Source organism: Dreissena polymorpha, chromosome 13, assembly GCF_020536995.1.
Source record: "Dreissena polymorpha isolate Duluth1 chromosome 13, UMN_Dpol_1.0, whole genome shotgun sequence".
In the NCBI taxonomy this organism is placed as follows: Eukaryota; Metazoa; Mollusca; class Bivalvia; order Myida; family Dreissenidae; genus Dreissena; species Dreissena polymorpha.
The window spans coordinates 24,917,835-24,989,923 of record NC_068367.1 but is presented as its reverse complement, the minus strand read 5'-3'; the positions used below and the strand labels follow the sequence as shown (position 1 = coordinate 24,989,923).

The window sequence follows — 72,089 nt, the reverse complement described above, 5'->3', positions numbered from 1 at the left end:
TGGAAAAATAAAATAAGAATTCAAAATGTGTGATCATGCGTAAAACTCAATATCAATGCATATAATGTAAACATTTTATCAATGAGTTCCCACTCGTCTAGGCCCTCATTACAATTATGAAATCAACAGCACTTTAACGTTATTATGAATAACAGACCATCTTTACAACAGTCGAAAAGCCGAACGTTTTCCATTATCTGGTCCTTTTATCGCAAAAAGTCTGCTGTAACCCGGCAATTGTCATTAGCTCTTCTTAGACTATAAACCTAAATGCGGATGTGCCAAAAATTATATTTACCTGAAAAAAAAAAGAATTAATAATAGACTTTAAGGCTGGATTATTATAGAGTGTAAACCAAGATTTTGCTGAAAAAGTTATCTGGAACTTTGCACGTATGTTGAGAGGAAATCGATTACATAATTTCAAATTTACTAGAGTACTTTTATATTGCACCACATAAAATGCTTTAAAACTATAATATTGAAGTGCACATATAAACTTTATTATAGATGGGTAGGTATTTCGTGTCATTCTCTTTCACATATGAAAGAGCTGTTGGTCATGCTGCTTTAAGTACATATAGATGCATGACACAATTTAGATTAAGCAAAATAAAACACTAGGTATTTGCCAAGAGTCAAATATATACGAGCAGTAAGAGCGTAATCGTGCACAGCGAGACTGACTCATGTAGAATTGAAACTCTTATTGCTTTCTTTCGAAATAATTTCATGTGTCCGATCTAATATGCAATATGCCCGGTGTTTTTTTTTGCGGATTAATGTTCCGTTTTAGATCCATAATTAACGAATGCCTCAATATTTTCAAAAATTAACACCGGAATAATGTTCACCGACATTTTTTCATACAGATTGGATATAAATATTATAGAGCTTAACAAAAAATACATTAAGCCCTGTTCTCCCGGCACACGTGCTGGACACACAGGTGGTTAGCGTGTGGCTATGATAATAATTAGTGAAAACATCTTTTTGAATGATAAATAATCATATTAAAACGAAAAATCAAATTTTCTATATAAAAAAAATCACTACCGTTTTATATATAACAAGGTATCCAACTCGAAATCATCCGAAAACGGGGTGCATCGTTTTGAGCAGCCATTACTAAATTAATTTTGCAGCGATTTTCATGACGCGGTCTTATTCAACGCAGAAATGAATTTCCTTTTAGGAAATGTATATATATTGTTATATTTCTACACATGCTGGGTCAAATTTTAAGAAATAAAGCTATACATAATTCGCTTGACCCAGTTGTTATCGATCAGACCGTATGTATGAATGAAATCTCCAGTTGTAAAGACACAACTCCGCATTGGAGCTATGAAATCACTCTTGTGTTTAAAATGTCAGTTGGTTGAAATGTATGTAAACAAAGGTTTGAAAATGCGCTGGACGGTTAGTTTTGATGCATAATTCTACGGCAAGCACGGTAAGAATGTTTTTTTCATACGTTTTATTGAATTATGGTATCGAGGTTCGTGAACTTTGCAGGGAAAATGCCCATTTCCCCGTGAAGATTTCAGTCATGAATACTGTCTGATCGATCACAGCTGGGTCACGCGAGTTTTGTATCGTGTTATTTTTTAAAAGTTGACCCAGTATTTGTAAAAATATTGCAAGACATATACATTTCCAGAAAGGAAATTTATTTCTGCGTTGAATAAGACCAAGATCGTGAAAATCGCTGCAAAATTGATGAAGTAATGGCTGTTTAAAACGATGCATCCCGTTTTCGGATGATTTCGAGTTGGATACCTTGTTGAATATATATTTAACTTATTTTTTTAAGAAAAGTTGATTTTTCGTTATAATATGATTACTTATCATTCCAAAATATGTTTTCACTAACTAGTATTATAGCCACACGCTAACCACCTGTAGCTGGACACTTTTAAAAACACTATACAAATTCAAGTACTTATGCACTTAATTGATTGTAAACAATGACGGTTGAAATCCGTGCGTGGGAATTTTTCTGGTAACCAAGAGCGACGTCAACGTTCGTGACAAACCTGTTTATATGACATTTATTTATTGATTTTTTGCAACTTGATTGAAAATTATGTTTTATGATATTTTAATACATGTAGATGAAGTAGTTGTTTTCTCAACGAGGAGTACAATAGTTGTACAGTACTAGGCACGAGTACTTGTAACTTTCAGGTTTCTCTGTATACCACAGACATTATATAGTCATAAAATGATAAAAATGTGTTTATAGAAATTGTAATTATAGCATGGTAAACAGACTAGAGAAATCTGAAAGTTTCACGCACAGGTCTGTGGCAATGGGGGTTTGGGCTACTTTATAAATATGAGGTCGATATGCAATGCACATCGGTAGATTACGTTTACTGTAATTATTTGGACTAGGGAAGGGCCACAATTCCAACACATCAGCCCCGTTATGTTCTGAATAAAATACATGTATAATTTCTTGAGTGCCAATTGCATCTTACAAATATCAAAAACATTCACGGCAGTCAATTCATTGTGTAAACTTACTGGTCTTCATGGCAATAATGAACGTATTTAGTTTAATGGAGATTATATAACGAAGGGAACTAATTCAGCTTATTCAGTTTACTAGTCAAAATGATTCGGATGTTTTCGCTTTTTTTTCCGAAAAGTAATTTATTCAACATACGGAAAATAAACGCGCGCCACCTGATGTCATAATTTAGTAACTTGCATTCTGCTTACTGCCTGTTGCTAACTGCCGTTGTTAATGACGCTTAGTGGCAAAACCGATTATCACTGGTTTCAGGAATAATGAACACACAAACATTGGATAGTCACCAAGCATGTTGAAACAATCATCAAGTATAACCGATAGAGAACAAGCATGTTGGAACTGTCATGAAGCATGTTAGAATAAACATCACGCATAATGTAAATATTATTCATGAATGATGTAATGTTGCAGCAATCATCAAGTATAAACGAATAGACAACAAGCATGTTGGAATTGTCATAAAGCAAATTAGAATAAGCATCAGTCATAATGTAAATATTCACCACGAATGATGTAACTTTTACCTAAATATCCTTCCATAGACATGTGTTGTTACTAAAATAGACATAGAGATTTGAGCATTGGGAGTGACCTAATCATACTGTGCTTTAGCAGTATTACGGAATACCGTTAGTGCCATCGTGGTTACACATTAAAATCCAGAGGGCGAGAACGCGAGAACGCGATAGTACGATGGCGACAATGTGACAATACGATGATGACAGGGTGACAATACGATGGCGACAATGCGATAGTACGATGGCGACAATACGAGAACGCGATAATACGATGACGACAATCAGACAGTGCGATGACGACAGTGCGACAATACGATGGCGACAGTGAGATAGTACGATGGCGACAATACTACAGTTCGATAGTGCGATAATACGATGACGACAGTGCGAAAATACGATGACGACAGTGCGACAATACGATGGCGATAGCCGACAGTGCGATAGTACGATGGTGCCAATGCGATAACGCGATAGTATGATGGCGGCAATTTGAAAATGCGATGGCGACAGTGCGACAATACGATGGCGACAATGCGATAGAACGATGGCGACATTGCGATGATACCACGGCGACAGTACGATATGACTATCGCATTGTCGCCCCCGTACTAGCGCACTGCCGCCATTGTATTGTCGCACTGTCGCATTGTCGTCATCGTACTAGCGCGTTTTCGCAATCGTACGAACGCATTGTCGCCATCGTATTGTCGCACTGTCGTCATCGTACTTTTGCGTTCTCGCATTCTCGCCCTCTGGATTTTAATGAGTAACCACGGTGGCCCTAACGGTATTTTGTACAGTAAAGTGCGTAAAATCTGGTTTGGAATAACAATTTTTATGCCGAAAACAGATGTTTAAAACCCGACTTTGTTTTATAAGTAGTAGTCTAAATATACAATGAGTTTTCCGAGCATTAAATAAACATATTAAAATAAAATTCATGTTCGTATCAGTTGAAGTTCTTGTTAATAGTAGAAGCAAAGAACACAATAAAACGCTGATTGGGCTTACTAATTTGAGGCAAGAAAAAACACATCGCGCTATTATATATAACATTTAACGCGCATCCGCAAAGTTCGAGCGCCCGTCTCGGTGCCGTCGTTTCCGGTGAAAGTTTCGCACAGGAGCTACCGAGTTTGGATATGAGACCACGAATCATGGCTTGACTTTATATATCAGTCAGCGTAGTACCTGACCAGACTGCGCGGTTGGACAAGCTAGGATGGACCAACTTCGGCCGCATATGACATAAGACCCATTTTCGCATGAGGCGGGTCATCTGACCTTTATAATGTGTATGTAGCTTTGAATGGAATTTGCACATAGTTTTTGGCATGGACTTATTGTTATGTTAATGTGTTGCACGCTTTCAAAAGCAGAGGGCATATATAAGATCAATTATACTACGGAGTTCATTTTCTGTTGCAGAATTAAATGCAATAAAGATTGTTACTCAGCGGTGTGTACAGTATGACAGTGTTGTCTGTCTGCGATGCATTTATACTGGTTCTAAGCTGGCATACTCACCAATTGGACTCAACCATCTGCTCGAACAAGAAATGATAAGTTCTACTAGCATAAACCTTTAATTGTAACTCATTTTAAAAATGTTCATGTTATTTATATTATTCAATTTATTATTCAAAATTATAATTATTATTTCCTTTATTGTTGTTTTTCGCATTAAGAAACTTATTCGGCTTACGAAACTGAAAAATCCCATTGGAAAAAAATCCCATGGGAGAAAAAATCCCATGGGTGAAAAAAAATCCCCATGGGATTTAAAAATCCCATGGGATTTAAAATCCCATGGGATTTTTTTTTTAAACACGACTTAACGCATTAAAATATCGTAGTTGTTCATCATTTCATAAAATATGATGTTTCTGAAAGTTTCATGAATAAATCTCTCAAAATAAGAAAAAAATCCCATGGGATTTTTTTCTCCCATTTTAAAATGGGATTTTTTTATTACTAAATATTTTTATATATAATTGGCATAAAACCAATATACAGTCCTTAAATAACGTTAAAATACTTGCAAACGCAAATAAAACACGTTTTTTAAAATGTTCAAAATCCCATGGGATTTTTCTCCCATTTGCAAATTATGGGAGAAAAAAAATCCCATGGGAGAAAAAACCCATGGGAAAATCGAAAATCCCATGGGAAAATGCAAAAATCCCATGGGAACCCCAACTTTGCTTATAAATTTCATTGTGAAGAAAACGCGTTTTTTGAGTGAAAATAACCAATTATTAATCAACGATAAGACTTTTATCGCATACTATGTCTCAAAGTAGCAAATCTTTAAGAAAAAGGGTACTTAAGTTTGCGAAATTTCGGTTTCGCAAAGTTTTTCCGGTGGCCGTTGTATGCTTCTATTAACACAAGTTTCTGGAATTAAATTATCATTCCGAAGTTTGCACATAATGCCACAACATGTTTGACGGACACTATTGACAGGCTAATTTTTAATAGTTTGTGGTTCATTAAAACATTTTTTTACATGTCTTAAATCATTTTCTTACACATTTTTTCATATAATAATTCAATATTAAATCAATACAGTATTGTAAAAACATTTACTTTCTGCCTGCTTTACGGAATTAACCAGCAATGACCAGTATTAACCAGATAATTTTGGAATTTACCAACATTGACTGATCAGTCATATGACTGATCAATAAGTCAACCCTTCATGTAAAATTCTGCAAACAAACAATAAAAAACTTACCGGTCATCTGAATCAGCATCTTCGTCTATATACTTATCACAATTAGCGTAACTAAGCATCCAAGTGTCCATAAGATCTTGTATAGATTGAAAGTTTCTTTCCATAACACTGAAATGTTAACAGAATTGAATGAAAGGCCATGAATGAAAACACAAGTAATTATAAAGTAAAACAAAAATTTCATAACAGAAAGTTAAGATTTTCAATATTTGCAGACGAGTGTTTTCCAATTTATGCCCAACTATTAAAGCCAATGCCAATTAAAATGATTTATTTCATATCATATGTTATACTCTGCCATGAAAATCAAATAAAAATGCTCAATGGTCAAGTCATACTACCAACTTCACAGAAAAACTTCTAATAAACCTTCAAAGCCTAAAACAGCACTTTTATTGTCTTGTTATCCTGTCACTCAAAAATTACCTCAAATTTTACACTGTCATATGCGTGTGCTGTTGCGATATCGCTTTGTCCCTTGGCTCATAATGAAGGTAAGCACCCTAACCCTAACCCTAACCCTCACAACAACCATTAGAAGCATGTCAAAAGGCAATTTGATGCATTTTCTTAGGGTCAAGACAACACGACATAAAACTGCAAAGCACCATTTAGCCCTTAGGCTTTTTGTCCGTAGCAACAGACCAATATTCACAAGATAGACAATCACCATAAAAATTAAAAACAATGCATACTAAAATATTTGTCAAATTCTCATTCTGTTGTACAATTTTTATGCTCAATAATTCAATATCGATACAGAATTGCCAAACTTTTGATGGCTGTGTATCAGGAAAACAATAAAATTTACCAGTAATAACCAGTATTTAAGTAATAGGAGGACAGTATCGGCTTGGTTTGCCCTCAGACCTTGTAAATATTCAATTAATTTGCTATTGGTCCAATCTTGACTAATGAACCAATTAACCAATCTCAAAGACTTCAATCGATATTTAAAAGGTAAACATGATGCATGAATAAATCGAATAATTATTTTATAACTCAATAATAAGTTGCACTTACACATGGCCAAAATCAGAATCTCTTTTATGTAACTGGCGCTGATGAGTACAAGTAGCATTGCTGCATGTGGAAACAACATCACAGACCCATGGCTTTTCGAGATGACTAATAAAAAAATCAAATTCATCACCAAACAAATTGGCAACTGTTTTCTTTTTAGGATCATCGTCGCTAGTATTACTTTTGATGAAGTTTATCCAAGTTTTCTTAGCATCAGAATAATGGGTATCATCCATTAGTTTAAAGATGGTAAGAAGTTCTCTACTTAGGATGCTATCTTTCTCATTTTGAATGGCTTCATTGAAGTTGCCATTTTCTTTAAAAGCAATGTGAAGTATTGTAAGACCATTATCTATGGTACAGGTATTACTTAGAAATACCCCAACAGACTTTCCACCCCATTTCATGACTGAAGGCAACACTTTTCCTTTCTGTTTTGTTGATTTAGTGGGTGGCTGGTACTTCCTTGATTTTGTTTTTTTTCTCTGCCATTTCTCTTCTTCTAAAATTAGCTTTTGTTGGTCATTGTTCTTTTTTCTCTTAGACTTAGGCTGTCTGCACTTAGGGTATAAATGTTCCTTAAATCTAGCATCTATTAATTGTTTGATGCCAATAACAAACTTTCAAGGTCTTGAGCGCTGTGGGACAGAAATATCATTCTTTAAAACTTTGAACCATACTTCTGCTGGAGAATTGCTATCTCTTGTTTGAGGAAAACCACATTTCTTTAACATAACACCACTCCACAGTGGGAAAATATACATGAATTTTTCAAAACATTTAAAAACAACGTCTCTTTTCATGACACATTCGGGGGATTTAATTGTCTTGGCATCAACAACTTCTACCACCTTTGAGAAGACAATTGTAAAAGGAGAACTTTCCTTGATTGTTTTTTCATCAAAACTTTCATAATCTGCTTTTAAAATGCTTTCAGTAACATCATCTTCATAATCATCATCCTCGGAAACATCTTCATTTGACAAACCTTCAGCTAATTTCGTTAAACTGTTCACCGATTGGGAATATGTTTCTGTTGAAGGACTCGAAAAGAATACCACACAAATATCGTGATAAATCTTCTTAGCTTCTGTTATTTCTGTACAGTTCTGCAATAAAGCAAAACATTGTAAAGCTAATTGTCTATCGCTTTTCTTCAATTCAGGAACAAAGCGTTTAACACATCTACTGAAGTCCTTTATCATGTGGGCACAGCACAGATGATGAACTGTACTATCTACCAGTTCAGTCTTGTTCATAACTTCAGCGCAATAGTTTAAGTACTTCTTTATATTCATATCAGAGAATGCTCTCAATGAAGATTGTAAAAGGGCTAAGCTGAAGTCAGTTTCGACTTTTCTGATTCTTAATAAGCCCCCTTTCATGGTTACTTCTCTTTTGACTAAGTTAAAAAAATATTCCAATTTTGGTATGTGGTGTTGAGTTGTAATCATATCAGCAACAGAAACTTCTGGAAGACTGGCATTAGGCTTTGTTACTATAGAGTACAGAAATGGTCTCTTTTGGTTAGCAATTTTTGGAATTATTCCTCCAGTGGAATCTATGTAAATGTCCAACATGTTATCACTAATGTATTTGATTTGTTTTTGAGATATCAGAATAGTAGTAAATGGGACAATGGTTATTTCTCTTATATAAGGATCCTCTTGTTTCTCATATGATTCCTTTAGCAGTTGGAGTTCTCTAACATAGTCAGTGTGAATTGTTTCTTTTTTTATTTGGTCTGAAATTATTTTTCTTAACACGTGGTGTGTTGGTATGGTTGTAAAATTTCCCACTTGCATTTCCTCCTCTCTACCCATTATCAAGTCTTCAATGTGTTGAGCAGTAGCAGATTTTATAACTTTACCAAGCTGCTTTCTTGTCTCCCCGGAAATATTTCTTCTATTTACTTCATCATTAGTGTGGAAAGGAGCACCTGATAACTCACAAAATACCTGGCAGGCCTCATTTTCTGATGGTTCTTTATCTATAGAAAATGAGAATGTAACACCACATTCAATTCCTTTGCATGTTGCCTTGGCTGTACAAAAAGGTGCAGCAGTTCTTTTTCTACTTCCAGGTAGTTTTATACGTTGGCATTTGAAAGCCAACACACACCCTGGATGAAAGAAAGACACTTTGTTAGCTAAAACATCAGTCCAGTTGTTTTTTAGCTTTCTGTTTCTCCTACCATTTGCATAAATCACTTCTTCTGGAGAAATGTGACGCCATGTATTAGTTTCAATTTCAAAAGCAAGTTTCCTATTTTCATTATTCACATCTTGGTTTGGATTATGTTTGAATTCATCTGAATTGTCTTCTCTTTCAAAATCTGTGTTACTAGATTTATTGTCTGATTCTGCTGTTACATATACATTTTCCTCAAGTAAGTTTGGGGTTTGAGAATTCAAGTTAGGAATCTCTGATATTTTTTTTTACCAATGGTTCTAAAGTAACGTCAATGCTTTCTATATTAGAATGAGAAGGGTTTGATGAAGCCATTTCCACAGGTTTATCTAGATGCAGATTTTTCTTTCTTTTTTTGCTTTCACTTTATTATGTTTCACTTTTGTAACATTTATTTTAGACTTTTTCTTTGATTTCTTTAACATTTTTTTGTTCATTTCTTCATTTTTCTCATTAAAGTTATTTCCATTATCATCAACTCTAAAATCATCTAATATTTCATAGTCATCAACATTTAAACAAACATCTACCTCCGACTTTTTCTTTGATTTGTTTGACCTTTTTTTATTCTGTTTTTCATTTTTCTCAATCAAGTTATTTCCATTCTCATCAACTTCAATGTAATCCTGTTTTTCATGATCAACCACATTACTCGAACCTATCTCAGACTTTTTCTTTGATTTCTTTGACAGTTTTTTATTCTGTTTTTCATTTTTCTCACTCAAGTAATTTCTATTCTTATCTACTTTTATGTTATCCTGTATTTCATGATCAACCACATTACTCGAACCTATCTCAGACTTTTTCTTTGATTTCTTTGACAGTTTTTTATTATGTTTTTCATTTTTCCCACTCAAGTAATTTCATTCTCATCAACTTTAATGTCATCCTGTATTTCATGATCAACCACATTACTGGAACCTATCTTTTTCTTTGATTTCTTTGACCGTTTTTTGTTTTGTTTTTCATTCTCACTCAAGTATTTTCCATCATCATCAATTATAATATAATCCTGTATTTCATGATCAACAACAATACTCGAACCTATCTCATACTTTTTGTTTGATTTCTTAGACCGTTTTTTGTTATGTTTTTCCTTTTTCTCAGTTGAGATTTTTCTTTCAGCATCAATCTTAACATCGTCATGTAAAGATATATTCTCGTGTACGGTATGAACTTCTTCATTGGATTTGTTTTCAGTAGCTACCAATTCCTCTGAGTTATTATCTTTTTTTCCAGTCATAATTTTGTTTTCTTTATGTTGAATATTAGAATGCTCTGACTCATCAATGTCTATTTTTGCATCTTTATAATCAATATCTTTTTGTTTGGACATGTCTTCTTTTCTCTTCCCTTTTTTGGTTTATGCTCAAAATCAAACTCTACTGTACACTCCATTTTTTCCGAATTTTGTTCACTTTTTGTTGTTTTTGATGTTTTCTTATTTACAGCTTCTGTTTTGTCACTAGTTTCACTGATGTTACTAGTTCTTCCCATGGTTTCGGGATTTACCTCTATGTCAAATGATGACGACCTTTCTTTGGTGTTGTCAAACAATTTATCTTCATTATTACTTTCTTCTGTGATGCTTATTTGATTTGATTGATTCACACTTTCCTCCTGAATAAAATCCAGCTTTTCTGACTTGTTAGAGTCATTTCCTTCATTAGTATTTGATTGTCTCTCTTTCTCTTTAACACTTGTTCCATATTGCTTAGCAGTTAATCTGCCTTTACTTCTTTTCTGTTCAATTTGAGACTTGAGTTGTAGCAAATCTTTACTCCATTCTCTGAAAAAATGTTTCAATGTATCATAAAGTGTATCATAAACTTTAGACCATATGGATTTTGACAATAAGAATTTGTTGATGACGGATCGGCGCATGTATCCCCCATGCATGAACTAACGCGCAGACACAAGTCTTGACAAACCCAAAAAACACCACTAACTCTCTACATTGTGCTCAGGTAAGCCAAAATAATTAAATAGATTTGACCCCATGGGTGAAAGGTGAACATTTTGAAAATACTGAGCACCTTTTTTCTATATACTGAAACAGACAGATTTCATACGAATTATAGAGAAATGTATTCGAAAAAATACTAAATCAGTATATCAATCAGTATACAGAAAACTTTTACCCATGCAGACCCATTCATGTAATTTGAAAATTTATATACATAAACTTTTATATAGTTCTTGTATAGAAGGGAAATAATTATGTCAAATTATATCCATGAGTTCTGCGATTTCTCAGGTGACCTTGTCCAGTCAATTAACAGACAATAAAAAAATCCATACAGTAGTTGAAAAGCTTGAAAGTGCAAGCAAATCTTCAAGCCAAGATATGATGCGGACTCTAAGAATAGTCAACACACATATTTATTTTTTATTAAGGTTAGGATAAAGGTTGGGATAAAACGGGGATTTTGCAGTCTCAGAAAAGAAAAATATTGAAATTGTACTTATTCAATCAACAAATTTGGGTTACCCTGGTACCTACTTATGCAAATATAAACATTGGAATTTTTTATATGAACAAACGTTTGTGTCAAGCCCAAGAAATCCAGTGAATTTTGTTATATGAGAAGAGTTTTAAAATGATTTCCTCTGTCTGAGTATTTATTATCTAATCAAAGATTGTGTCACTTATCTTTTGAGTAAAATGTGACTTAATTACCGGTAGTGTTAACACAGATTTTCGAATTAGATTTGACATTCACCTAAGTGTCACTTGATATCACCCATAGCTGAACTTATCACAGATACATTAAAACCTACCATTGTGACAACATTTCAATTTGACCCAGGGACCAAGTTCTGAAAAGATGAGACTCAGTATACTGACAGACAGCATCAAAAGAGACACTATGACCAAATGTCACAAAATGTAGTTTCATATGACAAAAAGGCCATATTATAATTAAATTACCATAAAAGCTCATCTTGAGCAAAAAACTCAATTGATCTTAAATTGAATAAAGCATTATAAAATAAAGTTATAAAGCATACCCATCATGAGTCTTGTGTTTATATTTATCACGAGTCTTGTGTTTATGTTTCTCCATTACAAATATATTCATCTGTTATGACAATTTTCCATCCTGCTGAAAGTAAAGAAACACAGTAAAATTGTCATCCATCACAACTACAAATCCATTTTGTAAACATGCTACAGTTTAGTAAAATGCCTGACTGGCCTGACAGAGTGAAATTGGAACTATATCCATGTAATACCGAATACTTAATTCAATGTAGCCATTACAAATTTATTCTCATCCCTGACCCACTGTTAAGTATTGAATTTGAAATTGTTTCAAGCATGCGGGCTGACATACTAAACTCAATTTTAGTGATGGAGAATAGGACCAAAAACAAAATCAAATTGATCAAACCTAATGTATGTATTAAAATCAAAAGATAATATACAATATTTGCTTGTTCTATCTACGTTACAAATATCAAGATTTTTCACTTACAAAGTAATTTAATTTGTTTCACAACAACAATGTTTTATTAACTAAATCAAACCATATATTACATTTGCAAATCGGAGCTTCTTTAATATGTTTTATAAATGATTGGAAATTTGAAAGGGCGATTCTAAAAGTGGAAAACCGCAATACCATGAATACCAATGTGTGTTAATTCAGCTGAATAATAAATTTTGATATATAACAAGAGCTGTCAGAAGACAGCGCACTCGACTTTTCGAGTGCTTGACAGTATAATGGGGAAATTGTTCATATTCAATAAGGTCAAGGTAATACAGTCATATTCTAACTGGAAGAGGACCATAATTGAAACATATCGATCGATTATGTTGTAAAGAAATGATACATTATAGACAAAAATAAAATAATAAAAATAAATATTTGTATGTTTTTTTCCATGTTAAAAAAATCTTTTTGTGTGTGGGGGTGGACAGGGGGGAATAATGTGTGTGTGGTCATTTATTAGATGATATTTCAAAAATAAGAAGAAAAACAAAGCAAAAAATAATGTATGTTGTGTTCGTGAAACAAAATGCCCCCTACTGCGCCGCTTTGAAGCCATATATTTGACCTTTGACCTTGAAGGAGGACCTTGACCTTTAACCACTCAACATATGCAGCTTCATGAGATTCGCATGCATGCCAAATATCGAGTTGTTATCTTTAATATTGCAAAATTTTACCTTTGACCTTGACCTTTGACCTTGAAGGATGATCTTGACCTTTCACCACTCAAAATGTACAGCTCCACGACATACACATGCATGCCAAATATCAAGTTGCTATGTTCAATATTTCAAAAGTTATGACCAATGTAAAAGTTATCGGACGGACTGACGCCATATATGTGACCTTTGACCTTGAAGGACGATTTTGACCTTCCACCACTCAAAATGTGCAGCTCCATGAGATACACATCCATGCCAAATATCAAGTTGCTATCTTCAATATTGCCAAAGTTATGACCAATGTTAAAGTTTTCGGACGGACGCACAGACTGACGGATAGTTCAACTGCTACATGGGGCATAAACAAAGGAAAACACATTTAAAAAAATCGGGGGGGGGGTGGGATTCTGGGGTGGGGTCTGGGGGATGGTTTGGGTGGAGTCCATTGTGTGTGTCAGGTAAGCGTTGTTTTGTCAAAGTATGAATCGAATCTGATTCTTCATAAAGAAGTTATGGCAATTTGAGCAAAATTTATTTATTTTACCTTGAATTTCAAGGTCATTCAAAGGTCAAGGTCAAATTCAACTTGCCATGTACAGTACCCTTATGATAGTAAACAAGTAATTGAAGTTTGAAAGCAATAACCGTGAAGTAAAAAGCGTATAAAAACAAAATTAAAAAAAAATATTCAAAGTCTAAAAAGGACCATAATTCCGGAAAAAAAAGCCAACCAGAGTTATGCAACTTGTCCTTATGATAGTTAGCGAGTGTTCCAAGTCTGTAGGCAATAGCTATGATACTTTAGGAGTAAAATCGATCAAAACACAAAACCTAGCCAAATTTTCCATTTTATGAGTAAAAAAGGGGCCATAATTCTGTCAAAATGCCAGTCAGAGTTACATTACTTTGCCTGCACAGTCCCCGTATGATAGTTAGTGTTGCAAGTATGAAAGCAATAGCTTTGATACTTTAGGAATAAAGTGGACCTTAACACAAAACTTATCCAAATTTAAATGTTCTAAGTATAAAAAGGGGCATAGCTCTAAAAATAATGCTGATAGAGTTATGCAACATGACATACACAATTGTCTTATTGCCATAAAGAAGTATTCCAAGTGTGAGCTAATTATCTTTTGATAGTGTTAAAGTTGATTGACTTTATCAAAAACTTTCACCAACGCCGACGGCGACGCCGACGCCGGGGCGAGTAGTATAGCTCTCATTTTTCTTCAAAAAGTCGAGCTAAAAAATTAGTTTCCATATCTTATCGTTCCATTCTGACCCCTGAGTCATGACCATTTTAACTTGTAAGTCATTAGGTTATGATACGTGAATTGCAGTTCATAATATTGATATACATGTAATGCTATTTCCTTTTGATAAGTAATGTTATAATCCCCACGATAGAGTCATCGCTCACTAGGTAGAATTTATTCTGTATACACCTTTTTAATTTATTGGTCAAAGTCTGTTTGATGAAATAAAATATAAGAAATGAAATAAAAGTACACAACCGAAAATAGGTAGTCAATTATCAAAAAAACATCTGATAATTTAAGATCTGTATGATTTTTCGATGTGAATCTAGTGGTGGTAATTAAACAATTTATAATGACCTCTTTATTAATACTATATTAAATGATTGACCAAACTATAACCATCTTTGCTATCATTTCTGATTGCTCTTTTTAACAACCCTTTACTGGGCAATACGTGTTTTCAACCCCCCCCCCCCCATAAACTGGACTCCCTAGACCTAGAAATCGATGGTCCCAATTTAAAATGCCAAACTTACAAAAACAAATTTGCAGACGTATTTGTGTTAAACATTCCTTGCACAAAGTCAAATTAATGTGATTTTTAACATTTTTAAAAAGTGTCTCATGATGGAGCATGTTCGTATGGAATTAATTTGAGGTTAAGTTAATAAATCTGCTGAAAAAATAATCTTCGTCATTTAGACTTGCATTTATGTGATGTTTCGGAAAATTGGACAGCTAATTGTAATTGATTTTGTTTCAATATAATAAATCATTCCACTGTTTTCCATTAGATATAGCAAAGCAATGCGTGTTTTTTTTCTGTTTTACACGGTGGCACAAAGGTGACAACCGCAATTCTTTATATATATTGTGGCTGCAACTAAGTTACTTGTGGGAACAACTAATAAATTTGAGTGAACAACTTCATATGTTGTGGCTTCAACTTAATAACTTGTGGAAACAACTTTTAAAACAAGGGCTGTTTGTAAAACATGCATGCCCCCATATGGGCTCTCCGTTGTAGTGACAGCCATTGTGTGAATATGTTTTTGTCACTACGACCTTGACCTTTGACCTAGTGACTTGAAAATCAATAGATGTCATCTGCGAGTCATGATCCATCTACCTATCAAGTTTCATGATCCTAGGCCTAAGCGTTCTTGAGTTCTCATCCGGAAACCATTTGACTATTTCGGGTCACTGACCTTGACCTTTAACCAAGCGACCTGAAAATCAATAGGGGTCATCTGCGAGTCATGATCAATCTACCTATCAAGTTTCATGATCCTAGGCCCAAGCGTTCTTGAGTTATCATCCGGAAACGACCTGGTGGACGGACCGACAGACCGACCGACATGTGCAAAGCAATATACCCCCTCTTCTTCGAAGGGGGGCGTAATATTATGATTCTCTCTAAACGTCTTGTTAAAATATACTGTAATAACTATTTTTGTTCAAAAACATTTTTCCTATGTATGATAAACATGTATGACAAACATCAGTTTAAAATGAATTAAGACAAGGGCTGTTTGTAAAACATGCATGCCCCCCCAAATGGGCTGTCAGTTGTAGTGGCAGCAATTGTGTGAATACGTTTTTTGTCACTGTGACCTTGACCTTTGACCTAATGTAAGTTATTATCCGGAAACCATTGTACTATTTCGAGTCATCTGCCAGTCATGATCAAGGGGGGAGTGAGAGGGGGGTATAATGTGGGGTGTTGTAATTTATAAGATGTTTAAAAAAAAATGGGGGGCCGGGGGGGGTAGGGGGGAGTGAGAGGGGGGTATAATGTGGGGTGTGGTAATTTATTAGATGTTTAAAAAAAATTGGGGGGTGGGGTAGGGGGATAGGGGGGTGAGAGGGGGTATAATGTGGGGTGGGGTAATTTATAAGATGTTTAAAAAAAAAAATTTTGGAGGGGGGTAGGGGGGTGAGGGGTGAAAGGGGGGGTATAATGTTGAGTGTGGTAATTTATTAGATTTAAAAAATTGGGGGTTGGGGTTGGGGGGTAGGGGGGTAGGGGGAGTGAGAGGGGGGTATAATGTGGTGTGTGATAATTTATTAGATGTTTAAAAAAAATATTTTTGTTGGGGGGGGGGTGGAGGGGTAGGGGGTAGGAGGGGAGTGAGAGGGGGATATAATGTGGGTGTGGTAATTGATTATATGTTTTAAATTTTTGTGTTTTTTTTGGAAGGTGGGGGTGGGGGGTAGGGAGGTGGGGGGTTGAGAGGGGAGGTATAATGTGGGGTGTGGTAATTTATAAGATGCTTAAAAAAATTGGGGGCCGGGGGTGGGTAGGGGGGAGTGAGATGGGGATATAATGTGGGGTGTGGTAATTTATTAGATGTTTAAAAAAACTGGGAGTGGTGGGTAGGGGGATGGGGGGTGAGAGGGGGTATAATGTGGGGGTGTGTTAATTTATAAGATGTTTAAAAAAAAATATTTTTTTTTTGGGGGGGGGTAGGGGGGAGTGGGGGGTGAGAGGGGGGGGGGTATAATGTGGAGTGTGGGTAATTTATTAGATTAAAAAAATGGGGGATTGGGGTTGGGGTAGGGGGGTAGGGGGAGTGAGAGGGGGTGGTATAATGTGGTGTGTGGTAATTTATTAGATGTTTAAAAATATTTTTGTTTGGGGGGTTGGGGGTAGGGGGGAGTGAGAGGGGGATATAATGTGGGGTGTGGTAATTTATTATATGTTTTACAATTTTTGTTTTTTTTGGAAGATGGGGGTGGGGGGGTAGGGAGGTGGGGGGGTTAGAGGGGAGTATAATGTGGGGTGTGGTAATTTATAAGATGTTAAAAAAAATTGGGGGGCCGGGGGGTAGGGGGGACCGAGAGGGGGATATAATGTGGGTGTGGTAATTTATTAGATGTTTAAAAAAAATTGGGGGGTGGGGTAGGGGGGTGGGGGTGAGAGGGGGTATAATGTGGGATGTGGTAATTTATTAGATTTAAAAAAAAGATGTTTAAAAAAATAATATTTTTTTTTTTGGGGGGGGGTGGGGGGGGGATAGGGGGGTGGGGGGTGAAAGGGGGGTATAATGTGGAGTGTGGTAATTTATTAGATTTAAAAAATGGGGGGTGGGGGGTAGGGGGGAGTGAGAGGGGGGTATAATGTGGTGTGTGGTTATTTATTAGATGTTTAAAAAAATGGGGGGGGGTGGAGGGTAGGGGGGTGGGAGTGAGAGGGGGGTATAATGTGGGGTGTGGTAATTTATTAGATGATGTTTAAAAAAAAATGGGGGGGGGGGTAGGTTTGGGGGGAAGGGATTCTGGTAGGGGCGTGGGGTATTGTTTGGGTGGAATTCATTGTGGTATTCAGGTAAGTGTTGTTTTGTCAAAGTAATAATAAAATGTGATCATAATAAATAACAAATGATCTCACACTGACATGAACAAATATCTTCTATTTATTAAACATGAAATTCAAACTTATTGCATATGCTTCCCCTGTATATAAGAAAGATATAATAGTGTATTACCTCCCCTGTTCTGCTAATATTTATATTAATCAACAAAATTAAACATTAACACAATATTTAATATTCAAAATATACAAAAAAATCTCATATTCTGATAATATTTTTACTGATCCACTTTATTTTACTCAAAGGATGATGTTTCGTTGGACTGATAATTATAGATTTAGGATAACAGACCAGTTGCTTCAGTTATATTATTCAGAGTTTGCCCTGTTGGCCGCGTATGCGTTCTTGAGTTATCATCCAAAAACCATTTACTATTTCGGGTCACCGCGAATTTGACTTTTGACCTAGTGACCTCAAAATCAATAGGGGTCATCTGCGAGGCATGATCAATGTACCTATGAAGTTTCATGATCCTAGGCCCAAGCGTTCTTGAGTAATCATCCGGAAACCACCTGGTGGACGCACCGACAGACCGACCGACCGACATGAGCAAAGCAATATACCCCCTCTTCTTCGAAGGGGGGCATAATAATTGTGGAAACAACTAAGTACGTTGTCCCCACAATTTATTAACTGTTGACATTAGCTTAGTAACTTGGGCCACAACTTCTTAACTTGTTCCCAAAACTTATTAAGTTGTGGCCTCATGTTAGTAATTTGTTCATTTAACTTGAAGTTCCATGCAATTGTTACTGAGAAACAGCTCGTGACGGAAAATAGTGTCATGGACGGACGTAAGGACGGACAACGCAAAACAATATCCCTCCGTCAGGAGATAAAAACATTATTTTGGCTAGGTGCGTAGTTGTCGTAATATTCCACATATGAAGCAAATATTTATAACAAACACAATTCAAACTGTTTTTGAAATAAAAATATACACATAATAAACATCAAACAACAGTACGGTCATATTTAACAAAAGTGAAATTAAAGTCTTTGCTGTCCATATGGACGTTGTTATCGTACATGCAAATCAATCGGAAAATAAAAAAGTAAAACAAATAACTTACTTCAAAGACGAAGTGTCCCTGTAAAAGGTGTCTGCGTTCCCCAGATAATCAAAAGACTTATGCTCGCGAAAAACTGGTTCTGTGGGTAACGTGTTACATCCCTAGATGTTGGACAGCACCGCCGTTCGTTACTTACCAGAAGCCAGCCAATCAAAAGACAGAATAGCCAGACATTTCAAGAGCCTGGTGTATTCAGAGCATTCCATCTTTCTGGCGACCGAGGTCAGAGAGGTCAACTAGTGGAGTTGTGTGTGAATGTCATAGTTCATTTACCGGTCATCGCTGCCTCTTTCACGACTACCTTATGTGCTGACCACCCCAGTGACCTTTTAGGGGAAAATAATTTAATTTTGAACCAAAGTAGGTCAAATTTACCCAATTTTCGCCGAAGATTCATTATTATACACCAGTCCACGGTGGCCAATTAGACTATATCGTTCACTGCTATAAAAGGAGATTTATTTTACAATCATAAAAAATGAAAATCATATTAGATCCCTTATAATATAAAATAGATAAATGTGATTAGGTGTATCTTTCGTTAAGTGTATAGATTTTACCTATTATAACCATAATTAGTATTGCTATCATCATCATCATTAACTCCAGCATCATATTAATCACCAACATCAACATAACCATCAATATCATCATTGCCATTATTATCAACACTATTGTATTATCATTATCATAATTATTACCATTTTTGTTTTTTTGTCTATAGTTTGTTTACTAAATTGGCGAGGGACGACCGATGGACGGCCGACGGTTGGACGAGGGACGATCGATGGACGTCCGACGGTTAGACGAGGGACGACATATGGACGGCCGTCGGTTATTCATCGGTCGGTCCTCTCCCCACAGTCGGTCGTCCATCGGTCGTCCATCGGTCGTCCACCGGTCGTCCATCGTCCAACCGTCGTTCGTCCATATGACATCCCTCGCCCAACCGTCGGTCATCCATAGGTCGTCCATTGGTCGTCCATCAGTCGTCCAACGGTCGACTATCAGTCATCAATCGGTCGTCCCTCGTCCAACCGTCATTCGCCCATATGTCGTCCCTCGCCCAACCGTCGGTCGTCCATCGGTCGTCCCTTGTCGATCGATCGTCCATCGGTCGTCCCTCGTCCAACTGTAGCCAGTACATCGGTCGTCCATTGTCTGCCCTTGTCCGTCCGTCGGTTGTCCATCGGTCGTCCCTTATCCGTCTGTCGGTCGTCCATCGGTTATCCCTCGTACAACAGTCGTTCGTCCATATGTCGTCCCTCGCCCAACCTTCGGTAGTCCATCGGTCGCCCATCGATTGTCCCTCGAAGATCAGTCATCCATCGGTCGTCCATCGTTTCAACTGTTGGCCGTCAATCGGTCATCCATTGTCTGCCAATGTCCGTCGGTCGTCCATCGGTCGTCCCTTATCAATCTGCCGGTCGTCCATCGGTTATTCCTCTCCCGTCCGTCGGAAATCGGTTGGTCGTCCATCGGTCAGCTCGACATTTAAAAATTATTGTACAATACTATATGCGAATGCCGAACTGAATGTCGAGCTGGAATGCCGAGCCAGCTCGACATTCAAAAAAATGTACAACAGTATATCCGAATGTCGAACTGAATGTCGAGCTGGAATGCCGAGCCAGCTCGTCTTTCAAAAATTATTGTACAACACTATTTCCGAATGTCGAACTGAATGTCGAGCTGGAATGCCAAGCCAGCTCGACATTCGAAAATAAGCATACAACACTATCTCCGAATGTCGAACTGAATGTCGAGCTGGAATGCCGAGCCAGCTCGACATTCGAAAATAAGCATACAACACTTTATGCGAATGCCGAACTGAATGTCGAGCTGGAATGCCGAGCCAGCTCGTCATTCAAAAATTATTGTACAACACTTTATCCGAATGTCGAACTGAATGTCGTGCTGGAATGCCGAGCCAGCTCGTCATTCAAAAATTATTGTACAACACTATATTCGAATGTCGAACTGAATGTCGTGCTGGAATGCCGAGCCAGCTCGTCATTCAAAAATAAGCATACAACACTATATGCGAATGCCGAAATGAATGTCGAGCTGGAATGCCGAGCCAGCTCGACATTCGAAAATAAGCATACAACACTTTATGCGAATGCCGAACTGAATGTCGAGCTGGAATGCCGAGCCAGCTCGTCATTCAAAAATTATTGTACAACACTATCTCCGAATGTCGAACTGAATGTCGAGCTGGAATGCCGAGCCAGCTCGACATTCAAAAAAATTGTACAACACTATATCCGAATGTCGAACTGAATGTCGAGCTGGAATGCCGAGCCAGCTCGACATTCGAAAATAAGCATACAACACTATTTGCGAATGCCGAACTGAATGTCGAGCTGGAATGCCGAGCCAGCTCGACATTCGAAAATAACTATACAACACTATATGCGAATGCCGAACTGAATGTCGAGCTGGAATGCCGAGCCAGCTCGACATTCGAAAATAATCATACAACACTATTTGCGAATGCCGAACTGAATGTCGAGCTGAAATGCCGAGCCAGCTCGACATTCGAAAATAAGCATACAACACTATATGCGAATGTCGAACTGAATGTCGAGCTGGAATGCCGAGCCAGCTCGTCATTCAAAAATTATTGTACAACACTATCTCCGAATGTCGAACTGAATGTCGAGCTGGAATGCCGAGCCAGCTCGTCATTCAAAAATTATTGTACAACACTATCTCCGAATGTCGAACTGAATGTCGAGCTGGAATGCCGAGCCAGCTCGACATTCGAAAATAAGCATACAACACTATTTGCGAATGCCGAACTGAATGTCGAGCTGGAATGCCGAGCCAGCTCGTCATTAAAAAATTATTGTACAACACTATATCCGAATGTCGAACTGAATGTCGAGCTGGAATGCCGAGCCAGCTCGTCATTTAAAAAAATTGCACAACACTATATCCGAATGTCGAACTGAATGTCGAGCTGGAATGCCGATCCAGCTCGACATTCGGAAATAAGCATACAACACTATATCCGAATGTCGAACTGAATGTCGAGCTGGAATGCCGAGCCAGCTCGTCATTCAAAAAGTATTGTACATAACTTTCTCCGAATGTCGAATTGAATGTCGAGCTGGAATGCCGAGCCAGCTCGTCATTCAAAAAATATTGTACAACACTATTTCCGAATGTCGAACTGAATGTCTCATGAGAACCTAAGTTCTATGTGTCTATGAGAACCTAGGTTCTCATGAGAAACCTGGTTTCTTGGGATTTCATAAACCTTGGTTCTCATGAGAACCTAGGTTCTCATGAGAACCTAGGTTCTCGTGAGAAACCTGGTTTCTTGGGATTTCATAAACCTAGGTTCTCTAAACCTAAACCTCATGAGAGACCTAGTTTCTTGGTATTATGAGTCGAACCGCTTGCCATAATTAACCTCCAGTTGTCTCCCATTGCTTGGTACACGCTGGCGGCATATGTGTAAAATGAATAGAAATAGGCGTGAAACCGTGAATGTTTCTCCCCAAGAGCATTTTCCGAACAATGTCAGACAATGCTCATAAATATTCTACGAAACTTATCTGTTGAATATTTGTGACAACAGGCATTAGCCGTCGGTGACCGCTTCTTGTTCATGTTTCCGTGCATGGGTGTTCTTGAGGAATGAAATTAGTAAAGTAATCGGTCGACATTGGTCTGAACACGTTAATAAAAAATTGAACTGTTTATGAAATACATGTACATCTTTAATTGTTAATATTATTTTGAGAATAAAAATTCAGATCAATCGTTACATAATACATTGTTACAGCATTGAATGAGTTTCAAATATTCAGTTCCCTTGTTCGGGCCTCAAACGACTGTACGGTACAGTTTTCTATTTTAAGTATGTCTGTGACCTACATGTAGGAAGCAATCATTATGGTATAAAGTTTTATCTCTATTTATTATGTGTAATAATGTATTATTCAATCGTAAGATATCGGCAACATTGCAAGAAAAACTTATGCGCTAAAGACTTTGCAAACATATTCCAATAACTTGAGATATCTGCAAAAATAAAGTTCTTAACGGCGTGTTTTCATTCTGTCCAGCCTGTGTGTAATTATATGTGAACCCCATTGATCCTGCGCCCTGAATAATGTGTCCCGTATTCCAAACGAGCAAGTTTACGCCGTCCGACGCGTAATTCTGAAAACCTAGGGATCTGAAAACCTAAGTTCTCAGAGAACCTAGGTTCTCATGGAACCTAGGTTCTCTGAGAACCTAGGTTCTCTGAGAACCTAGGTTCTCAGAGAACCTAGGTTTTCAGAGAACCTAGGTTTTCAGAGAACCTAGGTTTTCAGAGAACCTAGGTTCTCAGAGAACCTAGGTTCTCAAGAGAACCTAGGTTCTCTGAAAACTTAGGTTCTCAGAGAACCTAGGTTCTCAGAGAACCTGTGGTTCCCAAATGAAAACCACGGATATGGCAAGCAGTTAGACGCATAGTCCCAAGAAACTAGGTTTCTCATGAGAACCTAGGTTCTTATTCTGAGAACCTAGGTTCTCATGAAAACCTAGGTTTTCAAATGAGAACCTAGGTTCTCATGAGAACCTAGGTTTTCAAATAAGAACCGAGGTTCTCATGAAAACCTAGGTTCTCATTTGAAAACTTGGGTTCTTGACGCCATGTGCAATCTTCAAGCGAGAACCAAGGTTCTCATTCTGAGAACCTAGGTTCTCATTCTGAGAACCTAGGTTCTCATTTTGAGAACCTAGGTTCTCATGAGAAACCTAGTTTCTTGGGATTATGCGTCGAACCGCTTGCCATACAGCTCGTCATTCAAAAAATATTGTACAACACTATTTCCGAATGTCGAACTGAATGTCGAGCTGGAATGCCGAGCCAGCTCGTCATTCAAAAATTATTGTACAACACTATATCCGAATGTCGAAATGAGTGTCGAGCTGGAATGCCGAGCCAGCTCGTCATTCAAAAATTATTGTACAACACTATATCCGAATGTCGAACTGAATGTCGAGCTGGAATGCCGAACCAGCTCGTCATTCAAAAACTATTTTTCAACACTATCTCCGAATGTCGGACTGAATGTCGAGCTGGAATGCCGAGCCAGCTCGACATTCGAAAATAAGCATACAACACTATTTGCGAATGCCGAACTGAATGTCGAGCTGGAATGCCGAGCCAGCTCGACATTCGAAAATAAGCATACAACACTGAATGCGAATGCCGAACTGAATGTCGAGCTGGAATGCCGAGCCAGCTCGACATTCCAAAATAATCATACAACACTATTTGCGAATGCCGAACTGAATGTCGAGCTGGAATGCCGAGCCAGCTCGACATTCGAAAATAAGCATACAACACTATATGCGAATGTCGAACTGAATGTCGAGCTGGAATGCCGAGTCAGCTCGTCATTCAAAAATTATTGTACAACACTATCTCCGAATGTCGAACTGAATGTCGAGCTGGAATGCCGAGCCAGCTTGTCATTCAAAAATTATTGTACAACACTATCTCCGAATGTCGAACTGAATGTCGAGCTGGAATGCCGAGCCAGCTCGACATTCGAAAATAAGCATACAACACTATTTGCGAATGCCGAACTGAATGTCGAGCTGGAATGCCGAGCCAGCTCGTCATTAAAAAATTATTGTACAACACTATATCCGAATGTCGAACTGAATGTCGAGCTGGAATGCCGAGCCAGCTCGTCATTCAAAAAAATTGCACAACACTATATCCGAATGTCGAACTGAATGTCGAGCTGGAATGCCGAGCAAGCTCGTCATTCAAAAATGATTGTACAACACTATCTCCGAATGTCGAACTGAATGTCGAGCTTGAGTGCCGAGCCAGCTCGTCATTCAAAAATTATTGTACAACACTATATCAGAATGTGTAACTGAATGTCGAGCTGGAATGCCGAGCCAGCTCGTCATTCAAAAATTATTGTTCAACACTATCTCCGAATGTCGAACTGAATGTCGAGCCGGAATGCCGAGCCAGCTCGTCATTCAAAAATGATTGTACAAAACTATCTCCGAATGTCGAACTGAATGTCGAGCTGGAATGCCGAGCCAGCTCGACATTCGAAAATAAGCATACAACACTTTATGCGATTGCCGAGCTGAATGTCGAGCTGGAATGCCGAGCCAGCTCGACATTCGAAAATAAGCATACAACACTGTATGCGAATGCCGAACTGAATAGCATACAACACTTTATGCGAATGCCGAACTAAATGTCGAGCTGGAATGCCGAGCCAGCTCGACATTCGAAAATAAGCATACGACACTATATGCGAATGCCGAACTGAATGTCGAGCTGGAATGCCGAGCCAGCTCGTCATTCAAAAAATATTGTACAACACTATCTCCGAATGTCGAACTGAATGTCGAGCTGTAATGCCGAGCCAGCTCGTCATTCTAAAATTATTGTACAACACTATCTCCGAATGTCGAACTGAATGTCGAGCTGGAATGCCGAGCCAGCTCGTCATTCAAAAATTATTGTACAACACTATCCCCGAAAGTCGAACTGAATGTCGAGCTGGAATGCCGAGCCAGCTCGTCATTCAAAAATTATTGTACAACACTATCTCCGAATGTCGAACTGAATGGAATGTCGAGCTGGCATGCCTAGCCAGCTCGACATTCGAAAATAAGCATACAACACTATATGCGAATGCCGAACTGAATGTCGAGCTGGAATGCCCAGCCAGCTCGACATTCGAAAATAAGTATACAACACTATATTCGAATGCCGAACTGAATGTCGAGCTGGAATGCCGAGCCAGCTCGACATTCGAAAATAAGCATACAACACTATATGCGAATGCCGAACTGAATGTCGAGCTGGAATGCCGAGCCAGCTCGTCATTCAAAAATTATTGTACAGAACTATATCCGAATGTCGAACTGAATGTCGAACTGAATGCCGAGCCAGCTCGACATTCAAAAAATTGTACAACACTATATCCGAATGTCGAACTGAATGTCGAGCTGGAATGCCGAGGAGCTCGACTTTCAAAACAAAAATTGTACAACACTATATACGAATGTCGAACTGAATGTCGAGCTGGAATGCCGAGCCAGCTCGACATTCGAAAATAAGCATACAACACTGTATGCGAATGCCGAACTGAATGTCGAGCTGGAATGCCGAGCCAGCTCGACATTCAAAAATAAGCATACAACACTATATGCGAATGCCGAACTGAATGTCGAGCTGGAATGCCGAGCCAGCTCGACATTCGAAAATAAGCATTTAACACTATATGCGATTGCCGAGCTGAATGTCGAGCTGGAATGCCGAGCCAGCTCGACATTCGAAAATATGCATGCAACACTATTTGCGAATGCCGAACTGAATGTCGAGCTGGAATGCCGAGCCAGCTCGACATTCGAAAATAAGCATACAACACTATATGCGAATGCCGAACTGAATGTCGAGCTGGAATGCCGAGCCAGCTCGACATTCGGTAATTTGAATGTTGAACTAATGTCGAACGTCGAACGGCGAGCCAACTTTACGCACCTAGACGTACTCTGAAAAATGCATAGTTAGTTACATACGCCTATATTCCTACACGATTTGCCTGAAGCATACATCATTATTTACGCCTGCGCGGAATCAAAGTCCGATAACTATTTTCAGTCCGACTATTTGACATCAAATAAACAATGCACATAAAGGTTGTGTTTAACTTTATAATCATGTCAATATTTATACCTGAAAGGGAAACTATCACTTGACAAAAAAACCCAGTAAACTTCAACTTGCAAATACTATTACTAAATTATTAGATGATTGAATCGTTTAATAGCGTTGTGTAAATCTTGACGACTCTCTTTTCATTTAAGAAATAATTTGTGTACGTTATAGTTTGTTGTAAAATAACCCACGGCCGGAAAATAAGATGCGTAGGGATTAAATCACGAGTGCGAAGCACGAGTGATTGTGATTTGAATCCACGCATCTAAACTTTCGGCCGTGGGTTATTCGACAACAAACTATAACGAACACGAATAATTTCGATTCTAACACATTTTTTACGATTTATACAATGTATCTTATTTTTCTTTTGTACTATTTTGTGTGAAGTACCGCCAATGAAAACATTCGGCTGTTCTGTCGATCAGAACTCCGCCGTCAATAACAGCCAAACTGGATGGAAGAAAAACGTGTCATTTCTCCCGTTTGCTTAAAAGAGAACATCAACAACTAATGTAAACTTACATGTTTACATTGTACACCACTTTTAATTAACGCAAGAGTGTTACAGCTACAACGATAACAACACTGTACATGTTACAATAAATTGAAATAATTTAACGATACTGTACAGAACTAATTACAAATACTGAAATAGTGTTTACTCAACGTCTCATCTTCATCCGTTGTTCGTGTTTCACTGTTTGTGAACAGGAAGTGTTTTTCATCTTTGGATTTATTTATGACATCAACGCTGCCCTGATTCGAACTTCAGCCATTTTAGTATCGAAGCAGCAGACGAACACCGTGGGAAATTTGGTCAATTATACGCATTTGTTTTCATAGCATAGTATTTTGTCACTTGACTTTCATTCACAAAATTCCGGATTATTACGCTGGTGGAAAATGTATCGGCATGTTTTGTTTAGTTACAGCGCGTGCTTTCATTATAAGCACCGCCCATTATTATTGCAGAATAACACATAGATGATTTTGTTCTTTGTTTATATGAAATTTGGCACGTGCCATGTTCGAATTGTTAATAAACTATGAGGCGCTTTTTATTATCTTCAAAATGGTTATTTAAATATATGTCACCGTATGACTTTTGTTACTCGTGCAGGTGCTTTTACGAAGAATGCGATTGATTTACCTTTCCCTGCAGATAACGTGTTTTAAATGAGTCGCGTTCTGAGAAAACTGGGTATAATGCATGTGCGTAAAGTGTTGTCCCAGATTAGCCTGTGCAGTTCGCACAGTCTAATCAGGGACGACACTTTCCGCTTTTATGACATTTGTCGTGTAAATGAAGTCTCTTCTTAGCAAACATCCAATTTTGGCAGAAAGAGTCGTCACTGATAACACTGTGCGTACTTCACAGGTTAATCTGGGACGACACTGTACGCACATGCATTATGCCCAGTTTTGTCAGAACACGACTCAAATAATACTTTTATCTTATTTTGTTTTACTTTTTAAAAGAGTAAACATGTATTAATTTCAAACAAAAAGCCTTTTTTGCATTTCAAAATAGTATGCGCGTACAGAAGTTTACACACATAATCTTATCATGGTTTACATTTTCGTATTCACGTATTTTTAACTCTACGCACGCTATACGCGGAACACACGTTCACTTTAAAATAACGTTCAGTAAAACGACCGCTGAGTAACGTTTTCTAATTTCGTCGATACACTGTCATCAATGAGCAATTTTTATTTGTATATTAGTTCACAATTAAGTATTTTTGCTACATAAGAAAAACGGTAATAATAAATATGTCCATATGTAATCAAGAAAATAGACATTTTATAAACGATTTAGAAATGTACCTTTCGTCACGTCAACTTTATATGTAAACTACACTCGTGTCTGAATTTAACCGGTACAATTTTGAGTTCTTATCAGCTTGCTATGTATACGCAAGAATATGATAAAGTGCGCCATGTGTGTAGAATACAGATACTACTGCACAAACCACTGACTCATCAGCTGGGAACTGCCTATCATCAAGTGTTTCTATCCTTTAATCCCAGGACACTCTCCGGGCAGTGGATTCGTAGTGTTGGCCAAACACTACGGGTCAGTGGTTTAGCGTCCAGCTCTTCTCCTCTCTCATCATCCACAGCAAGTTGGATGCTATTTCTGCAGCTTGTCCAAGTCTGCCTACAGCCCTCTTCCTGTCACCTCCCTTGATCCCAATGTTGCTGAGCATTCTCAATACTGATTGGGCAGGGAATCCTCTGCACTCTATTTCAACGGGAAACAGCCAGGCACTCCAACCACGACTTTTACACTGTTCTTGTAGCTCAGTGTACTTTCCCATTTTCCGCTCGTAGGCCTCATCACACCTAGTCTCCCAGGGTGCAGTGAGATCTATCATCACCAGTTTCTTGTCCTTGGGACCATATAACTATGTCTGGTCTCTGTGTGGTATGGACTATGTCTGGGAATACCAGCTGTTTTCCTAGGTTGACCTTCATCTCCCAACGCTCTGATTCATCAAAGATAGATGTTGCTGCGGTTCTTGCCTTCTTGGCAGTTTGTCCTTCCTTGACGAATGTGATTGTTGGTACTGCCTTCTTGTTGGTAGGTCTTGTCTTCCTTCTCTCCCGCTCTAGTATGTCTGCTAGCTCCTTGAGGACCGTGTTGTGCCTCCATCTGTAGCGGCCTTGTGTTAGCGCTGTCTGGCAAGATGAGAGGGTGTGCTGCATGGTTCCTGGTTTGTCGCACAGCTGACACTTTGGGTCTTCCATTAACCCCCATCTGTGTAGATTGACTGGAGATGGCAGCAGATCATATACGGATCTCAGTAGGAATTTAAGTCGTAGTGGTTCGTAGTGCTAAATGTCTACCCATGTCAGGTGTCTTTCTGTGGTCTGCCATTGTGTCCATGCGCACTGTCCTACGATCCCGACTGCTCTGGCGCGCCTGTCTTCCTCTTCTGAAAGCCTGATCTCATGCTGGACCATTTGGCTTCTTTCTTTCTTACCGGCCGTGCTCCAGCGTTGTGGTTTTGTACTGCCCAGGCCTTGTCTTCCTATAGCTGTGGTGCCTACGATGTCTTTGTGTCGTAGCCTGCTTTCTGCCTGGGCGACTGCCTGGCTTGCTGACCACTTTCGCCCTGTGCGTGTCTCGATGCCTGCCTTCCATATCATGCTGTCATCTCGTGCGCAAGTTTGGATTTAAATCTCGAATTTATAACAAATGAATTCACACATGTTTTCCATACTTGTATGATTTGTAACCGATTTTGCTTTACATCGACTGTTCCATATCGGCGACAACATATAAATTATCGTGAAATGTTTTACGTAGTGTTGAATATTTTATCTGTATTGAATGGGAACGTTTGCACTTGCTTAAAAGAAAATACTTGCGGATGCAAACATCCGTTTCTCTCCTCATAACTATACTGGCGCTGTATAATTACTATATGCGGTACATTTAGAATTCTCGGTTTTAACCCATTTATGCCTAGTGGACTCTCCCATCCTTCTTAATAGGATCAATATTTCCAAAATTAGGGATGTCTAGTATATTTATTTCTATATTAAGAATATTTCTTACAGAAATAACTTTAAGCAAACAACGCCGACCCTGATGAGACGCCGCATCATGAGGCGTCCTTTCTGGATCGACGCTGTTTGACAAGGCCTTTTTTCTAGACGCTAGGCATAACTGGGTTAAAACGAATATCGCTTTGCGAGTGTATTGACTGCTGTGCTTCATGTTCGAAGACCTTGGGTTGCCCGACATACTTCATTAGGCGGCTGACACCTCCGGAATCACATATGTGCTGTCTGATTTTCGGGCTTTAACACATTATGTATTTACTATGTGAGATATACGCGTTACAACACAGCATAGACTTAAAACATTTCACATTCATGCACTTGTCTCGTATATTACTGAATTTCATGTTTAATTAACAACACGGTTTGCAATGCGCATCTTCGAAAACGATAAGTGAGAACGAAATTTATACGACACATACTTCCAAAGTGAAGAATAACTTAATTTGGAAATATTTGTTTGTTGCTTTTTGTTTTATATCTTCTATGTCTGATGATGGTTTTTGCATTCACGCTTATTAAATCTGATCCGGAAGTTAAAATAAAAACGTGTCCACCCATTTACCATACTTCTTGCATATTTAACCCATTTATGCCTAGTGGACTCTTCCATCCTTCTAAATTGGATCAATTTATTTCCAAAATTAGGGATGTCTAGTATATTTATATCTATATTTAGAACATTCCTCACAGAAATTCCTTTAAGCAAATAGCGCAGACCCTGATGAGACGCCGCATCATGTGGCGTCTCATCTGGGTCTACGCTGTTTGCCAATGCCTTTTTTCTAGACGCTAGGCATAAATGGGTTAATAACCGAACACTTCATTAATCATTTGAGATGCATCTTATTCATCTAGATGTCGACGTTTTTCGCCAGCAATAATGAAATGCTCACACATGCCAGCATGTGTAATAACGATTTAATCCCATGGGCCATAGTTTTGGTAACATATATGGTATTTGTCTTCCTTGAATTACGCAGTTTAAATATGACACAGTATGACACAGTATGACACAGTATGACACAGTATGACACACGCCTTGACAGGACGGAGCAATTTCAAAACTATTAGCATGACATTTATTTCTTCAAATTTTATTGCAATAAATATATACAGTTGGATAATTTGTTTAATAAATAGACATATACATTTACAAAGACAACATAACGCAGATGAGCAACTAACACAAATCATGATGTGAAAACAGACAATCGTTTCAACATTACGATACATTATACAAGTAATGCATTTGGTTGATGGATTAAGACTGTGCATTGCTTTCATAATAATGTAGACAACATTTATTTCTACTTTCAATTGTTAAACACTTATTTCATTATTTGTTGTAACGTAATAAATCATAACTTGTGACAATTATTAATGTACAATAAATTATGAAAGAAGGAAATCACTTACATCGATGTAGCTTTAGACATGCATGTATTTGCATATATTACCGATGAAAACCACATAAGAATAATACACATATTACCATAAATAAAGTTTGTTCACATATCAATTTTGCTCGAATATTGGGATTATCTATCAGAAACGGTATTTTATATCTGAACTTTCTGACCGTCGTATGCATTTTTTTCTTAAACAAACGTAATTAAAATTTGTTCAATACAGCTGACACTACACTATTAAATAAATTGTTCAAGATAATGACTTCTATTTAATTGTCGGGGTCACACAGATAAATCGAGAGTTCATCTACTTCGCCCTTAAAAGGAAACATGCTGTCAGCGTATCCGACTTGTAAGGCACATTTAGCGTTCTTAAAGCTTCCTGGGGCATTGGTTGTTCCTTCTTGAAATAGACCATTTTCAACGCGAAGTTTGCCGGATAATGTCTGGTTGCTCAATTTGTACATAAGCTCCTTCGATACACCGTTTGATTGAGGAATGGGGGCGAATGCAAAGACGGTAATGTCCGTACTCACGCCTATATAAGCGTTTGCAAAATCTTCAGCGATCAAAAGGGTAGGGATGTTTTGACAGCCGTTGTTGCCCAATATTGCGTGGGCCATTCCAGTAATTTCGCTGTGGTTTGAGGCGTACTTGACCTTTATAACAATCGTGGAAGTTTGTTCGAAATTGGTGAACCGCGGTATCAACAGACGACTGGTTTTCCCATTGAACAGCGCTTTTCCGTTAGCAATGATAACGTTCTCGTTACTCACGTAGTTGTTCTTCCCAGAAGCGTCACGGTGGTCGACATTAAACGGTAAGTACAATTCTGGCCTGCAAACCTTTTCTGTGGGAACCACATTAACCAGACGAATGCAGTTGCACGAAACGGGATCGAAGCCTGTGCCTGGCGCACACGGAAGCTCTATTGCGCCCCAGCCTTCTACGATCTGACTGTAATACGTTGGCTTGCCGGGAACCTCGAACTTGTCACAATTTTCGGGGACATGGAATATGTGTGTGATGCAAGTAGACGAACATTCCTTGCTTGTGTCGTCTACGCACATCATCAAATCATGAATAAACCTGAAGATAACGTTACAAAAATCAATACTCGGTTGGAAATAGCGTAAATTGGATACAATAATAATGAGTTTTAGAAATTAGAAGAAGTCGTTTACTTTTCATCCTTAATACACGGCAGTTATATTATGTTGTTTAAAAAAATACTCTGAAATGGCACAAACATACTTATAACTTTTTAAAAAATATATATAGGATCTGGCACGAGTTGTCATATCATACCATTTTTATTTAACGAGTTCAGGAATTTTCAGGAGTAAGCGAGCCTTTGGCGAGCTTACTAACGAATTTCCTGGACGAGTTTAATAAAATATGGTATACAATGACAACGAGTGTCAGATCTTTTTATCACATGGTTTTAAATGAGCAAATTAAATAAATATTTACTCAAACACAATGATAAATCCTGAATGTTGTTCACATTTCGTGACGTCATTTGACGTTGAACGTCATTTCAGCAAAATAACAAAATGCGATTGGTCAATCGAACGAAAATAAGCCAATGAAAACGCTTTAAAAGTATATTACACACGTGTAAGATAAAAATATATGTAATGGTTATATTACATGGGAAACAGGGTATGGCATGTGATAAATCAATATATCACAGAACAAGAGTTCATCGAGATATACCAAAACAATACAGTACATAATTTAACATACAAAAATGCATCCACAAATGGTATGGAAACTGTAAATGAGATATTCAAAACATCTTACATTAAATTAATGTTGTGTGTAATTTTGTGAACACATATGGCGTGTCTACTGTCGTATCAGCTGGATACAACAATGCATTATAAAATGCATAATCAATAAATCGAAAGCACTTATTTTAAGCTACCAATAGCATAATATATGTCGAAAAAAGCACTAAACTTTCGTCAAATTTTAGAAATGAAACTTTAGCTATTAATAACATGTGTCAAAACGTTAACATACTTTTTGCCCATAGGGCAGCACTCTGGTTGAGACTTTCCTCCTTTACAGCGCCAATAGCCCCTGCAGTTGTTAAGTGTCGGGTATATGTCCCCATCCCTCATTGCCTCGCATTTGTCTTTGGGGCAGATCGCCTTGTCCACCGCTTCGCACGTCAAATGGTCCATATCCCAATACGTACCGAAGGAGCATTGCTTTACCCATCCGAAAACTTGCCCCTGTTGGTCAACGCCACATTCAATAAATTTGTCGCAATCTTCGTGTTGTTTGTAGCCTGTTCCGTCGACAAATACTGCGCCATCACACATGTGTGGCTGAGACTGTGATAAGGCTCTTTGGCAAACGCCAAGCAATAGCACCAAAAGAAACGTCATCATGTCTGTTGAACTCAGGCCTAAAATCATAAAATCTGAAAGAAGAAATGAATTTAGTGTATCATTGATTTGCAAATTTTTTAATATTTAATAATATTGCTTAAAGTTATACAAAAACTGTCAAAACATTTTTTTGTTTCTAATTTAGCTTACAAATCAAACAAAGAACAATACGAAAACGTAACAGCACTGTTGTATAAAGTCATGATATAAAACGATTTTGGTAAAGTTACAATAACATATTAATATTTGCTTTTGACACAGATGCTATTTTGTTTTACTCAAAGTACCTTAATATGAATGTCTTTACTATGTTATGTTAGAATGATATTACGCGATGTAAATAAACCGACTATGAAAATCTAACGTTTACCGTGTTAGTTTTATAGGCTCACGAATAAATGTTAACGTCTGTAGCAACAACGTAAAACGTACGTCACAATGTACGTTAAATCACAACCATGCCTTTGTTTACAGCAACACCCACGACGATCTCTTGAGTGTAACTATTTGAATCAGCGTTAATCACACAGGGGATTACTTTCAATTTTGAAGGTTTCGTTTTAATAAGACGTAACTCGCTATTAATAGGAGTTTAAATTGATGTGCATGGTTTTAAGAGCACACCTTTCTAGGTGGGTGATACTTTTTATAGAGACCTAACCACAGAATCGTAGCTCACCGCGGCTTTCTGACATTACTATTGGTTTGAACATTTTTGAGCGCAACAATTATGTGTTCCCCTTCATTACTTTTAACTTAAAACAATTTGGTGTATTGCATCAAGGTATGCTTAATGTACGCTTTACTCAAAACATCAACCTGATACGGACGTGATTCACGTTTCCTTTTTAAACATGCTACGCTCAGATTTCCCTGTACAATTATGTCGCGTTCGGAGAAAACTGGGCATAATGCATGTGCGTAAAGTGTCGTCCCACATTAGCCTGTGCAGTCCGCACAGGCTAATCAGGGACGACACTTTCCGCCTTTATGACATTTTTCGTTTAAATGAAGTCACTTCTTAGCAAAATTCCAATTTAGGCGGAAAGTTTCGTCCCCGATTAGCCTGTGCGAACTGCACAGGCTAATCTGGGACGACACTTTACGCACATGCATTATGTCCAGTTTTGTCAGAACACGACTCAATTTATATAAGTCGTTGCTTAAAAAACACAAAAACAACAGTTTATGAAGCTCTGTCACTAGCCATTTAGAGCCATTCGAGAGAGTCATTCTTATTTTGCTCTATCAGATACTACTTAACTTCTTGTATCATTATAATTATTAAGTTTCAATTGATCAATGAATTGCTTCCCGAGTTATGCTTAGCACAAACGACGGGACAGAGTACACTGTGGAAGGCGGGAAGAACGAATGGAAGGAAGGACGAACGGAATGAAGGAAAATAGGAATAAAAGAAGGAGATAATGAACAAAATGGGAGGGGGTATGACAATATTGTAAATGATATTCATAAAATCGTTATTTTTTTACTTTAAATACATTACGTTTTGAACAACTTTCTTATAAAACAATGTGCGAACGATCGATATTCTCAGATACAAAGAACGCCTACAATTAATTGTCACCTTAAAGACAATTTTTGCAGATTAACGTTAAGGTTGTCTCATCAATATCCCTTGCACACACACACACACATGTGCATAAAAATTATTTTAGCAAACGTGTTATAACAACTTAAACGGTGTGAAATATATTTATTTTGTAGAAAATATAATCTCGATATCACAATAATTATAGAAGTTTAACTTAATCCTCAATTTAAAATGCAAATATGATATTATGGTTTTGTCAAGAGTAATATTTGTGACATATGTTTGCTAAAATATCACAGTGTACAAACATGGCGTACTTAAATGAAAATTGTATGAACAGTCGACCAAGGAAAAAATATTTACTATCGTGTAGAATTGGATTGACCTACCCTGTCCGCTATAAAATCAGCAAGGTTTCGAGGTCTCTAAAAATTAAGTGGAAAGAGTAGCTCCCGACCAGACTGCGCGATTGCGCGGCTGGTCTACAGCTAAGCTGAACGTATGTATCTAATAATCCATTTTCGTAATAAAGGGCTCCATTGATTATTTTTTTAGATAACGGGTAATTCTTGTAATTCGCATGTTTTTCCTCTACCAAAATACATTCTTGCTTTGAAAAACGACTTCATTCTAAGATTAATTCCAGTATGCCCGATCACGTAGCATATGAATTTACTTACAATGTGAGCGACGGCTAGGTGCCATACAAGAATAGACAGTCAACTCCGTTCAACGGTAAACGCTATCACGATTTCGTTAGTGGCAATATCATATTAACACAATTACGTTAAGACTTTGTTGGTATAAAACGTGTAGAAAGTCCGAATCTGTTTGGACCAATCACATCTGATACACTTACCTTTAACATCCAATTTTGTGCATGAGACTTAAAAACATATGAGGTTTTTGTCTGCAATTTAACTTCATTAACGAATACTTATGTACAGTGGAATTTAACCTTTATAGGTGATTGTTGGCGCAGGTACTTCTTAAAAGTACACCGTGTACTCTTAAGTACACTACAAAGTACCCGGGTTTCGGAAAATATACAAAAGAGTAACCCCGAATATAACAGGGTGCCTTTACGCGTATTTTAACCACCCAAGATAAATTGTTTTAAACTTTAACGTACCTTAAGCTTTTCAGAAGTATCTTAGCCGAACACTTGAGTGCCATCAAAGGGGCTTTTTCACAGATTTTGGAATGTTTTGAAGTTTGTCATTAAATACTTAATATTGATAAATGTAAACATTAGATCGAAAAAGCTCCAGTAAAAATCAAGAATAACATTTAAAAAAAAAAAGGTAACCCTCAGCAGGACTCGAACCACTGACCCCTTGAGTCCTGGAGTAAAAACTCTACGCATTAGACCTCTCGGACATCCTTCCGTATACACATAGAGAGGTATTTTATACTTGATATAAGCGATCCTTGTAGCTTCACAAAATAAAACGACAACAACAGAACTCTACAAATTATTAAATCGTTTCGCGTTGCAACGCTTTGTAATTTTTATGTTTTTAAATCGTCAAAAGATGCATATAAAGGCTATTATAGAGCGTGGTAAATGTTCAGTATTACGGTTTCCTAACAAATATCATAACTAAAACGAAAATTTGCGAATATGAAACAACTTTTTTCAATTTTGTCAATTAACCAAAACGTGAAAAGGCCCCTTTAAGTAAAACCCCCGCACATAATCATGAAAACACTCATTATTTTGATCGATTCAAATATTCATTACATCATGTAAGGTGTTATGTTTAATGTTTTTTTTTATCTTCGTTGTTGTTTACTTTAAACAATATGCAAAATGTCTTATTAAAACGAAACTTTGCTCGGGTTTGCATTTCTGTAAGATAAATTTGCAAACAAGAAATCTATTCCGATATTGAGGCTTTCAGTTATGCTGCAGCGTAAGCGAAAATATAGTCAAAATATATTGTATGTCACCTCTTAAATATAAAAAAAATAGGATCGGTTGTTCAATAATGTTTATTAATCTTTTTACGATACTCGTGTTATGTCCAACGTAAATAACGATATACATTGATATAAATCTGCATGCTTTCCATTTAACGTTATTTTAGCGAATATCATAGTCTTTATTAAAATTTAACATAATTTTATTACGTTACGGGTCAGTGTAGAATTTTCTTTAACCCGTGTAGTGCGTATCCTTGTATATAGATGTAACAGCCATAATTTATGTGACCATAGCTAGTTATTACAAACACGAATATTTAAACCTAAAATGATAATAACCTGCGATAGCCGTTTGAATGTCAGTGTATTTTATACGTTACAAAAGTATCTGTTTTCATGCTTAATTTGACGCTTTCAGACAAAGCAACTATTTAACAGGAAATGGTTATTCAAGTTTGTGTCATTTGACTGTACTTGCCGCCTGTGTCATTGTAAGGCTTAAAATTAAGTGAGAAAGTCATTACCTCAGGACGCTTTCGCGAACAAGAACAGGCCGGCGAGAGTGCGTCGGTACTAAATTTTGTTAGTGTATTGTAACCGGTTTACATGAGCGTGGGGATTTCCCGGCTTATTACAATTAAATCGAAAGTGAAACACCAGTCGATCGATACAAGCGATTTTTGCAAAGACATATAACAAGGTATGGGTTTATTGTTCCTGAGTGATGTTTTTACTATCTGTATGTGTTTTGATACTATTTATAAGTGAATGTCCTTTTTAATTTATAGTTAAACCAGCTCAGTTTGTAAGATGTATACAATTTTAATTTAAACTAACTTTCATAACGAAAGATGTTGAAGAAACATTCATATTTTTTCGCTATATTTCTCTGGTATTCAGTGATATTGTTGTATTTGGTTGCGTAGATGTACAAGTAGTCATACATTTTGTCAATACTTTGCTCTATTATTTACTGAAAATTGTTTCGTATGAAGTGTACATTAAGGAAATAATCAACCATTTAAGTATACTGTTGTGTTATCATATTATATGAATTGTTTAGTGTAAAGTTATGTTGTGTTATCTTTTTATCATACAGATACCTATTTATTAGAGTGTACACGATATGGTAGATTAAATAATATATTTTAATTTAAAGGCCTTTTGAAATTTTGATATATCATAACACAGATTGAGTGTATTTTCAGAAAATGTAAAACGTTTAAGTGGAAAATCCCGGTATTTGCAAATACTTGATAGGCGGTGTTTTACTTTCGTGCTTCTGTTTGTTTAATACTCAAAGCGTTATACTCAAAGGCGATATTAAAAAAATATTAATTAATTAATTTCAAAGTGATGTTTTCAAATGATTTTTTTTTCTAATTATTAGTTAATCGGGTTATATTCACGTCTTATTTTTAGCATAGTTACTAAGGTAATAGATTGGTTACGATTTAAAAGGTGGCGATGCATATGAGTCATTTTACGTTTTTCAATCTACAATTTCAGTGTCAATGGAAGATCATTTATACACACTTAATAGAACAATTTTTACTAATAAAAGTGCAATATCCGACACGATGTAAGTTATAAAGTTTATACGGCACAGTCATATCAATCGATCTGGCTGCATATTTTACAAATGGGTTTATAGTTAAGACCACACTTGTCATGGAAACTATTATATCTATTTAACATTTCAAAAAACGTGTGTGGTCTTTTGCAATCAATTAATTATGGCTTACAGATGTAAGGATATGAATCCAGTCTAAACATGGCATTTGTGAAAAATGTATTTTTGTATAAAAAATTAAAAATGTATTTTTCAATAAGTGTACTTATATTGTCATTTTTATGTTTTTAATGTAAAACATATTTCACAAAGTATATTTAATATTATGTACAATTTGAAACCTCAAACAACACAAAATATATAAAACTGTTGTATATTATGCTTTAATATATTTTTAAAGCACACCGAACATGTTGGCATATCCAATTAAAATTATGTCATATAGTTACGGATTTCGATATATATGGATTTTTCCAGAAAATTTAAATGTAAATAGTTTGCTTAGTATGTACAAAAAAAGTGTTTTTTTGCAGTTTTACACAAAACTCATTCGAAAATGAAAAAGTAGATTTTTTAAAATAAAAACAAACACTTTAAAACATTTTTTGAAGTCGGAAGATAATTATACGGAGACGCACTTATAGAAAAATTTTTCGTAGGTTTGGATGTTAAACCAAAAATTTTAAGTCGAAACTGACAGTCACCATCAGATTGTTAGCTAGTATGAGTTAATTATAATGTTTCTTACTTGATTGGGAATAGAATGCCTTTTTATCTGTAAGAATTGTATTGCAATAAGAAGAAATACTTGTATAATTTGTATTATGGTGGTCCACAAATACACACCCATTACCATGATTACGAAATTATTACATGAAAACCAATACCGATTGTAAGTATAACAACCCATAGGGTGTAGTGCTTCATGTAAATCACTTACTTTTAGCGATTTACTATTAATTTGAGGATATATGTTTTGAAAGTGTTGTCACGAACAAGTATATTTAATTCTTCTATTCAATGTGATTGTGTGTTAAGTATGCTTCGTGTAATCAACAGGAAACTAAATATTTAAACAATTTCTGTATTTGGCTGGATCAATTTTTTAATATTTCTGATTCTCTTTCCCCAACTATACATTGCTATTTTACAAAATTTTCTTAAGAGAATCTGTATAATTTATTAGCAATTTCTGTTTCCGTATTACAATAGAGGTCGGACTACTTTTCTTTGCTTACATTTGTACAACCTGCTTCAGAAATATACAATGGGCGAACTGTCTTAAATTTACATAAATACGTCGTAAAAACTGTGTATATTTTAATTATTATAGGACGAAAATGTATAGTATGCGTTTTTGGTGTTCTGTTCTGTGAGGTTCTAGAAATTATTTTAGTTGTTTATTATATAATAAGAAACATTGAAATCGATGCCGTCCTCTTGTACGTTGCCACTAGAAACAAAAAACTCGTCTGGTAAAAGTTCTTTGAATGCAATATTTACATATTTTTATAAGAACATATTTACGCATAGAATACTTGCATTTTCATAAGTTTTTGAATAAGGGGGTAATTAAAATTTCATTTATTTATGAGACTTTACCAACTTTTTTCAGGTTGAACGTTAAATCGCAAAAGGATACTGTGTATAAATATATATAAAAATGACATCACGTTAGGAGAGACATCAAATTACAAAACTATATTTGTGTATATGGCGAAGCGACCACTTGCTAAACAGGCCAGAATTGCGAAATAGTATGTGACCTTACAAGAAAGCTTACGCGTCTTAGTGAAAATTGAAACATAAATTCACGATGTCTAATCAACCAGCACAACTTAAAGGAAATCCGACATTAAGTGAGACTCAGCAGTCAGTCCAAAGTCAAGAAAATAACGCGGGAGCACAACATGTATCGTCTTTTCAGCATAGCCCAGAAGGTATTTACATGAATTATCAACAGGTTCCAATGTCTGCCACTGCCTCATCCGGGGCGAATCAGCAAACGAATGGGCAGTCAACGATGCCATTGCCGCCAATACAAGGCTATCCCATTCAACCAACCATGAGTAATGCAATGTTACAAAGATATCCATTGCAACATGGTTTGCAAAACGCACCCTATTTCCAACCACTTGCGTATAACCCCAACACAACAACTGGTGCAAATCCAACTAGCGGACCCATAGTACCACCTATGCAAAATTACCATCAATACAATTATCCTTCAGCAGTGACAAACATTGAAAACGTCAGTACGAATCAAGGTCAACACGTTCCAACTCAAGTTCAGGCTCAAATATATCCGCAACTGACTACTCCGTACGGACACATGCCTTATGGACAGTATCCATACCAAACAGTCCCAATTTACGCAGCACATGTACCCGGATTCGGACACCAGACTGTTCAAGCACATGGGGCTCCGTTTGGCTATATTCAACAACAGCCGCACCAATTCCCCGTCCCCCTGATGTATGGATACCCGCCTCCAGTACATGCTACATCACAACAAAATATAATTCTCCCAAGCCAAAATAGCATTCCACTATCCGGACGAGACCAGTTTGAAACAGATTTGTATGGCCAGAAAGATTCGATATCTTCTTATTCTGATTCGGATGGTGAATCAGTTACTGACAATACATCTTTATATGTAAAAGGTTTAAATAACGCATCGAAGGATCAATTAAAAATATTCTTTGAAGACGAAGATGGCGTAGCTGGACATGTTCGTTCGGTGACCTGCAATAGTCGAGAGGCAAAAGTTACGTTTCACAGTTCTGCAGGTACGTGAATAACATCATTGGTTGTTTTGCCCATTTGATCACGGAGTGCTTAATCGTGAACTTTTTATTTGTGACACCGTCCGTTGTCTTACGTCCGGCGAAAACATTTTAATTCCTATGGCTTTCATATCTTAAAACAATCGATTGTCATGACAATCAAAAGCTTACACAATAGCTTAGTTAAACCGTCTTCAGAAAATGAGGATTTTATTCAAATACTTTTACATAAATATATCATGGTAACCATATACCTAATTGCTAAAGTACTTAATATCGTTAGGCAATTACTTTCCATAGCAGCAAACTGTTAATGTTGGAACAAGATTGTGTACAGATAACTGTTGTTGAAATAGAAATCAAGTTTTCTTTATTATTAGTTTTTCTCAACATATAACATCAAAAATAATTTTGTAACAAATCTCAAATATGGCATTTTAGTGTCGTTTCATGTTAATATCCAGTAAGCCACCCAGCACCAGCATATTTTTGTTTTGAAGAAAGCTATTTTCTATTCACACAACATGTGTTACATATTTTTATTCTCTATATATTAACAAATATAACAATGTCGCAAGTTAAAAAGCTTGAAATGACTATTTAATGTATCGACCTTGAATGAAACATACGCACGAATACTGGTCATGTCTTAATGTTTTTCTCAAGCAATTTATGGTCTCGATAAAGTATTTTTTGTTTTAAGATGTAAAAAGGTTTTACGAATGGCGGCAAAGAATGGAGGAAAATTGTCAGCCAAGAGTTTAGGAAGAATAAAAGTTCTTGCTTACGATCCGAGAAGGCACCACATAGAGTGCGAAGCTACTGATATCGACAAAGTTGTCGAAGATTCCGGTGAAGACAGTCCTGAAGAAAATGACAAACAGAGTGGGAACAAACTTACGGTATTGTTAATTCAGAGAGTGCCTCCCAAAACCACGGACGAAGCTCTCAGACTCTACTTTGAGGCAAAACATAAATTGGAACCAACAACTATTTACAGGGGTGATGCTGAAGACGCCGTACTTATGGACTTCCAAACCAGAATCGGTAAATATTACTGTTATTTTGTTGTTGTTTTATTATGGAGTTGAAGATTTTTAATTAGTTATGTACGTGTATTAATTCTAGTTACTGACTGCTTTATTGTATTTGATTGTTCACATTATTTAAACATAATTTTATTGATAATGCTTTTCTCGTCGAAGAAATGGTTGACACAGTTGTACATCAGTCAATTTCTTGCTCGGTTAGGCTGTCGGACGGTCGTTGGGATGTTCGATCCGCAGACCATTTCGTTTCTACAAGTTATGTTTAGTATGCTTCAACCTACCGTATAACAAAAGTCAGGTTTGTTGCTTGGAAGGAAATGAAGACTCCTGTCCATTTTAAAGTCAATAAAGGTCAATGCCACAGGGGCTTGTAAAGTTTCAGTACACAGGATCAATAGTCATTTGTCATTTCAATATCCAAAATTATCATCTCGTAAGTAAAAATTCAATGCAGATATAAGATCTTTGGGAAATGGGACACTATTTCCGCAATTATTTGATATACTATGATACTGCCTTCTGAAAATGCTTTCAAGAATCTCATCACATAATTTAGCATGTGCATGTTTGAAGTTTAATTGCTGGCTTATTGTTAACAGTGGAGAATTGCAAACGTTTACAATTCATGCAATGATTGGGGGTGGGGTCGCGTAACAACACAATGTACATATCCCTTTTTCAATTAAAGTGATATCATGCGCATATTTCACTATTGAATTGAGCTGAAAAGAATAAACAGGTCAAAAGAGTTAGTTAAAATGTGGTAACTGACCAATTATCTACAACTCATCTTGCTACCAGTTGTTTATACTAGTTTATAAAACTAAATTTAGATTCACATCGTACATCGAATCATTTCTGTCGTCAATTGTCAAAACGTCAGAAAGTACGGTTGATATTCAAATGCATTATTTTTCTCTTTCCGGGATATTGTTTTATTATGTTGATGTTGCATTAACAAATATAAGTGTATATGAAGTGAAAACACCAAACAATAAACAACGGCTGCGATAGACACCTATAAACATAGCATATTCTGATAGATGCGCATCATATCACTTTAATGTTTTGAAATGTCAATATAGATATACGGCGCATTGAAGATGATTGCAAAAGGTTCAAGTGTTGTGGCAACGAGTTAAAGGTTGACGTGGTACCGGCCTGTATTTGGATCAAGGTGTGGGGATATGGCACTGATACCAGCATCGACTTGTTAGAAAACTACTTTGAAAACAAGAGAAGGAGCGATGGTGGCACCGTAGATAACGTGAGATTCCTCGAAAATGAAGACGCAGCAGTTGTTACGTTTAAATTTGAGTCAGGTATGTTCTTACTCATAAACAATGTAGTATTGAAGTATACATATGATATGTAGTAGAATTGAAATATAAATCTGGTAAAATGTAGCATTCAACTATGAGTCTGGTATGAGTTGGCATTGCCGTGTCAGTCTGGTATTAAGTAGCATTTAAATATAAATCTGGTTTATGGCATATTTTAAACATAAGTCTGATGGGTAGTAGCATTATAATATATGTATAACATGTAACAGAATCTCAATATGAATATGGTATGTGGTGGCATTGACAATAAGTCTGGTATGCGTAAGCATTGAAATATATTTCTGTTTATGGTCGCTTAAAATATAAATCTTGACAGACGATGGAATCAATATATTTGATCAAAGGCCTTTGGGTTACATCTGTACTTCCATTAAAATATGATTGAAATAACTGCCGCGAGAAAACTTTAAAGGGTGTTTATACTAGTATTTCTGTTGCGTTCTCGTGAGAAAAAAAACAAACATTTGTTCCTCATCGCTTTACGCTCTTAACTGATTTGCTTTATTTGACAATTAAAATGCAAGTTGGTTTATGAAATCGTGTAAATTGTAGATGCGCGCGCTGTGTGTGCGAAGTCCCACCATACTTTGAAAGAAAAGCGATTACACACCGTATTGTACCATGAGCGCCTGTTCCCAACCAGACAAAGGGTTATTGTTATTCCAGAACCGATCGAAAAAGTGGTCGACAACAAGACAATTGTTCAGTATGCTATTTTTATTTCTTGAATATTGTCTCAATGCATCCGATTTGGCCGATCGGCTATCGCAGTGGTTGGTAAACTATGTTCTTGCATAGGCAAAAAACTTTAAAACTTATTGATGTTTATGTAATATGTCTGAATACTTTCGGGTGAATGTCCGGTTAACATCCATTCACTTTAGATTTCTTATTAACTCAATTTGTATTATTCGCCATGGTCCATTTGATCAAAATATTAAACAGCGAGTTGGTACTGTTTTCAAATATGTAAACTGCAAAGTCCTTAATAAATTAATATTGTAAATGTTTGATGTTCCCTGAGTTTTTGATCATATGATATTGACTTGTTTTTTAAATAACAACGACATGATAATGTTTGTCTTAAAATGCGCGCCGTTTCCTTTTTTAAAGACTGTTCAGCAAATCCGACTACTTTGAAGAATCATGGAAAGGAGAATCTAAAGAAATATTCGGTAAACTGACGTTTGTAACCGAACAATCCCTGTTGAAAATAACATTGCATTGCAATGTTAGCCCAAAGGAAACAGATGCTTCGCTTAAGGTACAAACGTGGTTGAGTAATGGCAAAACATTCTTGGACAACAAATTGGCTACCATAGATGTGGAGTCGATTGATATCGGTGAGAAGGTATGCATTTAATTTGACATGTTAATGCCGTTGCGAGCTTAAAGATTGATTGACCTGCCACTCAAACAGTTTGATTGTACAATATCATATACCTGTAAACTGTATTTTAACGTAATAATGGATTTGTTCCTTTTTCCATAATATTTAATTCAACATGAACAACAATGACGTTATATTTTTACAATTTGATTGAGAATTATCACTTGTAAGGGCGTCATAATGTATATTCTAGTAAAACGACATATTTTTTTCCTAAAATACAGATTTGACCGGATATATTTTAGCACAGACTAAACGTTCTACCGATTCGCAATCATAATTTACGTGGTAATACAACGTATTTAATGGTATTGATAATGATAAGTCGAGATTATTTTCAATGTGATTTACTCGTGTAGGTTTTCAAACAAGTTCGAGAGAAGATTGGCGAGATAAATGTTGCGGAACCACACAAGTTGGTATTGAAGATAAATAATACCAATTCTTCAGTAGATATCGTAGGAGAAAGGAAAGCAGTTGCTGATCTCCGTCGTCAAATAAAGGCTATTGTCGAGGAGCAACAATATACATTTGAACGAGATAACAGACAAATAACTGAACATGTGGCTCTAAGAGAGCACGAAGTTACGTTGCTAAGACATCGAGCTGTCAGACAGTCTCTCGATGCGTCAGACGTCGACGTCAAAATTGAGGCTGAGGAAATCAAGTTTACAGTACGACTTTCAATTTCCGTGTACATAATTAATCTTAGTTTTTCGAATGATTGGAATTTTTGGCCTGCTTGTGTTAAATTGAAGAAAGGAACAACAATTGTTTTTGATAAAAATTAACTATAACATATATAACAACAGGTTTTGTTTGAGGGATAAGCTCACATGTAATGATGTAATGCAAAATCGCTATCCCTCCGTTTTAGGGGAAACGTCCAGACGTTCAACTTGCTTTGAATAAACTTGATGATGCAAAGCGTAACATGAGACAAGTACAGTTGACAGGTACAGTATTCATGCACACAGTGTTTTTGCTCTTTTAGCTTTAATTTGTCCATATAGGTATGATATTATTAAAGAAAATATTATTAATAAATAACATAACACCTGTTGATTACTATTTTTAACTGCTAATATTTGCCCTTTTTGGCGTAAACAGGATGTTTCAAAACACAGAAGAGTCCATAATGAAAATTATTTGTACTAATTTATATCTTCATTTGTTGTCAGAATTCCAAGATATTGTTAAAGAGCTTCTAGAAAAGGAGGCTGTTAGATCATTCGTGGATAAAGAAATCGAGAGTACAGGAGTTACAGCGCTTTGGAAAACGACATCGAACGGCGTAGTTATGTTCACATATTCGTTCAAAAATGAAGATATTGATCGCGTTATAGTTAGATTTAGGTCTCTTCTCCGATTTATAACTGTACCGCTTTCAAAAGATGAGCATGACGGTCTGCTGAGCACCGAGGGCCAGTCATTTAAAAAAAGTCTCAATGATCAATTTGATATCGTGATAAGCGTTTCTGACACCAGCCTACAATATGCTTGTCTGAAGAAAAATGCTGATGAAGTTAGGACGGAAATCGAGAAGTTCTTACATAACTTTCGCAATCAAATTCAGTTTGTAGAAACTCATCCAACCAAATGTAAAGTATTAAAAAAGTACTGTGCCACAAAGCTTAACGGTATCGCCAAGAAGAACAATGTAAAAATTGAACAAACGTCCCAAGGTCGGAGATCGGGTTTCGCGATATCCGGAACGGCAGAATGCGTAGATAAAGCAAACGAGTCTATGGTTCGACTTGTCCGAAATGTTAAACAGCTTCGTCTTGAATACAAATGGCCTGGGTTTCAAAAGTTCGCTATGCAATCGAGCGAGGGTCACAAGGCAATTGAAAACATTGAACAAGAAGAGAAATGCATAATCATAGTTGAGGGTCAGAATTTTCAGAATGAACGAAAATCGACTGAAAAAATAGCAGTTCAACGTAGGTTTGAGCATTCTTGCATTGAGTTAAGTAATTATCTGTACACATGTCGTTTGAACGACACTTTTTTGATGTATAAAATATGTTTTTCAAGAAGAATATTAAACGTATTTTTTACAATTAACAAAAGTCAAGTTATGAATCGTTATTGCCTTACAGTTGCTGGTGGAATCAAACTCAACGTACTGATGAGAGGGTCAATATTTCAAAAGCAGGTACGAAACTAATGATTCTATTGATTATAAGAAAATGATAAAACGTAGTGTTAACTTAAACCGCATTATCTTTGAAACAACAACTGTTTTACTTTAAAATTATCTCTTTGTTTGACGTTATGTATTTGAATATGGACTATAAAGCAAACTCATATTGACAAGAGCTTTCTTCAAACGCATTCATTTAAAGCTGATCATTAAATCACACCAGGACATACGGATTGATGTATTTACTGCCATTTTGACATTTATGTAGAATTTGTAATCCTTAAACGCATTGTGTGTATTTAAGGCCGATGTTATAGTGAATTCAACAAACAGGGATCTCGACATGTCAAAGGGAACGATGTCCAAACAGCTATTGAAAGAGGCAGGCCAAGGTATCCAGATAGAGTGCCAACAGAAATATCCAAAAGGTATTCGGCATGGTGAGATTGCTGTGACATCACCTGGGCGACTGACTTCATACAAACAGATATTTCATGTTGCACTTCCGCGTTGTCATGGTGACCAAGACGTAAAGGTTATTTATGAATTATTTGTCATTATTTTTTTAAGTTTTAATGTTTTCTAGGTACTACTTCATTGAAATTACATCAATTAAAATTGTCTCACATATGTATGTTTCATCGATGAACATACATCGATGAACATATTAATTCATAGCTTTAACATGTATTTTAATGTTAATAGTTTGGTGTGTCCCTTATCCGGTTAAGGAAATATTGAATAATACAGGGTCTACGAAAGTATGTTCGCACATGCATGCACGAGGCCGACAAGAATGGTGCTCAGACTATTTGTTTCCCGGCCCTCGGGACAGGCCGTTTGGAATACCCCGCTGATGGAGTGGCCAAAACGATGGAACTTACCATTCAGAACTTTGGCCAGGATAACCCTAGCTCGAGCATCAAAAAGGTTTTCATCTACATACATGAGTCAGATGAAAAAACGAAGCAAGTAAGTTAAAAAGGTTTTCATCTACATACATGAGTCAGATGAAAAAACGAAGCAAGTAAGTTAAATTGAGATCTCGAAAAACTATAAAGCACATATTGTAAATCATATACTAAAGATATCCTCAATATAGTTTGTGTTTTCAATATAGTTTAATACATCACTGAAATACCATAGTGTTTTTATATATAAATATTTGTTATTTTAAATCAATATGTAATTGTGTAGCATGATTCTTTTGACACTAGCCTTAACGTGTAGAAAAAAATAAACACCTGGTTATTTTAATAAAATATGAAATGCTCAAATAAAACCTAGATAATGTATTACTCAAATGCTTTTGATATTTAAAAAGCATATCATGCATTAGGCATAACACGGTCGAAGTATATTGATAGATATTGTATGTGTTTCCCGAGACTAAACCGAGAATAGAAACTTTAACATGTATTTTCGAAATTTGATACATTTTGCGAATCTGATACGAAACAATTAACAATCATAAACAATGTTAACTCAAGTTTCAACACAATGACATGAGGGAGCGAAATATTCACAATAATTATTATAAACAATGTGAAACTCAAGTTGGAACACAATGATACTTTTTATTCGAGGTGCTTTGGTTATGTACAGGAAAATATTGCTAAACATTAAATAATGTAGTAATTCACTCGAAACAGCAAAAGTATATACTTACAGATATAAATGATTAGTTAATTCTTAAATCTTATGTCGTAGCCTCTATAAATTGGTATGGTCAATCCAATGCATTAAACAGAGTTCTAGGTAATGATTAACTGATGCTTATTTACTTATTAAATACTTTGCTAGACATGACTACAATGAGTTTTCATATTCAAACTAAACATGTTTAAGGGTGTGAGTCATTTGTTCATAAAATCATAAATAATTTAAAACCAAATAGAACACAAACGCTATCACAAAGCATGAAACTTAGCGAAACAAGCGGTATGGGGCATCTTACAAAATACAGGATATAAAAACTGGTTGTAACTATTACGGTTTATTTTAAAAACATGAACATTTACTTTATAATGTGTTTTTATGCTATAGTCGTTTAAGGACCATTTTGGCAGTCCTGTTGCAGCAGCAACTTCAAGTAAGTTTTGTCATCAGTGTAACATTTTGAACATGCCCTTATTTGATCGTAACGTCATTGGAATAATAAGCGTAACTAGGAATTTATTGTTCCAGTCTTTATGGTTCTTTAAAAAAATATTTGGAGGAATATTCCTATTAAAGTCAACTATAAGACACGAAAGGGCACTTAAAAGTGCAAATTATGTATAGATTGCAGAAATAAGTGGCATAATTTGCAGTCTTTAATCATACCAATCGTCTGTATTTAGCATCAGACCGGAGGTCGAGTGACGGAACAAATGCAGCCCAGTTGACGGTGTACTTTCACAAGGAGCAGTCGGAGCAGAGAATCAAAAACAAAATTGAGAGGCTTCGTCGTATTGACGAGATCTTCCTGTCAGCATCTTTGATTGAAAAGTTGACAGAGGAAAAGGTAAATAATTTGGAAAACTAAAAATATTAGAATACGCCGTAAACGTTTGACAGGGACTTACAAGAGTCACGCTGTCGGTAGGTCCGATGTTTGCTCGGTTTATCATATAACATTTTATACGTTTGATAAGGACAATTCTTCTACATTGTGCTAGCTTTATAAATTTGAAAGCTGTAAGCACCATTAAAGTGTAGATGTTCAGGACACCCGTTTGAACGCTCAGTGATCCTTACATGTCTGAGTTATGTGCTTTTTAACTTGGCAATTTAAATGAAAGAAACATAAAAATGTTCTAAGTTTGTCAAGCAATCGAATTGAACTTTGAAATGTGTCATGAACATGAAAATTAGATGATCAAGACCTTTGTAATGCCCAGTTTTAAACACGTTTATTTTGTTTTGTGCCTTAAAAATTTTAATGCAAAAGCATACACTGTTCTAAATTAAGTGAACTCTTTCTTAATTTCTCAAGTGATTGAACTCGAACTATAAATATGTCATTTCCATGAGCGTAGATGTGCAAAACAAAGTGTTTACATGCAGTTATGTATCCTTAAATGTTGTCGTGTGCATTGTTGTTATGCATGTCACAAAGCAATTTGTGAAGTTTTTAGTAATATTTGACATATGTCTACTTGTATTTAAAAAAGTATCAAATACGGGTGTCAATATGTGTATAAGCACAAGTCCTTTACTAGCATATGAATTAAACAACATACTTTAATCCTGCTAATAAATACATGTTCACGTTAGCGACTTTCCCCAGTATAGTACTTGGACCATACCGTGTAATATAATTATGTTATTATTTTTCCGTATAGGGTCTGTAAAATCTTAAATGTAATGCACTATATAAAATCAAATTTTCCGTGGTTTATCAATGATATTTGCAAAATATAGTGGTTATGAACGTCAAATTATCATGTTGGAGATCTTTATCAGATGAAAGAAGTGTATAAAATCGCAACCCCCAACGATGTGAAGGTGAAATGCGAGGACAACAAAATGAAACTGTTCGGCTACGGAAAGTCAGTGGTTAAGACGAAGTCTGCTCTTCAAGATTACTTGAAAAAGTTGGACGACGGTCAATCTGCATCAGCTGCAGGTGAGAAATAGTTCATATTATTAACCCATTTATTTTAGTGGACTCTCCCATCCTTCTTAATTGAATCAATTTATTTCCAAAATTAGGGATGTCTAGTATTTTTATTTCTATATTTAGAATATTTCTTACAGAAATTCCTGTAAGAAAACAGCGCAGACCCTTATGACACGCCGCATCATGCGGCGTCTTATCTGGGTCTACACTGTTTGCCATGGCCTTTTTTGTAGACGCTAGCCATAATTGGGTTAAATAATAAACACAACTTTTGTGGATTTGTTAGGTTTTGATTGTCATAATGTACATCTTATATTATTATTTTAATGTTTCCTCTACGATATTAAATGAAAATTGTATGATATATCCCTATATTTTAATTATTATTTTCTATAAACATAAAGGCATTTCTTGTTAATATTGTCAGAATAATTATAATATGTGGGTATGCTGTCACATGGTTTTTATTTACTTGCTTTTAAACCTCCTTGTTTCCCTTTGCCTAAACATCGAACATTTTGTTTTGCATTTAAAAACCATTCTCATAGCCATTTAAATTGTATTACACTCAAGTTCAGAACTTTGCATATTATTTTCTACCATGTTACAATGTATATGTGCGACAAAAATGAATGTTTTTATTCCTTTTTGCTCATTAATTTAAGTGTAAACGAGTATTATAATTCGGGAATTGAATGGATTATGATTTTTATTTTAGATATTTTATCATATGAACGTTATTTGAAAAGTGTTACGTATTTATGAGTTATTTGACACTTACTTATTGAATGGCATATCAATGTTATATTACAAAACGTTTGCAATATTATTAACCCTTATTTTAAGCAGTTCAATTTCCTCCAACTTGGGGTAAGATGACAATTAACGATGCCCCGAAAAATGTGCCGCTGGTGGCGGGTAGCACCGATTACACCACAGTTGCTTCAACATTTAAAGGCCAGTACGCAGCTGCCAATATTGTACAGGTATAGATGACCGTGTATTTTATGAAGTGTGCGATCGTGTGTAAATGTGGTATGTAAAAAATTAAATAGACATTGACTCAGTGCGTATCATGTTGTCAAACAGGCTGATAACTAGAAAGCTACCAACGTGTATCCTCATTACAACGATTTAAAAATGTCGTAGTTTATAACTTAAATGAGATACGATATTTACTGCTGCTTTTGGTAAATGAGTTGACATCTTTTTACAAGATCACCATTATGCCATTTAAATAATACTCAAAGTTAAGCTTTATATTTGAACCTTATTTACAGATCGATCGCGTTCAAAACCCACAGCTTTATATGCAATACCTCGCGAAAAAGAAACAAATTGAGAAGACCTGTAGCCGACCCAATTGTGAACAGAAGCTGTGGCACGGCACAAGGACTCCTCAGATTGCGGACAACATTTGTGCGAAAGGATTCGACAGAAACTATAATTCTGGTAAAACACGTGTATTGTACTAAAATTGTGTTGCACCAGTCTTGCCTTTCACCGTATAGTTACACCATAAGACGTTTTGAAATTAACCAATTAATCCTATTTAGCCTTTTTATACGCCCGTTTTCAAAAAACGGGACGTATTATAGTTTCACCTTGGCGGCGGGCGGGCCGGTTGGCGGGTGGGTGGGCGGGTGGCGTCCACAGAAGTGTCCGCTCTCTAATTTAAATAGTTTTTATCCGATCTTCACCAATCTTGGTCAGAAGTTGTATCTATACAATATCTAGGTCAAGTTCGAATATGAATCATGCCGGGTCGAAAACTAGGTCACAGGGTCCCTTAGTGCATTTCAAGCATTAAGCATGGTGTCCGCTCTCTTATTGAAGTAGTTTTCATCCGATCCTCACAAAACTTGGTCAGAAATTGTATCTAGACAATATCTAGGTCAAGTTCGAATATTGGTCATGCCGGGTGAAAAACTAGGTCATGGAGTCACTTAGTGCATTTCTAGCATTTAGCATGGTGTCCGTTCTCTAATAGAAGTAGTTTTCATCCGATAATCACCAAACTTGGTCAGACGTTGTATCTAGACAATATCTAGGTCAAGTTCGAATATGGGTCATGTCGGGTCAAAAACTAGGCCACATGGTCACTTAGTGCATTTCAAGCATTAAGCATGGTGCCCGCTCTCTAATTGAAGTTTTTTTCATCCGATCTTCACCAAATTTGGTTATAAGTTGTGTCTAGACAATATCTAGGTCGAGTTCAAATATGGGTCATGCCAGGTCAAAAACTTAGGTCACGAGGTCACTTAGTGCTTTTCAAGCATTTAGCATGGTGTCCGCTCTCTAATTGAAGTAGTTTTCATCTGATCTTCTCCAAATTTGGTCAGAAGTTGTGTCTAGATGATATGTAGGTCAAGTTCAAATATGGGTCATTGTAAAGTTATCATGTTGTCCAAAACCTTTAAACCGGCGTATCTTGTGACAGTTTGGCACTCTTGTTAGCCGATTGAGTACATAGGTTGAAACATGCATCCTTTTTATCCTATTGGGATGAAATATTAAGCTTATTTAGCCTATGAAGCAAGTTTGGGACAAAGTTGAAGAATATATAAACCTTATGTGCATTCTTCCCATGACGAGTGGATATACACATTTAAGGGCCCTTTTCGGACAAACAAGAGTTATCCCCCGGAAGCGACCTAGTGCATGCTGAACTCCCGCTGGCTGCCTGTTGGGCTCATCTAGTTTCGGCCCGGGTTTTTAATTAGGGTCGGCGTCACCTACAACATATTAGCGAATAAGGCTCTAATTGCATGGCGAGTTGGTATGCACCTTTAAGGGCCCCTGTCGGACAAACAAGAGTTATTCCCCGGAAGCGGCCTAGTGCAACCTGAATCCCGTTGGCTTCCTGTCGGGCTGATATAATATCGGCCCGGGGTTTTAACTAGGGTCGACGTCACATGCAGCCTATTTAGCGTATGTATTATACTCTATTGACATGGCGATTGTGCATGCACTTTTAACGGCCCCTTTCGGACAAACAAGAGTTATGCCCCGGAAACGACCTAGGGCAAGCTAAACTCCCGTTTGCTGCCTTTCGGGCTGATCTAGTTTCGGCCCTGTATTTTAATTACGGTCGGCGTCACCTACAGCCTATTTAGCGAATTAGGCTCTATTTACATGGCGAACGGGTATGCACCTTTAAGGGCCCCTTTCGGGGACAAACAAGAGTTATCCCCGGAAGCGACCAGGTGCATGCTGAATTCCCTTCTTCGGAGCCTTTCAATATACAAAGATTAACAATTCTTTCAAATTCAGTTAAAAATACCCAATACTTTATAATTATGAGACATGTTTGGCTTGCTTTAACTGAAAATTGCATATTTTGTATTCATTTTTTTGGTAATTTACAGGACAGAACAAAGGGTTTTCATCCTTATATGTTTATGTAAAACAAGTGACCCCCAGTGCTAGGCAAGTTTCGACATCAGGGGCATAATGTTAAATAACCTGACATTATGTTCTATACACTAAATGTGGAATTCACGTCCATTGCGGATTAAGTTTATCAGTTTAAGTAAAATTAGTAAGCCTTCGGGCCCAGGGGTCACTAGTTTTACTTAAACCAGTTACATCCAGTAAGGGAGAAACCCTCTATGGCAAAAAAAACAACAACATATTTCCAAACATTGTAACAAAACACAAAAGTATGACTCTAAAGCGAGAGCTAAGAATAAATAAATATGTATGGCGTTCACTCCAAAGTACTGTCATACACAGCATGTGCTCGAGTACTGTATTAACAGATATTGTTTTGCAATTTTGTGTTCAAGTTGTTTAAAAAGCAACGAGTGTTTCATTACATTTTATTTGAATGATCAAATGTACCAAAGCATTGCTATTTGGCCTATTATGTGTTTTTTAGCAGCCACTCAATATTGACACTGAATGAATAATACTTCAAATGGAATTGCACTCAAAATCATAACAAAATAAAGCTTTTAATCTTTCTTATTGGCAAACGTACCGCCGAGGTTCAATGATGTACCTCTTCAAACCAATTAGCTCTGGGCGTATATCTTTAATTTACGGCTGCAATTGTCGTGCAAAAATATTTTGACATTCAACGCCTTTTCAAATAAAGACCAAAACGTTTGTAATGATAGCACGAAGTCTTTAGAATTACGAATATGTATGCGATATAATCTTTTCATCTCCGTTGCTTTTAATTTCTTTTAATTGCTTGCAATACTCAAGATTCCATCCCTGAAGGTACTATGCATACAACATACAATCCAAACACGGTGCATGCCTCAACTAAAACTAATAAAAAAATAAAAAAAATAATTAACAAGATATCACACAACTCAACATTTGAACCGTATTTAAATTTTAAAGAGATGTTTTGGAATTAACATTCCAAATAGATAATTAATTTAGAAATATAATAACAATTATTTATACTTGTTAGAAAAGAAATATTATGAAGAAAGAAGTTTGTTTTTATATTTCATTCTTGTCAGATAAGTGCCATCATGCACAGTAAAACACGGCTTAACGTTCATTATGAAATGCATTATGATTTCTGAATTTCACAAACTATTAAAAATGCAAAATGTGTTTTTTTTTTAAACACAAGCGTTTCCAAGCCAATAGTACTATAGCAGTTTAACGCGTTTCTAGCATATTTTATTATATCGCAAAAATTAATTTAAATCTTAGTTGTAAATTTTAAACGGTTTCAAATAAGAAGATGAGTCAAACAGATGCGTTCTTTATTTTTCTTACCCCAACTGTTCACATCAACTATGATTGGCAGTGATTAAAATCTGTTGTTTACAAACAGCGGCTTTAAATAAGCGCCGATTCTTTTAAAATATGCTTAAAGTGTTAAACTTCTTAGACGTCCACATAAGGGCTTTATTCTGAAAAGGTGATATGTCCTATTAAACAAGACAAATATGCGATAAATCCCACATGCCGATAAAAACACCAAAGCGTTGCAAAGCATGTGATTGATCTTACTATTTTATTTCAAGGTCGTCTATTTTCAAAACGATATAGTTTACCACCTTATATTTTTATGCCTTCGATCGGACCGTCCGTCCGTCTGTTTGTCCGTATGTCTGTCCGTCTGTCCTTCCGTCACACTTTGCGTTTAGGTTTAGAAAAATGCTCATAAATTATATGCCCCTTCACATAGCAACTTGATATTTTGCATGCATGTGTTACTCATTGAGCTGCACATTTTGAGTGGTGAAAGGTCTCGGTCATCCTTCAAGGTCAAAGGTAAAAAAACATGTATCAAAGCGGTGCAGTAGGGGGCATTGTGTTTCTGACAAACACATCTCGTGTTTAAACCTTGGTTTAAAATTGCCAATGCTTGCACATAGGCAAATTTCGATCACGCGCTCAGTATTGTAAAAGGAGGACACACCGGCTTGTTTTGTTACATTAATGAATCCCGACGAGGCGTTGATGTGGACTTTTCTTTTATTTGCATCAAACATATATCCTTTCTTTCAATATTGTTGTATGTGTATAATGACTCTGTGCTAATCATATCCCAACAATGTCCGTTATAACCTTATTATTTCTTTGACGCCAACAGAGTACTTCGGTACACATGGTTTTTCTCAACTTGTATGGACACAGAGTAATTATAATCATGTAATTACAGAACATATTTCGTTATGTTGTTTATGCTTTTTAAAAAGCAGCATTACCTGTCCAAACAAATTTAGCAATATACCTCCACATACAAATATTATCTCTTTGTGTAGTTATAATGTATCTTTTGGAGACCTATTTAAGTATTTGCATACCTTGTAAACCTTCTTTTAATACTTGACTAGGGAAACTATTGCATCAAAATGCGTGTTATTGAGCAGGTAAGTTCGCACATAGTCATTGTTTAAGACAGTGTAAAGTGCAAAATGGAATAAGGGATTAAAGTCATTTTTTACTTCGGAATAAGTTAAGCATGCAGCAAAAGGTTCGGATATCCGAGGGTTAATATCAACAACAATTAACAACAACGCACTGCTAATGGAACGTCGGCTTTAGCGTACCATTGCCGAAGCGTACCACTTAGCAGACTGAAGCGTACCTCGCTACAGTGTTATAATATGTTCTTTTCTGTATAGTCAGTGCATGTAATGATAATAAATGTCTAACGCGTATTGAAACATTTATAAACATATCAGTGACATAGTGCGTGAAGAAGATGTCGATCCGGATACATTGGAAGAATTAGAGAAAGCAATTAACAATATAAATAAGGTTAAATCGGCCGATATACATGGTCTCACTATTGAAAGTATCTTAAACGGTGGAAGAACTGTGTGTTACGCAATTCTTAAAATATAAAATGCCTTACTGAAAATTGCTTAAGTACCCAAATGTTTGAAAGAGGAGTTTAAACGCCGGTGTTCAAACGCAAAGGTTGTAGCCCAGAAGCAACCAACTATAGAGGAATCACAAGTCTACCAGTGATAGAGAAGCTACTAGAAACTGTCATCAAGTTAAGAATTGTATCAGTGTTGGAGGAACATCAAAGTGTTTACCAAAGAGTGTTTACAGCAAACACTTCCCCACTTCATGCAGCACTTATCGTGGAAGATATTAACTAGAAACTTTAATGATAATGGAGAATCAGTAGATCTTATAATTTTAGATGCAAAGGATGCTTTCGAAGTAGTCGATCACCACCACCTACTTCGTCGAATATACCACCCAGGAGTAAATTATAAAATCTGGTCAATTATAGACAGTATTCATGCAGAAGCGACTAGCGTTGTGAAGTGTGCAGGGTTACGTTCTTAGCCATTAAGCGTACTGCAAGGAGTGCGACAAGGAGGTAATCTCAGTACAGATATGTTCAAAGTGTATATCAATCAATTGCTGAAACGTATGGAACTCCCAGACAATGGTTGTTGTATTGGTTAAATACGTTGTAACGCAAGTGCTTGTGCAAACGATGTATCTATAAACTCTACCAAAAGTAACGAAACGGCAGCTTTGATTAGTTTGGCAGAAGATTTCGCCAATTGCGATAGATACCTACTCAAACCAAATAAAAAAGAAGCTCTAAAAGTATATCCAAATAACTGTAAATCAAGAACATATGAATATTTTAAAATCTATGGTAAACAGATCACAAACTCCGAAGTCAGCACTCACCTTGGTCTTAAAAGAGCCAAAACCGTGAACACTGCAGCGTAAACCAATGTGGATCAAAACATCCAGAAAGCGAGGCGCACAACTTATAGATTTATATCGGCCTGACTGAACGGTGCAGGGGGCCTCGACATTCCTACTACTTTACATGTTTTTAAAAGCTTTGTATCGCCAGTGTTGGACTATGGTCTTGATATTATCCTGCCACGTAAAACTCTAATGGAAAGACTTGAACTTATTCAAGAGAGACTATTAAAACAATTATTTGTTACCTACAAACACCTATGATATCGCAATATATGTGATATGTGGACTATTACGAGTAGAGGCGCAAATCCATAACAAGCACTAGTTCTCTTAAGTAATGTGTGTAATCAAAATGAAAACGCAGTAGAGCGAAGGATGGAAGTGAGACAATTGACAGTTAAGACTGAAAAAAGTAATAGATGGTTCATTGAAGTGAGACGCCTATGTTGGTGGTACGAACTTGGTGAAGCAGAAGATCAACGGAAAACACCTGTAAAGAAAGAACAATTGAAAAAAACAGTTAGTAAATCGGTCAGTTTTTTAGACCAACAATTTTCTAGACCAAGCACAACATGTGACAAGTCTTAAAAACCTAAACCTGAAAGCAGTTACTCCAGGAAAACCACACCCACTACTTCAACTACCTTCAAGCTTGTCTTATGATGCAAACAGACTATTAGTGAAGCTGAAATGCGTGAGTGACACATAAATACTTAGTAATCGAGCGTCGTTCAACCAAAATCATGTCGATCCCACCTGTCTTCTGTGTAACGAAACTCTAGAAACATTGAGTCATTTTGTTTTGAACTGTTCATAGACATCTGAAATACGTTAACCTATTATAGCCGACATTCGTTAGGAAATCGAGCGACTGATGCCAAATACATGGGACTCACTCACCACGTACGAGAAAGTACACACAATCATAGACTGTTCGGGTTTAAGGCACAGGGGTAAATTAACATGAACAGAGACACTGAGGCTTCAGAGTGTTGAGTTTCACAGTAGAAGACTTCTATTTACCTTACATACTGAAAGATATAGACACTTACAAATATTAAACGTCGTAAAAAACAAGGCTACATCTGCGATGCACTCTTATTAGTATGATATAAGTAGAAAGGTGACGAAGAAAAGTCGCGAAATAAACAATCACTTTGACGTGCTTGTCACGGTTGGCCCATAAGGGCTGTTAAGACGAGGAATTCAGAATTGACTATAATATTCGCAGGAACAATTAAATCTTCCTTAGGAAGAATTCAACATTCATACGAAGATATAAAGGCGCGCGTGAAATGTAACGCGTATTTTGATTGGTTGTTATGTTTAGCAGAACCCTGATTGGTTATAACATTTGTAGGAACAATTAAATCTTCTTAAGGAAGAATTCGAAATTCAAATCAAGAATTAAGATGACGCGGCTAAAATGGTCATAAGTCGCGAATTCCTTATGAAGATTTATTATTTCTAAGGAAGATATAAATCTGTATATCTTCTTAGGGAAGATTTCGTGACTTTAGATGCTTCATCATATTCCGTCTCACCCCGACGATTTACTGACCCAGCACTGTAAGTCTCGGGGATGCAATTTACCGACAAAGCGTTCTTTTTACTGGGGAAGAGAGTAGTCTACATCAACCTACACTGAGCAGTGTTACATCATATACTTCAAAGAGGCGATGATGTTGCCAAGGTTTTGATAGATTATGCTTAAATCAGCCAGTGGAATAAATGAAGTGGTCATTCGGATCTATTTGCGTGATGTAAAAGGTCATTTAAGGTGAAACGTTGGGTTAAACAGCTTTGCTCAGTTACTACTTTAATGCCCCAGCGGGTACTCTGTGTACAGAAAATATACAAACACGTACCCGGCCAATTTGGACTGTAACCGAGTTTTATTCCGGCCAAAATCCGATGTCATGAACGCGCTACGGAAAACAAAACAAACTTCTCTTTGAACAAAACCTGCCTAATCATGCTTTTTAAGTAGGAGTTGCGATAATATAGAGTCAAATTTACAGAATATTGACATAAATATAAACATACTTAATTTGAAAATAATTCGCCGACAACGGTCAATTTCGCGTAAAAATTTCAGAATATGTTTCGCACCCGAGATACATTAAAGTATATTTCAGAGTACCCGAGGTACCTCCAAGTAGTACCCGAGCCGAAAATGAACAATCGAACATCAGTTAGTTACCCTAAACGTAGGTAACCAAGTACCACATGTGGTACCAATTATAATGATAAAAGTCATTTAAATTTTAAATTAAAAAAACTCTAACATGGATAAGGTGTTGTCATAATTAATAAGAACAATCATTACCACATTAATCTGTTACTTCTTTTCGAAAGTTTTTTCCTCCTCTGCTTTATTAACATGTGTTTTTTTCATTCCGTTCAAATGTTTTACACGCGTTCAAACTATTGTCAAACTGGCTATATAAAAATTAGTCCCGCACTCTGGATCAGCAGACGATTTTTTACTTTAATCTCATGGTGATTTCCGGAGATAGTTGATGTATCATGATGGCTAGTCTCTTAAGATAAAATCAAATCTTGTTAGTCCCAAAGCGGCCATTTAAGGTGCATACCCACTCGCCATGTAAAAAGCGCACAATACGATAAATAGGCTGTAGGTGACGCAGACAATAATTGAAAACCCGAGCTGTATACCCACTCGCCATGTTAAGAACGCATAATACGCTAAATAGGTGACGCCGGACCTAATTAAGGCCACGACTGAAACTATATTGGCCCGACATGCGGCCGTCGAGAGTTACGCTAAATAGGCTGTATGTGTCGCCGACCCTGATTAAAATCCCTGGCAAAATTAGGTAAGCCCGACAGGCAGCCGATGCCAGTTCAGCGTGCACTATGTCGCTTTCGGGGGATAACTCTTGAATGTCCGAAAGCGGCTCTTAAAGATGCATACACACTCGCCATGTACATAGCGCCTATCACGCAAAATAGGCTATATGTGACGCCGTCCTAAATTAAAACCCGGGCCGAAAATAGATCAGCCTGAAATGCAGCCAACGTGTGTTCAGCGTGAACTAGGTAGCTTCCCGTGGGATAACTTTTGTTTGTCTGAAAGCAGCACTGGATTTGCCCGACATGAAGCCGACGGGAGTTCCCGTAGGTTGTTTCATGAGGATAACTCTCGTGTGTCTAAAAGCTGACCTTAAAGGTGCATACCCACTCGCCATGTACATAGCAAATAATACGCTGAATAGATTGTGACGCCGAACATAATTTAGACCCCAGGCCGAAACTTGATTAGCCCGACAGCGAACTGATGGGCGATCGGCGTGCACTAGATCGCTTCTGGGGTAAAAATCGTGTTAGTCTGGAAGCGGCCATTAAAGGTGCATACCCACTCGCCATGTGAATAGCGCATAATACGCTAAATAAGCTGTATATGACGCCGACACTAATTAAAACCCCGGGCCGAAACTGGATCAGCCCGACAGGCAGCGGAAGTGAGTTTAGCGTGGACTATGTTTCTGCCGATGGGTAACTTGTGTTTGTCCGAAGCGGTCCTTTAAGGTGCAAACCATCTCGCAATGTAAATAGAGCATCATGTGCTAAATAGGAATGCAGCCATCGGGAGATATGCATGCAAAAGGTCGGATCCGGGGTATAACTCTGGTTTGTAAATGTAAAAAGCTCCTTGTACACAATAATTTGTATGTGATGCCGACCCTAATTAAAACCTCTGGCGGAAACTAGGTTAGCCCGATAGGCAGCCGACGTGAGTTCAGCGTGTAATAGGTCACTTGTCCGCAAGGGGCCATTAAAGTAGCATGCCCACTCTGAATATAAATAGCGCATACTACGCTCAATAGGCTTTATGAGACGCCGACCCTTATTAAAACCCCTGGCTGATATTAGATCAGTCCGAAAGGCAGCCGACGGGTTGTTCATGTTTCATGTTTCAACTTATGTACTAAACGTGTTAAATAGGCTAAATAGGCTGAAATGGTGCTATATAGGACAAAAAGGCTAAACATGATGCATGCGTTAACCTATATACTCAGCTTGTTAAATATGCTATATATGCTGAATAGGGTGCTTAATAAACTAAAATCTAAATAGGATGTCTGTTTTAACATATGTACTAAACTTGCTTAATAGGCTAAATAGGATGCTAAATATGCTAAGTATGCTAAGTAGGATGTATGTGTCAACCTATGTACTTAACTTGTTAAATAGGCTGAAAAGGCTGAAAAGAATCCTTAATAAGCTAAATAGGATGCATGCTTCAACCCATGTACTTAACTTGCTAAATATGTTAAAGAGGCTGAAAAGGATGTTAAATATGCTTAATAGGATGCATGTGTCAACCTTTGTACTAAACTTGCTAAATATGCTGAAGACGGTGCTAAATAGGTTCGATAGGATGCATGTGTAAACCTATGAAGTTAACTTGTTAAATAGGCTGAACAGGATGCTACATAGGCTAAATAGGCTTAATATGATGTATGTTATGACATATGTACTAAACTTGTTTAATAGGCTTAATAGTGTAAATAGGGTGAATGTGTAAACCAATGTACTTGACTTGTTAATTAGGCTAAATAGGCTGAAAACGGTGTTAAATAGGCTAAATAGGCTAAATAGGATGAAAGTTCTAACCTATGTAATAAACTTGCTAAAAAGGCTAACTTCACACGCGTCACCATATGCACTACAATTCCTGTTCCTTATATATCCTCATTCTGTTCTCACATTATAAATATACCACGACGGTGTGTTCTTAACTGTTTGGAACTATATGCATCGTGTAAATTTGGAATTTAATTAAATACCATATTTATAAGCTGAATTATTCAAGCTAGCGATACATATACAGTGAGACTTGAACTGCAGACGCAGAGAAACCTTATTAACCCATTTATGCCGAGTGAACTCTCCCATCCTTCTAAATTGGATCAATTTATTTCCAAAATTAGGGATGTCTAGTATATTTATTTCTATATTGAGAATATTTCTTACAGAAGTTCCTGTAAACAAACAGCGCAAACCCTGATGAGACGCCGCATCTCATCTGGGTATATGCTGTTTGCCAAGGCCTTTTTTCTAGACGCTAGGCATAAATGGGTTGATAGCAAACAACCAACTGCAAAACAATGTATACGGCAAGATACACACGTATATAAAAATGCATAAACATGAATAACACTGGGGTCACCACCTTGGAACGGTCTATGCGAAAGCATTATGGGCTAAAACCGGTTTAAAGGACATTCAGACGTCAAACGTTGACCAGAATTATTTACAAAACATTTAAATAAAATGAATCATCGTTAACGAACGCTTCAAATTAAATATCAATAAAGGCGGTGTTGTTCATTAAATATCCAATTAAGTGTTCAATAATTATACAAACCATGCCTCAGAATTGTAACTTTCTTTGACATGATGATATTAAACCAAAACGAATATTAACTACATCTGTTTTTCTTTGTTTAAAACAATATTTAGAGACATAGCATTGCATAGTTTAACATTTAGATTATTTAAATGTCCAAATTACAAAGCTGGCTGTTTATGTTTATCGTTAGTCACACAAATTAGTTTCAGGTGTTTGTTTCAATTCAGTAAAACATAAAGCTCATTACAATTAAATTAGTATAACTAAAACGAGATTAATATCATTACAATCATTTAAACAGTAAATATGAACAGAAAATGTCCTAAATACGTAAGAGTATATTATTGTTTTATGTGAAAAGTGTTCCAACGTGTCTATTTGGTATCTGTTTAATAATAATGATATCCTATGTATATTTGGCAAGCTTTGCGTCTCAAAGTTGAGACAATGTTCCTAATGCAGGATGCATGCATATATTTTAAGAAATCGTCAAAACATATGTGTATGTCAAAGTAGCACTTAGCGTCTTTACATTCAAAGCTGCCGTCGATGAACATTTAGTCTTTGTAACAACTTTTATCAAGAATTGGAACTACGCGTAGCTTTCTTCTCTGTGTTCTGTAGGCGCATCCATTGGTGTCGGAGTATACTTCGCCGTCAATGCAACCATGTCGGCCACGGGATACACCGCCCCTGATGCTTTAGGCCAGAGGTACATATTCTATGCCGATGTCCTCACTGGGGACTACACCGTAGGTTCTAGCAATATTCGTGTACCACCAGCGAAGGTCCCTGGAAACAACCTGGTGACATACGATTCTACCACTAACAATGTGGCTGCCCCAAGCGTGTTTGTGATATTCCACGATGCACAAGCGTATCCGACGTATAAAATCACGTTTAAGTGATAAGTTGATGCTTAGCTAAGCAAATGCTTAATGTACAAGAATCGGAGAAGTCATCAAAACAAAGGACAAATCACACCTGATTTTAATGAATATTAATCAAACGCTTGAAAAAATATTTGATGCATAAACATAACGACATAATATTTTATCTAATGTACTATTATTAATATATTTTTTCTGTGTTCATTGCATTGGTGTTTCTCGTGTAAGGTAAAATTGATTTAATTGAAGTTAAACTGCCATTTTGTTTTTTGATTTTCAGAATAAATGCTTTTTGGCCATTCTATACGTATACATGATTCTATACTTATGATACTTGTAATGCCATGACAACATTCCATGTATTCGGAATTCCAATGTTTGTTTTTATAGGCTTGCAAAACCGTTGGAAATTAATGCAACTTTACGTGTTCATACATTTGAATGTTCTTGCTATACTCATAACATAACATACATGTTAATGCATTTGTATGTTCTACGTCAATTAACTAAACACTTAACTATGAAGTAAATATTTCGGATTATAAATTTCATCTGTAAAGTGATGAGAAAACAAATTACAAAACAAAACGAAATGCAACCACAAAACCTTCTTTGATATCAATATAACTTGAACATTCAATTCGTTTGTTCACTATATTTCGGTGTGCTATACAATAAGCAGTTAGTGTTTTGATCGGTATATATATATATTTATTTTAAGGGTATTATTACGATAAGATAACAGTTTAAAGTGCTTTTGTATCGATTGGGGTTTTCGATTTGCATCTGACGCGTTGTTAACCCGAAAACTTTGGATTGATCGTCAAATATCTGTGACCCCAACATTTATATATATTTATGTAATGTTTCGTATTGTGGCTTGTATCCTACTGCTTTCTTTAGGTCATTGCCTACTTGCTTAACACAAAGGTCTTTCGTAATGTAGCGAGTTTTTCCCACTTGTTATTTGCGGTGAAATGACAACTTTTAATATTGTCAACACGAATGTATTTTTACTTATTCACGAATTTCTTATTTCAGTTCAATATAAATTATTGCTGATTAATCCTCGCAATATATGATATTACATCCTGTTAATACATGTGTTACACGTTGATAGTACAGCCTGTTAATACATGTGTTACACGTTGATAGTACATCCTGTTAATACATGTGTTACACGTTGATAGTACATCCTGTTAATACATGTGTTACACGTTGATAGTACATCCTGTTAATACATGTGTTACACGTTGATAGTACATCCTGTTAATTCATGTGTTACACGTTGATATTACATCCTGTTAATACATGTGTTACACGTTGATAGTACATCCTGTTAATACATGTGTTACACGTTTGTATTTGTCTAATAAACATTATTATTTGATTGCCTTTTATGATAAATGTTTATATTAACGGAGAGGAAATTCATGGTTATTCGATTGCGGTTACGCGGACAGTTAGGTTTGGTTTATGATGGCGGCATTGTGTTTGACTTTATGCGTATGTTTTTTACATGCAGTTCTAGCTTTGGATTGCATTTTGCATGTTAATGTTCTGGGGTTTAAAATATCAAAATAACATTTTCCGGTATTTTACTTTAGTCTGGAGATATTGCGTTGAAAGTTTGTGTGTATAAAGCTCATTATCAAACCTAGCTTTTAATTGCCCTAAAACCCCACGCTCTGTGAAAAGAGGGCTTAGTGAATGTGCGTCGTGTGTCGTCCTAGATAAACATGTGTAGTCAGGGATGAAACTGTCAGCCTAAACTTGATTTTTGTTAAGAAGAGACTTTCTGTTAACTAAAGTATCATAAAAGCGGAAAGTGTCGCCCTTGTGTGGACTGCACAGGCTTATCTTTGACGGCACTTTACGCACATTCATTAAATCCACGTTACACAGAGCACGACCCAAACGTAAACTTGTAGATAAAACGTTAAAATATTTCACGTGCCATGGTCTTCTGTCATATTATTACACTAATCGTTTTTACACAAGTCACAGGTTGACATGAAGTTGAACGATTAATTTTGTGTCTGATTTCTACCAAACTAGCATCTAAAACACGGGCTATATTATTTTAAAATTGTAACGACATTAATCAACATTACACAGTATGCTAAAGAGTTTCATTTTAATTATGCAGTCGAAAGGCAATTATGTTTGTTCAGTCTTATATTTTCTCTGCCAAATTTAACTGAATATGCACGTGCCTGGGTGGGGTTGATAATAAGAGACGAATCCTCAATAATTATTTTTAGTGATGAGTGTGAAGGATCTAAAATAGCGTTTTGTATTTTATACTCTCTTCGTGAAACATCAACAATTTGTTCATGCGTGTAATCGATGCTCATAGTTTTGTATCACTAAAATGTTGGCCAGCTAGACAATGCCTTTTAGCGAGCCACATCATATAAGGTATTGTGTATTCATGCTTTTGAATCATCAGGACATTGTTACTTTGAACCTTGAATTTATTGACAATTTACCATTCATAAAACGCTCGTGTCCGCTCATATCTCCCATGAAACCGGGGTAAACTGTTAAGGACAACAATACCGTGTACAGAAGGCTCGAGTTATTAATGTCGGCTCAAGGCCTAACTTTATAAACCTTAGCTAAAATATTCAGATAGTTAAGAAGATTTGAGTTAGCAAAACCTTGTCAAAGGTGAGGTTGTACTTAACGATCCAACATTACAACTATAATTTTTATTTCACGCGTGTTGATAGTATAGCGTGAAATATTTGTCTTACGCGAAACGTGACTGTTTTACAGTAATAAAATGATTGGTCAGCCTTGCACGAGGATGTCAAACATACGATTATGTTGTGTAGAGTTCATTCTACCAGGCGTCTTCAGACATTGCGGACCGGTTTTATTTTCTTCGCTTAATACACATTTCGTTTTACACGTGGTCGTGCAGCAATGGCGAGTCAAGAGAATGACATTCTTTCTCATTTGGAGGATATTATTTCAAGGAAATTTGAGAGCTTGGAAAGACGAATGAGCGAAAATCAACAGCTGTCGCATGCCCAATTAAATTCTATTCAAGAAAATTTGTCCAGGAACGAGAATTACGCGTTTCATAAGAAGGGTAACGAGGAGCAGTACAAGATCAACAACCAAGTTTTGAACAAATTAAGAGAGGCAGAAGGATATCTGCAAGAATCCGTCAGGTTGCAGCCCACCGAGTCTGTGGTAGCTGCGAATAAGAATATTGCAGAAGGTACGGACATTCTATTGTTTAGACAGAAGCTCATAAGATTAGCAGACTCATCAGATAGCGGATGGAGAGTAGTGCATGAGTATGACGCACATCCATTAGCAGAGGACTCCGATGACGAAAAGAAAATCTACAGAGCACGGCAGAAGGCAGACCGGAAGTTGCGCCAAGAGCAGCGAAACCGCGCACGACGTTTCTCACCATACGTTCCTCCGGTCAAAGGCAATGGCAATGTAGCATCGGCATCGAATCAGTCAACGGCAGCTTCGATCACTAGACGGCCCGGGACGTGTTTCCGGTGTCGGCGTACAGGACATTGGCGAGCAGAGTGCAAGGCTGTAGTCCCAGACTGTGGAACCGTTGATTCGAAAGAGAACATTATAAGTAACCATGTAAATTGTAGTGTGGTTGAGAAAAAAGTAGAATTCGATTTCAAAATATCAGTAAAAACGCCTGTAGGTAGGCTTAATTCTTGTTACGAGTATTGGAAAAACGCAAATGCAAGCAAGTACATATTAAATGTTGTGAACTATGGATACAAGTTGCCTTTTAGAGATGCACCACGGTCTGTTATTTTACCCAATAACACATCTGCTAATGATTATTGTTCATTTGTGTCGAGCGAAATTGAAGGTTTATTGGCTAAGGGCTGTATTTCTTAACCCTTTTAGTGCGGGAACCGAATTTTGAAGGCCTGTGCAAACAGTTTGGATCCAGATGAGACGCCACAGAACGTGGCGTCTCATCAGGATCCAAACTGTTTGCTATTCTGATAGTATTCTTTGAAAAAAAATCGAAGAAAATGCAAATTTTTGAAATTTAGCAGACGACATTTAAGCAGATGACAAATTTCCCAGCATGCAAAGGGTTAAGTGAATAAACCTCAAGTCGTTGTTAATCCTTTGACTCTGGCTTATGGAAAAAAGCGGGAAACCGAGACTTGTATTAGATTTTCGTTATATAAATCCAGAATTATTTAAATACAAGGTCTGTTTCGAGGATTAGTCAGTTACTAAACAAATCTTTTGTAAAGGAGACTATTTATTTTCATTTGATATAAGATTCGCTTATCATCATATAATGATTTTTCCAGAACATTGACAATTTCTAGGTTTTTGATGGGAAACCGAAAACGAAAAAGGATATTATGTTTACAAAGTGTTACCATTCGGGATCTCTACAGCGGGTTTAATTTTTTACTAAGATTTTGAGAGTTCAAGGTTCATACGGGAAGATTCGCGGAATTTTTGGTTCTTTATCGCTGATGCAAAAATGCCATTGGGAACCTCGGCAGTGTATAGATTGGTTAGGGTATACTTGGCATATGCATGATGGTACTGTGCGAGTAAATGATGCACGTATAGAATGCGCCGTCTGTTTATTAAATGGGCTTTCATCTAAAATTGTTAACGGTGAAAGTATGTTTGATGTACGTGTAATTGCACGACTGATAGGTCAGCTGATTTCGATGCAAAGTGCTATGGGGCCGATTGTACGTTTAAGGTCAAGGTCTCTTTATCAGTGCGTATTGTCCAGAGCGAGTTGGGACGCTCCTGTCTTGGTGACAAGCAAGGCTTTTGATAAAATATTATTTTGGAAATGTAACATACATTCGCTAAATTGTGGGAATTTAGAGGAATTTGATTGGTTTTGCGAAAATGAGCAAACCGTCGTCTATTGTGACGCCAGTGGCGCTGGATTTGGAGGTTATGTAGAGAATCACAACAATAGCGATGTTTGGGTTGTTGGTCCGAGTCTGAAACAAGACTCGGTTTTACCTGGAGGGAGTTAGAAGCTGTACGCAGAGTGCTTAATAGTTCTTTGGAACAAGTAAAAGGATCTGTAGAAAAATTAGACTCCGGTACCAGGAATGTAACAAGTATTTTAAAAACAGGTAGTAGAAAGCCCTATCTGCAAGATAGTGCAGTACATGTTGATGATGTCTGTAGAGGTAATGGAATAATATTGGTACCAAATTGGGTTCCACGTAAAAGCAACGATCAAGCCGATTTTTTAGTAGGTCCACTGATAGTGACGATTGGTCTATTGAAAATTATATTTTCGAAAATTTAGAAACAACTTGGAGTCCACATACAGGTGAGCTTTTTGCTTGTTATTACAATACTAAATGCGCAATATTTAATTGTAGATATTGGTGCCCTGGTACTTCCGCTGTAGACGCATTTAGTGTGGGGTGGAAAGGCGAGAATAACTTGATTGTTCCTCCGCCTCGATTGGCATGTGATTGTATTCTTAAGATAAAACAAGAAAAGTGTAATGCAACTGTGTTGCTGCCTATTTAAAAGTCGGCTCCTTTTTGGCCGTTGTGTTTTCCTGGAGGGAATGATAAAGCATACTTTGTGCATGATTTTACTTTATTTTCAGCGGGTCATATTACCAAACGAGGTAGAGGAAGGAACGGCATATTTGATGGGAGACCGTTAAACTTTGGATTTATTGCATTACGATTTATTGAGTGACGTATTATTTATTTCTGCAGGTTTAAATATCAAGACGGCTATTGAGACGGAGATTCAGGACAGCGGGATTAGCGTAAGCGAGTTTGGAGATTTGGCGGGAAAGATGTCGCGACAACTTGTGTATTCAAGAAGTGACAATACAAACATAAAGTATTTTAGTTATTTTAATAAGTGGAAATCTTTTATATCTTGTAAGGGCGGCTTAGCGGTTCCAGCTGCTCCTATTCGTGTGGCTTTGTATTTGGCTGATCTTATTGACAATCGAGTATCGAGTTCTGTTATAAGTGCTTCTTTATATAGCATTAAGTGGGCTCATTCTCTCAGAAATCTACCTGATCCTACGGCTAATGCATTTGTGGTCAATTTGCTGGAATCTGCAAAAAGAACCGATTTCTTTAGAATCGTTGAAAGAGCTTTGCGAAAAGTATTCTAGCAATACAGATTTGCTTGTATTGAGGGATTTATGCATGATCTCTTTAGCATTTAATGGCTTTTTACGATTTAAAGTGATATTATGGGCATTTTTCACTGTTGAATTGAGCTGAAAAGAATTAACAGGTCAAAAGAGTAAGTTAAAATGTGGTTACCGACCAATTATTTGCAACTCATCTTGCTACCAGTTGTTTAAAAAAATATATTTTATATTATATTTTTTACGTGACCCACCCAGTCCTGTAAGCCGAAATGATCCGTAAAACAAAATGGTGTCTTTGTGTCGTATAAACGAATCTGCACTAAAACTAAATTTAGGTTCACATTGTACATGCGTGATCAGTTGTCAAACGAAAGTACGGTTGATATAAAAATGCATTATTTTTCTCTTTCCGGGATATTGTTTTAGTATCTTGATGCTGCATTAACAAATATAAGTGTATATGAAGTGAAAACACCAAAAAGAAACAACGGTTGCGATAGACACCTATAAACTGTTAGATGCCCATAATATCACTTTAACGAGCTAACTAACTTGAGATGTGATGATATTCATATTTTTTTACGAATATTTTACAATTACCATTAGAAAAAGTAAGACTGACCGATATCGTAACGGCTAAAAAATCGATATCGCTAAGGGCGAAACTGCGGCTTGTCCGTATTTTATTTTAAATAGATATTTAGAAATTGCCGGATTATCGACGAGTGACAATTGTTTCTTGTTAAGACCTATTAATAATTCAAAAGGCAATTTAAAATTGATTCAGAAAGAAAAGCCGCTGAGTTATACCCGAAGTCGCGAGTGTATAACGGCTAGATAAAGAGAAGTGGTAGTTAATGCAAATATTGGCTTGCATTCATTGCGCGCCGGGGGCGCAACATGCGCGGCGAACGCAGGAGTTAATGACCGTTGTTGGAAACGGCATGGTCGCTGGAAGAGCGAAAATAGTAAGAATAGATATGCCTGTGACTCATTGGAGAGGAGACTGAGTGTGTTCAAGGCTCTGGCGTTATAAAAATAGGCATTTTCATTCTCAAATAGCATTGTGATGTTATTTTTTCTTCCCAACAGCCCGCTCTTTTCGTTTTCTAAACGTCTCGTCTGGTATTGCATAAATAAGTATGTTGTTTTTTTAAGGAGAATCAGAAGTGTAGCAAATACTTTTTAT

General features: G+C 36.7%; 2 protein-coding genes and 1 long non-coding RNA gene across 4 annotated transcripts; 1 reads left to right on the top strand and 2 right to left on the bottom strand.

Annotated features, from left to right (window-relative positions):
* Positions 1–26,411: 26,411 nt before the first annotated feature.
* On the bottom strand, positions 26,412–28,458 carry LOC127856111 (uncharacterized). Its single transcript, XR_008037856.1, has 3 exons — positions 28,417–28,458; positions 27,249–27,742; positions 26,412–27,072 (listed from the first exon to the last, which is right to left on the bottom strand). It is a non-coding gene; the product is annotated as an uncharacterized LOC127856111 (long non-coding RNA).
* Positions 28,459–31,299: 2,841 nt separating this feature from the next.
* On the bottom strand, positions 31,300–34,358 carry LOC127856208 (protein PIF-like). The gene is made up of 3 exons (XM_052392277.1): positions 34,261–34,358; positions 33,600–34,005; positions 31,300–32,660 (listed from the first exon to the last, which is right to left on the bottom strand). Exons 2-3 carry the CDS (start codon positions 33,998–34,000, stop codon positions 31,841–31,843), a joined length of 1,221 nt encoding a protein of 406 aa, XP_052248237.1. The 5' UTR covers positions 34,001–34,005; positions 34,261–34,358; the 3' UTR covers positions 31,300–31,840.
* Positions 34,359–38,070: 3,712 nt separating this feature from the next.
* On the top strand, positions 38,071–65,086 carry LOC127855472 (protein mono-ADP-ribosyltransferase PARP14-like). Of its 2 annotated transcripts, none has more exons than XM_052391061.1 (18): positions 38,071–38,154; positions 40,643–41,816; positions 42,517–42,860; positions 43,948–44,184; positions 44,758–44,911; positions 45,319–45,556; positions 45,955–46,269; positions 46,473–46,551; positions 46,777–47,538; positions 47,698–47,753; positions 48,046–48,276; positions 48,492–48,713; positions 49,788–49,833; positions 50,084–50,247; positions 51,189–51,351; positions 52,195–52,331; positions 52,626–52,797; positions 64,511–65,086. In XM_052391061.1, exons 3-18 carry the CDS (start codon positions 42,536–42,538, stop codon positions 64,792–64,794), a joined length of 3,585 nt encoding a protein of 1,194 aa, XP_052247021.1. In that variant the 5' UTR covers positions 38,071–38,154; positions 40,643–41,816; positions 42,517–42,535; the 3' UTR covers positions 64,795–65,086. The 2 variants fall into 2 exon arrangements, with proteins under 2 accessions (XP_052247021.1, XP_052247020.1); XM_052391060.1 differs by having other exon boundaries at positions 52,192–52,331.
* Positions 65,087–72,089: the final 7,003 nt, after the last annotated feature.

Coding starts and splice junctions, on each gene's coding strand:
- LOC127855472 (XM_052391060.1), top strand. CDS start 42,536: ATGGCGGCAAAGAATGGAGGAAAATTGTCAGCCAAGAGTTTAGGAAGA. Junction 46,270..46,472: donor CTGAGGAAATCAAGTTTACA/GTACGACTTTCA, acceptor CCTCCGTTTTAG/GGGAAACGTCCAGACGTTCA. Junction 51,352..52,191: donor TCAATCTGCATCAGCTGCAG/GTGAGAAATAGT, acceptor CCTTATTTTAAG/CAGTTCAATTTCCTCCAACT.
- LOC127856208 (XM_052392277.1), bottom strand. CDS start 34,000: ATGATTTTAGGCCTGAGTTCAACAGACATGATGACGTTTCTTTTGGTG. Junction 32,661..33,599: donor TGCTGCCCTATGGGCAAAAA/GTATGTTAACGT, acceptor CGTTATCTTCAG/GTTTATTCATGATTTGATGA.